The following is a 72,089-nucleotide window of genomic DNA, read 5'->3' on the forward strand; positions in this document are numbered from 1 at the left end:
GACACTCCCTAATTGCTTAACCTAAATTTTAATGAATGTGATTCCTGTTTCATTTCAGAGATTTTATCTCTACCTATATAGCTGGGAGTTCTGCTTATGAATGATGATAAAGTATGGGTAAAGCAGAAAAGAGGAATGCAAGTCTGGAACAAAACTGAGAACATTTCAATATCTCTATCACATACTATAAAACATTACATATTTTGTATTGTAAAAAATGTCCTTAGTGTTTATTTTTGTTAGGAAAAATGTGGTAGTTATAATGTCAAGATAAATATTACTTATATTAAAAATACAACAAAATAGTCCAGCAAATAGAGTGAGATAGCCATTGGGGAATGAAGAAATAGTTTTTAATACAGATTTACAGATAAACACAAATATCAGGAGGATCTTATTTATGACAAGATGTTCCCCTTGTTCAAAATCCACTTATTTCTGATGATCTTTGAGAATAATCTACCCAGAGACAATGTACCTAAACTTCATATGCTTTCCAGTTCTCCTCCAGCCCTAGAAAGAACTACGACATCTTTGGAACTATGTTTAAGACTTTCACAAACTCTCAAGTACTTGATATTATTTTTGCCATAAAGTAAAAGAAAGCTGAAACTTCATAACAGATATTATAAAGCTATTCTGAAATACGAATGCAGGTTTGTTAAATAAGATCATTAACTAAATGACTTCAATGTTACAGAGGTCTTAAAAAAGTTCCAAATTTCTGCCCCAGCAAAATTACAAATTCAAATAAAACCATGTATATGTATGTAAGATGTTTTTTACAGGGTTTCTTTCAAGTAGATAAAAATAGGAATGCTAAATCTGGGAACATGAAAAACTAGTTATCACCTTTTTCATTTCCCTTAAGAAAAACTGACAATGGCTCTGAGTAATCTATTTTAAGACCATGACTGGAGCACTTGTTAAAACAAGGTTATTAAAGGTTAAGTAAGAGAAGAGATTAACTAAAGGAGTTAAACACATTCTTAAAATTCCTGCTTCTACTCTTCTATACCTGCTTAAAGCTGAAGATTACTTTTAGATGTATGCTACTTGGTGGCTGCTGTTTTTCTAATAATCCTTAGCATCTAATTTTTACAACCATGTGTTATGTGGGATCTTAAGCACCCAAGAGCCTTATATATCACTAAACTTAAGTACTATTTTTATTTTAGAGGAGGGGTATAGGGGAGAAGAGGCAGGAAGTATGAGAAAACAAGCACTTTACAAGATGAACACCACAATACCACTACTATTCTAAATACCAAACACCAATGAAACCCAAATCATAATGCTGAAAACTAAAAAATTAGACAAAAACTAAATGGAGCCTTTTTTTTTTTTTAATCTTTTATAGGACAGAAACCTTAGCTCATGTCTTCTGGTTGTCATCATCTTCCACTGAGCTGCACCTAAAACACAAAGAACAAGTAACAAGCAACTTTGTTTTTTAAAGAACAGGTAATAGTTTTGAAGGTAAAAGATGAACTGTTTCTAGTGGAAATTAACTTACTTATTAAATAATTATATAAAATGAAGTCATGAAAATCACCAGAAGCATCAAAATGTCAACTATTTTGAGTGAAAATAACTACAAAAGACTTGAATATGCAGCATACTGTCACCAAAATAAAGTACATAATGGTGGGAAAATTACTATCCATATTATTAAGGTAGAAAAGCTGCATGTGATGCCTTATTTAAAAGGCTTCACTCTACCTGAAGATGAAAAATCACCTTGCTTTTATTTTAGTAAGTCTAAACCATGAAGAGTCGGGGTGTAGATTCAGAGTTGGCTTATTATATCATCTATCACCTTCCTGGCTGTGCAGTTCATTTCATGTCTTTAATTGGAGCAAAACCCACCAGAAGAATGCTGCTATTCTGATTTTCCATTCTTGAATGCACCAAAATGTGCATGCTTGTTGTAATTAGGTGCCTGGGTGAATAAAAAAATCCCATTTACAATTTTAAAATACTATTTAAATCCCTAAAATCTGATTGTTGTCCATATTCCTCAGGGAGACAAGCATTAATTTTACCCCCCCAAACAGAAAAAGATTACATATGCTTTTGAAAATCGTATCAAGTTACAAATACGAATTCCTCTGTTTTGCAAAACCAAGCTGATTTACATGATTTTGTTTTAAATCGTTGCTAAATGTTTATCTACACATGCTGTCAGAAATAACCTTGTTAAGAAGGTGAAGCTGGTGTCTCAGCAAATCAGACCCCTTGCAGAAGGCGTTGAATGGCCTGTGCCCCGTTTTCCTTTTTCTCTTTCCGCACCATCAAAAGGAAAAGTGAGAAAATAGCAAAAACATTAGTTAAATCCTGCATTATACCCCACAACCTACAGGAATAATCTCACTACACTGAAAGCTGACAATATTGTGGGCTTTTGGGGGGTGGGGGATAAAAATAATTAGAATCCTAATTATTAATAAATTGATAAACTTTTGGCTAGATTTACTTCTTTCAACAATACTCTCAATTAAAGACTTCAGGATAAAAAGAAAGGTTGCTTTTAACTATTTATGGTTTACCTGACTTACCAGCACTGAAGACAAAAACTTTTAAAAATGGCTACAAATGCCTTGTTCACAAAAGACTTTATTATCTAGTGATGCATACTGAGAACATACAGAAATCTGCATGGTCCACTTCACATGCAGTAGAACAATCTTCACTTTACAATAAGTGAGTGTCAACTGTTTATGCAATAGACAACACTTTAAAGTCACAATCTTAAAGAAAAGCTTCATTTACAAAAGAAATAAAAGGTAAAGAAGCAATTACCGCTTTTAAAAAGCAGCTGCTTTGTTCAAGAGTGGAAGGTTTATGCCTGTATTGAAAGACAACATGATCACAAATAATGAAAACAATGAACAAATGAAAAAACACTTTTACCATAAAGCAGTACACTTTCAAAATGACATACAAATAGTTAAAAATTTCATTATGTTGTCTATCTAACCTTTAAATATGAGGACTTTGAGAATTAGGCCTCAACATTTGTAATTAGTAAATGAAAACTATGCATCGTTTCTATGTCACTAGGAACTGTATTTAACAAAATGTATATAAAGTCTATAGCAAGTTGATTTTAAAAAAGTAAAGTTAATAAGAAACAGTACACTGAAGGCGCTCTATCCATCAAGCGCGTACTCTTCAAATTTTAAATGTGATGAACAGAACAGAAATTGTAACTATGCCACAGTTGCAATGCCAAAAAATAAAACAAGATCAGTTATCACACATGCAGGGAATTCTGCCACAAAGCTATTATCCCTCATTTGTCAATTATTCCAATAAAATAACATCTTAAAACACCAGTGATGTTGATGGTTTAGCTTACCTTCAGTGTACTGAATGTTGTACACAACCTGCTTTAAAAGAGGAGACCGTCCCTGCAGGCAGGCTCAAGAAGGAACAGACCCCTTTCGGCACTGACTACACCAAGGGCATGCTGCTGTGGCCTGCACACACACACCTAGGAAAACGTGAATATAAACAGCATTTATGCTGGCCATTTTATCTGAAGACCAAAATGAAGCCAATTCTGCTAAAAACGAATCAACCACCCATATTACTACTCATTTTATAACAGATGCTTTTGTCTTTTATGTGAACTGCAACCATATACATTAGCACTGTAATTTTGTGCAGTCTTGGCAATTAAAACAGTTCTACAGTGAAATTTCACATAAGACACAAAACAGATTAGCTAACATTTCTAAAAGAAATATCACCCTTGGTGTTAATTCAAATATATCATGCTTCCTCAAATTTGCTGGAGAAATATTTATAAGTTTATATACATTAATAATAAACTGCTGTGAAATTTCTTCAGTCTTTGTATTTAATTACTCAAACCCTTGGAGTTTCTTCATCTCGTTTAAATTTTTTCCTGGATGAAAGCATGCTGTAGGGCCTGGTTGATGCTAATTCGCTTAGCTGGGTCCAACATTAGGATCTGGTCCAACAAGTCCTTTAGCTGGTGTACTTTTTTACGTTGGTCTTCAGGAAGTCGCTGGCACCCAATCAAGTCAGCCAACAGGTCCTTAGTTGGATTAATGGTGCTCATGACAGTAACTTTCTCCTAAAAATAATTTTTACAATGCGTATCTCTAAATAAATTACTAAACAAAAACGACTTACATCAGACTGTTTTTTTTGTCTACAAAAATATTAAGAATACGTATATCAATCACAATCAACTGCTCTTTTAAAATTTATGTGGCTTTCTTTATCCTCTACATCTTTTCAATAAGTAATAAAAAAACTTAGACATATGGGTAGTTCACATCTATAACCCCAGCAATTCAGGAGACTGAGGCAGGAGGATCTCAAGTTCAAAGCCAGCCTCAGCAACATAGCACTAGGTAACTTAATAAGACACTGTCTCAAAATAAAAAATAAATAAAAATGGCTGGACATATGGCTTGGTGGTTGAGTGTCCATAGGATTAATTCCTAGCATCAAAACCAAAAACAAACACCCCCATAAAAAAAAAAAAAAAACAAAAAAAAAAACAACAAACAAAAAAAAAACCCAACCAAACAAAATTCCCCCAAAACCAACCAAACAAAAACTGCAAATAAACAAGCTGACCAAAAACAAAACAAACCCAAACAAAAAACCCAAAAAAATCTTAGATGGAAAAGCTCCCCAAGTTAGCAATGAAGACAAAGAGTAAAAACTGGTCAAACTGTACTTTCCCTACTCTTAAGTGGCAGGAAACAGACATGTAAACAAGCTGATAACAAACATGTGCTTTGACAAAGTTATGCACACAGTACATGTATACAACATGTACTTTTGCTAAGGCTTGAATAAATTTTTTTCTAGGAGATGAGGAGGCAAATTAAATTAGCTCAGGGAAGTCTGAACCAATGTCCCTATCATTCAAGTGTAAAATGGTGGGGATAAAAGAAACTGCTAAAGGTGGAGTTCATACCAAAAAGAACTTTGTCATTCTGAAAAACTCAAATATCATAGATAGTAGGGAGCCAACAAAGTATTTTAAGCAATAAGAATTAGCATAATCAGATTTGTTTTCAGAAAGATCACTCTAGAAGCAGAACACAAGCTGAATGGGAAGCAAGACCTAGGAAGTGATCCAAGAGCATAGGTGATGAAGGCCTGAATATGACCTATCACAAAAAGAAACTCATGATGATACTGAAAATCATCCTTTCATAACCTGACATATTTTATTGAGAAACTGTTTGACAGGAAAAAGGAAATTAAAAAATATTTTATTTTTTTTTAAATTCACAGCTCCATGTACCACAGAGTACTCAATTCATTTAATGTAGCACACTTAAAAACACTTACCCTCTCTGTTACTTTATCAACTTCTACATACATGAAGTTCAGATTTTGATCAAAATGTTGGTCTTTGAATACACCTTTCCGAATCATCTATAAAACAAGACAGAAAAATCTGGATTTTAAACTTAAAATTATAAAGCAGCCTGGGCCTACTAACAATATTTACATAAGTTTATTATGTAGTCTCTCTTGGTATTAGTTTCTTGCTTTCAGAACTTATTAACATCTTTGGAAAAACTAATCCAAATGCTATACCTAAATTACTAATAATATGAAATGACATTTTCACAGTTACTGACAAACAATTACTATGATACAGGTAAGATTTCATTAAAACAAGTGTCAACGTAACTAATTTGTGCAACTTATTCTAAACAAGTTCGATGTAATAGAATTTGAACAATTCTAAAAATAATAATGGATTCTGATCCATAAGAAAAATCTGTTAAAATGTTTCAGGAATTGAATAAACAAGCTGAAATCTTAGAACAGCTAAGATACAGAAAGCCCTCTCATATTTTCATAAATATCTTTCTCATAAATAAAGTTGTTCCTTCATGTTAAACAGAAAACTAGTAGGATAGCTGAAGCACTAAGGGTGAGCTTTATGTTCAAAACATATCCTAATAAGTGAATTTTCTTGGTATCCTCCTTTCCCAATGACTTCTAATCTTTAACAAGCTAATTATCAAGCTCAAAGTTCATCTATTCTTTCTCTAACCACCAAGCACTTCTTTCATTTTAACTAAACCAGTCTACATCTTTTTTTCATTTTATCTCCCAAACACGTAACAAGACTGAACTCCTCCTCTCCCCATCACTGAAAATGTTCTTTTGATAGGGCTGGGGATATAGCTCAGTTGGTAGAGTGCTTACCTTGCATGCACAAGGTCCTGGCTTCAATCTCCATCCAGCACCACACACACACACACAAAAGTTCATTTAATAGCTCTTGGGTGATTAGAGCCACTAATCTGAACATCAGAAACTTGTAAAGAGCTAAGGAATGAAGGTAGACATCTATCTACCTCTCTAAAATCTTTTATTTCACACCTATAATGGTATATGTCCATCAGCCTATACAAAAACTTGAAAAATTAAGCTAATGTCCTACCTTATTTGGCATCTTTCCTTTGAGATCCATGGCGAGTTTCAACATATGGTTGTTGGTTTTGCCAGGAAATAAAATTTTTCCAGTGTAGAGTTCATATAAGGTACAACCTACAGACCACATATCTATACCATAGTCATAGCTTTTACCTATAACTGAAAACAAAATGCAAGTTTTTAATATATCAATGACTAACTTCAATTAATTATTTTATTTCCATTAACGGGGACTATCTTGACTTTGATTATAATCATAACTTGAACACGTCAGTTTGGCAATTAATTTTGTGTTCTTCCCAACTAATTCTTAACGAAGACTCTTAAAACTTCAAAAGTAGGGGTATGGGAGAAGTGAAGGGTCAAAAAGAAAATATATATTCTTTTTTTCACTTCACCTTTGGTGGAGGTGCTAACCAACCTCAACCAAGGCAACAGGAAGAGAAAAAAAAAGGTCCCATACAATCCATAAATGTAATAATCAGACCTTGAATAACCAAGAGCAGTCTTCTAAAGTCGAGGATTTTCCACACCTGTTTTGCTACTCTTGCTTGACATGATCAAGACTCCTGCCACAACTACTTTCATTCCACCTGAGGAGGATGAACTTGCTATGGTTCCCTTCCTCATGAATGAACTCGAGCAGCTGCTGAAGTGTGATGGAAAACAGTGCTTAGACATTACATATGCTGTTTCCACCGCATATGATGGCCCAGGTCAAAGAACATTTTGAGAAACTTACTGATCTCAGGAGCACGATAAAATCTACTGACAAGATAAGGTGTTATGTCATTATCTGCAACATGTGAAGCCGATCCAAAATCACAAAGCTTTAAAATTGTTTTTGATTCATTAACCTGCAAGACATTTTTTAAAGAAAATTTAGTTCATGTCAGGAAAAACAAACACAAATGAATAATTAAAACGGCTTTAAGAAGTTTTATTAATTCCAATACTGTGAACAAGAGCCATTTATAAAAATTCCTATTCTATTTATAACTTAATTTTCCTAAATATGAAAAATTAAGCTCTCCCAAATATTTTATTATGATTAGTAAAAAATTTTTTCAGTGAGGAATCATGGGATAAAACTAAATATATTTAATTTTAACAAAGAGCATTTAAAAAAGGGTAGGATTGAGAGAAAAAAAAAAATCTAATTTCAGGAGACAAAGCATCTTCTAGAAATCGCCTGAATACCTGAGTAGTCAAGTTGCTCTCCAAAGAAACATGAAAACATTTGTTAATAACTTAGATTTCAGTTAACTTTCAGTTGCCACAAAATTACAATGGCAATGAAAGCAAAAGGGTGATTCAGGTTAAATTTGGACTGGAAATTTTTTTTTTTTTATATGAAGCTGGTCTAGATTTAGCAATCTAGCAATCATGTCAAGTTTAAAAATATCAAATCCCTTAAAATATAAAGAAGATATTAGTCAAGAAATGTTAAATATTTGGCAAAACTGATAAACACGAACTCTATATTAGTCATTTGTTCTTGTTTCCTTTGTAAATACTTTCACATACACAGTAACAGTGACATCTGCTGAGAAAGGCTGGAGCTGCTCCCATGACTGCTGCCACTCATGAGTCAGAAGCATGTGCAGGATTAACAAGTGAAGATAATTCATATTCCAGAGTCCCTTCCCCCCTTCAAAAGAGACACACACAAATTCCGAGTTGGGACTTGAACTTGGCCCTATTGTTCCCACCCCAAAGAAACATAACACTTTAGCCCTAGGGACTTTATAGGAAGGTATCATAAACATATTTGGTTTACAGACTTGGCTATTGTAAGCAATATCCTCAGAACTAAACTATAACAAATGATTATTTTAAATTGCCATCAATTACAATTTTCTTTATTTTGGGAATCAGGAAAATAGATATCTTAAAAATGGAAAATTCTTTTAAGAAGCTTTTTTAATATTGTGGGCTTATTTTGTGCTAGGGAATGAACCCAGGGCTTTAGCATGCTAACTAAGCACTGGCTCTACCAACAGCCCCTCATATGAACGTAAGTGAGCTATACAACTTCTACTCCCTCCAGGAGGAATATGGTAGTTTCCCACACTGATGGCTAAAACCACAGGCTAAAACATTGAGATTTTCATTAACAAACATGAGCTCCATATGTTTTCTGGGTCTATTTTTTCCTCAGAAAAAAGGAAAAGTATTCAGTTTCTAAAACCCTATACTAGTTTAGTACTAATTCAAGGAAAAACTAAGCGCTAAAACCGAGAGCATCTAAGATATTGACAAGTGTCTTAATCTTTAGTCTCCACGGGTTTTCACTGTATAATTATCTTCTAAATTACATGTTTTGATGTGGATACTACATTTCACAATAAAACAGAAAGAAACATTTAAAGAAAACAACTATGAAGTTGGCTATGCAATTCAATTTTACAATCTGTTTAAAAAATGTACCTTCTATCTCACTGTAATTATTCAGCAACTCTAACCCCAAGTTAAATTAGATAGAGTATTATTAACACAATGTAAGCTCAGACCACATGTGAAAAAGGAATAAATATTAACAATCTGGAAGGAATAATCAAGATATTAAAAAGAAGAAAAAGAAGCCTAAACTAAAGAGCCTAAGGAGTTCTAAAACTTTAATGTTAAAGTCATATTTTTTAAGAGTTTACTGTGTCATAGTTTAAACAGTTCCTAGTAAAGGACACCTTACATGTTTGGCCTTTCCTAAGGCTCTCTTGGATGCATTTAAGGTGTGCATTAAAATAAGAAAGAAAGAGAAAGAAAGAAAGAGGCAGAAAAGCAGAACATGTTGCTGGCAGAGAATACAGGAATTCTCCAAGTTGTGAATATGCTTACAACTGTGAACACCACAGAGCAAGGTGAAAAAAGGGGCCAAGGACAGGTGTGTGAAAGTATTAATCACAGTATCATGAGGATGTATTTTCAAATTTCAAAACCACTACAAACATTGTGAAACCCATGTTGTTAAAACAGAAGTCACTAATAGTGAAAGTCAAACCTTCAAGAGATGCCTCTCAATATTACACCTAAAACCATAACTGAGCTTTTCTGTTTGGGCTCCAGAAGCCAGTTTCTAGAGCAATAAATAATAAAAAAGCGGGGATGGGGATTACTTCTAGGTACCTTTTAAACCCAGAACCATATATCTGCTCAAGAGAGGGTAATCCCCTTAAACATCCCTAACTCCATCCATTTATAAAAACTAAAGAAGAAAGAAGTGAAAATTTCTTATTTCAAAACAGCAACATGTGTAGCAATTTTTAAAGACACCAGAAGAAACACACTATTACTACAAAAGCATTCTCGGAGTTATTGTATACTCTGAATCAATGAATCTGAAGAGGTGTGGGGGGGCACGGACAAAGACCCATTTCCTCTTTCTTCATAATTTTCTGTAAAACTTCAGGGCCCAATTTCCAAAAAAGGTACAATTTGGTCAAGTCATTCATAATTGGTGTTATTAATACTCTGACTTACATTTCAAAGATGTCTTTTCTGAAATAGTAATAATCATATTTCTATTTTAAAAAATGGATATAAAAAGTAGCCTGGTTGTTTTGACTTACCAGGATATTGTCTGGCTTGATATCTGCATGTAGGATATTGCACCTTTTAAGGAGTTTCAGTGCCAGGAACAATTGCTGACTATAGGATCTTACAGCTTTAATATGAAGACCAACATCCTTACCATATTTTTTTAATACCTCTCGTAAATTCATACTTTTAGGAGAGAAAAAACAAAAACAAAAGGAATTAAAATGCAAACTAGAAATATAAAAGGTAAAACATTTTCAAGTATAAGTTAAAATGAAGTACAAAACACGATTTACATTTAAAATATTCTGTTCCAGAATCCCCCTCCCAATCCTTGACAAAAATTATTTTACATTGAAATGAGAGCATGTCACAGTGTGCATACACAACACAACTTCTCAAAGTCAACTTTGAAAATAAATAGAAGCTGGGCATGGTGGCACACATGCCTGTAATCCCAGTGATGCAGGAGGCTGAGGCCTAAGGATGGCAAGTTTGAGGTCAGCCCCAACAACTTAGCAAGACCCTGTCTCACAAAAATGAAAAAGGAGTGGGGATACAGCTCAGTGGTAGAGCGCCCCTGGATTCAATCCCTAGCACTACAAACGGAAAGATGCATGATAAAATTCATATTTTTAGAATGAGCTTTTACCTTTGAAATCTCTACAATGAAACCACAGTTGAAGATAAAAACTGTATTTCTACCCAATCACTTTTACTCTTTCATTCTAGCTTAATCCTTCCCTTGAAGTATTTAGTTTTCAAAGACGCTGACCTACAGACTACCTGAGATTAGTGTCAGGTACATAGTATATAGTCAACTATTAGTTTACATATTAATTATTGTCAAGAAGTTAACCAAAGCTAAAAAAAACAAAAACAAGAAATGACTGAAAAACACTAATCAAATACCCAGAAAATTGTCATAGCATTGATCTAAAATGAGTTTGGTAGAGATGAAGAAGCTACATTTTTAAAAATTTAATATATAGGCTTTGACATTGTACCTGAGAGGCTCAAATACGAGACAGAGATGCTGCTTGTGATAAAAGTGCCTGAAGAGTCGCAAACAGTGAAATTTGTCATCTGGATCAGCATCATTAAGTTTTTTCAAGAACTCTAATTCTTTTAAACCAGTCTTTTGCCTGCAATGAAAAAGAAAGTTAGGCCTAAACTAAACATACACAGAATTTATGAGAATAACATTTGCTAGACCCAATCTGATGTACCATGTGCAACCATTGGTGATGTGGAAAAGTAGTGTTTTTTTTTTTTTTTTGATGGTGCTGAGCCACCAAACTGAGCCATATCCCCAGCCCAGTAGTTTTGTATTTTTTAAGTTGGGACTTCCCAACAAAACACCCTTTAAGACATCAGTAAAAATCCATAACACTTGTAATATTTCAAAACCAGAAAGCTGACATTAATCCCAGCTCAGAGTGTGCTATAGATTATGTACTGAAACACAAGTAAGGCAATTATCTATTCTATTAAAGGAAAAACATAAAATACAATAATGCACACTATTTGCTAATAAATCAGTTTTTATTTTGTCACCATATATTCAGTGACACTTGATATGATCTTTTCATTTCTTACCTCTGGTCTTGAGTTAAGATAGTCATAGCAAAAGATGTTGTATAAAGTAAGCAGTAGAAGGTATGTGCTTACGATTATACTAGTGCACATAGTAGGTACTGAAAAATTAATTATTATAATTATTACATAATAGACGTACTGAAAAATTAATTATTACTATGGTTCTAGTACTTTACACATAACAAATCAAAAAATCCAGTAAAAGAGAACTGTTTCCATTACTTTAAAAAGGCAATACTTATTTTAAATTGTGTCACATTTTAAAAAATATTAGAAAAAAATGCTCATTCATAAATATCTGTGTTAATATTAAAGGCTCCAACTCATTTGTCTCCTGAACTTACATGAGCTCATTGTTTCTGATGATCTTAACAGCCACTTCTTGGTTGGCTCTTGCATTATCTCTGGCTCGTACAACATTACTGAATACACCTTGCCCAGTGTAGCCGTACACATTGTAACGCTTATCTAGGACTTCACCTATGTTCACACCTAAGAAAACAAATTAAAAATTTAGAGGTCTTACCATAATAACGAACAGAAAACTGGAAACACAAAACAATCACTTAAAAATTGTGTAAAAACTGTACTATGCGGTTTTCTACAAGAGGGAAAATCAGGATTTGAAAGTCATTCTTTCAAAAATATAGTTAGAAGTTATATGCCCATTTAGATAACTACAAGAAGAGTTTCTGTTCTAACACTGAGTAGGGAAGAAATGTTCCATGAAACATTTTCAATTGTATTCTTGCCTATCAAATACTGCACTACTGGCATTCAAAGTTCTTTCTATGTCATTTTTCTTGGTTTCAGATCAAGAAAAGCAAGTGATAGACCTCTTCCTTCTAAGGCATTATTTTGTGGCTGAAAATCACTTTGATTAGATTTAGGTTGTATTATCAAGTCTTTATCTCACCTCAATTTGCGATGCTTCTTGGCTGCTTACTAGAATACAATAGGGATTCATGCAATAGGTGCATGTGCCATACTTTTAAGTGATGGTACTGTGATGGGATTTTTTGAAGTTCTCCAACAATATGTGACTACATCAGGCAAAGTGTTTGGTTACAATAAACTCCTAAGTTAATAAGAAATGTGAACTTACGATAATAGCCTTCTGCATCAGTCCAGTTATCTCTGAGGTTGGGATTTTCTTTGAAATCTTTTCCAATGCCAGCAGCCCTAAGTCGAGCACTCTGAAATTAAGGAGACATACATTATTTACTCACTTAATCACACATTCAAAGCACTTTCTTTATAACTAACAACAAAACTAGCATTTTGTCACAAATTAAATAAATACAATATAGCTAAAATAGGATTACCAAATTGTCTTATATTACAACACCACTCTGGGGAGAAAAAAATAACAAAGAATCCTCAAAAACTAATGAGTATGATTAGTTCATTATTTAAAAAAAAAAAAAAACCCTCAAAATCAGATCTGGCTTTCTTTAGCTGATGTTATAATGTCCAACTCTTTCCTACCAACTTTAACCATTTCTTTCACTGTCCTCTCCATGAAGACACTATGTTCTTTTCACTTATGCATGAAATTTGACAGTTGTTGGCTGCACCAGTTGAGCCTATCTGGAAAATTAATCTACTACTTGGGATCAATCTTCTTTTGAACTTTGCTTCAATAATAATAAAACAAATAAAAGCAATAGCTTTTGGCATATGAACAAATATCCAGAAGATTCTTTAATACTGCTATAGTTTGGATCTTCAGTGTCCCCTAAAAGGCTCATGTGTTGGGGCTGGGGATGTGGCTCAAGCAGTAGCGCGCTCGCCTGGCATGCGTGCGGCCCGGGTTCGATCCTCAGCACCACATACAAACAAAGATGTTGTGTCCGCCGATAACTAAAAAATAAATATATATATTAAAAAAAAAAAAAAAAAAGGCTCATGTGTTGAAGGCTTAGTCCCCAGGGCAGCACTATTAGGAAGTCTTTAGGTCACTGATGACAGGACTTTGAAGGGAAATGCGGAATCCCAGGCCCTCTTCACTCCCTTCCACCCTTCCTGACCATGAGGTGAGTGGATCTGTTCCACCATGTATTTGTACATTCTGTATAGCCTAACCACACACAGGGCCATAGCAATGAGGCCATGTGACCTTTGACTCTTCAAAAGTGGCAGCAAAATTAAACATTTTCTAAATTGGTTATCTCAGGTATTTCATTATAGTAACAGAAAGCTGAATGACACAAGTATCACCTAGGCAAATGAAGGCTAACAATACTTCAGTTGGTTCAATACTTCATTTGATCCTCTCTTAATCCATTTTTTGGTATCTCTCTTATAGTTTATACATCACAGATTACTGGAGGCAATTGCTAATGAGTTCATACACTAATTCTACACCATTAATTTTCCCTATTGTGTTTATCTTCCCTACTTCCTCTTACTAAGACCTTATATTTCTCATATCCTTTTAAATTTATATTGAAAATAGCCTCACACTTTTGAGTGCATTGATAGTTGTTCTCAACTGCATACAACACAGAAGTCTAAAAGTAGACTAATAAAGGCCTGGGAAATACTGACATCACTTTATCTCACCTAATCACCACATGTATGAATGTACGCTTATTTACATGTGTATTGAGACACACATGTGCACATAAGTAATTATACATGTAGTCGTTTGATGCATGACTTTCATGAAGCTCTCAAATTACTCTGCTGTGCTTGCTTTAAATTTTTTTTTTTTTTAAAGAGAGAGTGAGAGAGAGGGGGACAGAGAGAGAGAGAGAGAGAATTTTAATATTTATTTTTTCTTAGTTCTCGGCAGACACAATATCTTTGTTTGTATGTGGTGCTGAGGATCGAACCCGGGCCGCACGCATGCCAGGCGAGCACGCTACCGCTTGAGCCACATCCCCAGCCCCTTGCTTTAAAATTTTGATACAAATTCAGATTTAGAGGAAAGGTACCAAACTAGGTACCCTTCACTCAGATATTAACATTTATTATATTAGTGTTATGCTCACTTCTGCGTGTATGTAAACAGACATACACATATTTTTACTTTGTGGCACTGGAGATCGAACCCAGGAGTACCCTACCACTGAGCTATACACCTTCTTTCTTTCTTTAAAGATGGTCTTGCTAGGCTGCTGAGGATGGCCTCAAACTTGTAATCGTTCTGCCTCAGCCTCCTGAGTCACTGGAATTACGGGTATGTCCTGCTTCATACACACATGTATTTCTTATATATATTTTACTGTAGTTGATTTAAAAATTACTTACATCAAAATATGCAGCAAACATATCGTCAGATTCTGTAAACATATCAGGTGCTAAAAGTTTTTTCTGAGATGAACCTTCAAAAAAAAAAAAAAAAAAAAAAAAAAAAAAAAAAAGAAGCCTTAGTATTTGAAAGATGAAAACATACAAATTGAAATATAAGTCAATGGAAAGTCAGTTAATAGTAGTTAACTTTGGCCACTGTTAAACTTAAGTAAGCAAGTAAAGAGCTGAACAATTTTGTATTAAAGTGAAAGTATTCTTTTAAAAACAAACACATCCCCACCCCACCCCCGCCAAACAAAAACTATTTTAAGGGGCTGGGTTGTAGGTCAGTGTAAAGCACTTGCCTAGCATGTGTGAGGCACTGGGTTTGATTCTCAGCATCACGTTAAAAAAAAAAAAAGTAAATAAATTCAATAAACGTCTATTAACAACTAAAAAAATTAAAAAAAAAAACTATTTTAAGTTTGTACTTTAATAAATCCTAAAGGATTAATATTCCCACTACAGACAACATATCAATATCAATCTGTATATATTTGTTTCCTAAAAATTTCCACAGAAAACTGCACAAAAATAAACCCCATGACCTTAGGAGGCTGAGGCAGGAGGATCACAAGTTCAAAGCCAACCTCAGCAACTTAGCAAGGCCCTAACCAACTTAGTGAGAACCTGGCCAAAATAAAAACTAAAAAAAGGGCTGGGGTGGCTCAGTGAAGTGCCTCTAGGTTCAATCCACAGTATTTAAAAAAATAATAAAATAAATAAAAGCAATAGCTTTTGGCATATGAACATATACCTAATTTCAGTTACTATACAGAAATGTGAACTAATTAAAACTACAATGTGATATTAGTTCTCACCTATAATACTGGCCCCAAATCAAGAAGTATTAAAATAATTTGCCAAAAGGCTCTGGATAAATAAGCACTCAGACACTGCTTATGGGATGGCAAAACTGTACAACTCTTATGAGCAGAGTTTGACAATATATAGCAAAAGTACTCATGCACTCTTGTAACCCGCAATCCCACTTCTGGCGAACTAATGGAAAACAGTGGCCAAGCATTAAAAATGATTTAATGCACAATATTATTAATTAGTATCCACTGACAGCCAACTAGACACAAATATCCAGTGTTAGAAGACTGAATAAACTATGAAACATGCTCTAGAAAGAAATAAGGAAGATCATACAGATGTGTAGTTAGTATGCTTTTTTGTATGCGCAGACAGGATATAAAACACTCAAAGGTCTTAATAACTTAAAAAACAAAAAACAAACTTACTTTCTAAAGATCAAAAGCAAAAGGACTAAACCTAAACCTAAAAAATTCCTAAACCTACCAAATTGGTGGCATAGCTATAAAGAGGAGAATTATTTTAAGTGATTTTAAAACACAGAATTATGACTATATACCTTAGGATATGGTATAAGGACAGAAAGAATAATTATTTAATAATGATAATTCATACTCATGTCTCTATAATATCCTATAAGTAACTATGCTATGCAAAACAAGGTTTTCATTGTAAGAGAAAAAAGAATACTAAAATCAAAAAGTTACCACATAAAGACTGGGTTAAATCAAACCCACTGTGGTTTCTGTATGGCCTGTTTTTACACTTTTGGGAGGGAAAGAGAAAATCAAGAAGACTATTTTGGGGCAAATTTAAATTAAACAAAATTCAAATGTCACTGTACATAACAATATTTTTGCTTGTTTTGAACACAGCCATGTCCACTGATCAGTGCATTATCTGTGGCTGGTTTTGCACTCCAAGAGCATAATTCAGAATATGGAAAAAAGAGGGCAGGGAAGTCTACAATAATGTATCTACTACTTGACTCCTTATACAAAGATTGCTGGCCCTTGTTCTAGAAAATAAGAAAGCTCTTTTAAATACTAAAACAGTTGATTCAGAGGACATTTGAAATCTACTAAAAAGGGCTGCCTCCATACTCTGACTGAAGAGAAAATAACTTGAGCTTAAACAAACAAAAACCAAACGGCTAAAGACTCAAACATATCAACAACAAAAACCAAAATGGTACTAACAATAAAAACCCATCAAAATTGAACAAATGGGGCTGGGGATGTGGCTCAAGTGGTAGCGTGCTCGCCTAGCATGCATGAGGCACTGGGTTCGATTTTCAGCACCACATAAAAAGAAAATAAAGATATTGTGCCCACCTAAAACTAAAAAATAAATATTAAAAAAAAACTGAATGAATACTAATGAATTTTCTCTGGAGATTGCTAGGGCACTGTTTTTTATTATAAAAATTGGTCAATACACAGAAATAACCATACATTCATCCTGCTTTTCCTGTACAAACTATATTCTGGAATAACCAAAAGTGGAAGTTTCTTTCATAGAAGAACTAAAATTTAACAATTAAAAAGAATGATAGAAAAAAAAAATCACCATATTAGAACCCCCAATGAAATAATGTACCTTAGTAATGATCAAGGACTGCTAAAATCATTAGGTAAACATCCAAAGGCAAACTATATTAAATAGATGTGGTTCTCATATCCTAACACATTCTTTCAATGGCAATAAAACAGGACAACTGTACACCACATGTGATACAACAGTACAACACTACTAATATAATATTTTTGCCAAAAAAATTAAACCTAAATCTACTGGTTTCTAATGTAAGCTATTAATTTTCAAGAAATACTGGAGTTAGAGGAAATCTCAGTACTCTGATGAGTAGTAGCAAGAGGAGAAAAACAAAACAGGATTAGAAAGAAAGAACTACTAAAGCTGAAGAAAGGTTTAAGAGATATCTATCCCATATGATTGGATTTTGAGTCAAACCATCCATCTGTCAATAGACACTTGATAATAAATATTAAGATTATCCATTTCATTACATATACATATTCACCTGAAAATCTGTTTTAAAATGCCTCAACAAGCAGAACAGAAGGTGGCAAAAATGTGGGAGTTCATTATACTATTTTTTGGGACATGTGAATGAATAAAGAAACATTTATACAAAACATTCATTACAATATATCTAATATATTACTGTGATATAGTTAGCAGGAGCAACAATTCTATTCCTTTTCACTTTTCCTCAATCCCAAATCTCATTGAAAGTATGGTCTCTCTAAAAAGTTATACAGCTGAAAATTCAGAGAAATGCATGGCCAGGACAAAAATCTATTTTACTCACCATTATTCTGTTCAACAGTCATTAAATTATGCTTGGCTTTTACTGATGCCTCAAATGTATCAACGTTTTCCCGTTCATACTCTTTAACATCAGCAGCTACTCGCTCTAGGATGTCATCTGGAGAAGGTGATCGTGTTCTAGTACTGCTCTGGGGGCTGCTTGGTTCAGATGGTACAGACATATTGCTATCTTCAGCAAGGTATTTATATTTCTGTAATTAACAATATGACATATTTTCATGAAACTGGATGCTAAATGAATTTACTACTTAATTTGTTAAGAGTTGTTGCACTGAAAAGTTAACAGTGTCCATGTAAAACAACAATATTTATACCTTGGTTTAATCAGATCCACGATCCCTTATGTAATTTCAAAATTCAAAAGAATTCTCAAGTTTGCCCCCTGCCTGTTTGGTGCACATTAACCATGTGGCAAAACCTGACCTGACCAGACCAGATGAGATGCTGTTTATCATCTTATTTATTCCCTCAGTGTAACCATCAGTACATCTCATTTTAGAAATACTAATGTAATAATCATGGGTCACTTCAGATGTCACTGAGGTGCTAAATGATATACACAGATGCACCATATTACCTTCCTAAAATGCAAAAATTTCTAAGTTCTGAAGCACCTCTGGCCCCAAGGACTGGAGATAAGGGCTATCATAGTAGCTCTTTTTTTGTCATCTGTCATGAGAGAAGGCATTGTAGAAGGACTGAAGCCCACAAATGACCTACTGTACATAGCTTTATCTAAGGCTAGCCAAGGAGAAACAGAGTTTTCTATGGTAGCAAATCCCATCAATGAAGGACTTTATCACGATCTGTGTATAACACCCTTTTCCCATTCAATTTTCTCCATCACTCCAGTCTTCCTCCATTTAATTTTTTGTTTGTTTTGCTTTGTGGTGCAGGGGATTGAATTCAGGGCCTTGTGTGTGCAAGGCAAGCACTGTACCAACTGAGCTATATCCCCAACCCTATATCACTCTAGTCTTAAAATTATTTTTCAAATGTTTCATAAACAACCACATTTGCACTAGAAAGCTTGCCATTACTTTATAGACATTAAAATGTTTGCTTTTACAGTTAAAGGCATACATTTTTGCTAAATAAAACTCCTCTAATCTATTTAGAATTTATGTTCATTTTTAGAAAATGAAACCTCAAATTCTCATGTCTTACAAAGGAAGTTTGTATCAAAATTCCATGTATAATAAAGAGAAACATCTATTTTAATAACTAAAGTAACTCCTTCAAGTCTCACTAAGTTTGTGTGCTTCTTTTCTGAAGACCTCTTCAGATGTCATTTTTTTATTAAAGTAAAAAATCTGCACTAGAGCAGTGACTACTCAAGAGAACTGATTAAAAATAAATAAATAAATAAATATCACATACCTGGACAATTGCCTGCCTTTGTATTCTTCTCTGTTCTATTAGAGCTTCTTCATCTTCTTCCTCTACATCAAAATCTTCGAGACTTTAAAAAAAAAAAAAAACACCAAAAACGTTTTTCAAATATCCTTAAGATATTCTATAACTGTAACTCTTTTACGTCTTAGTATTATAGGTGGAAAATGTCATTAAGTAAGAGCAAAAAAAGCCATAAGCCACATTACTTGTTTTTCAACTGTGTCAGTTTTCTGATATGGAATGCTAGTAATATACCTTTCCTGTCTATTTTCTTCTCACTTATTCCATGGTACCCAAACTGGGAACAAGAAAGATCCCTAATTTAGAAAAAGCACCACTGGCTCTTTCAGGGCTTTAGAAAGTTTATTTTACCTCACTGATACTCAATTTTATCACCTATAACAAAGAGGTCTAGGACCTTTTCTGGGTCACAGAACCCTTTCAACGCTTATGAAAGGTATTGGTCCCTTTCATATAAAAAAATACACATGCAAACACTTGTTTGTAATCTGAAAGGTAATGTGACTCAATTATTGAATACTGTCCCTGGCCCAGTCCCTCCCTTCTTGTCCCTCCAAAGATCTCCTCCTCAGCTTTTTGATCCTTTTCAATGCAACTTTTCCATTATCCTAACTGCTAAATGTGTTGTGCAGAAACAAAAGCCAACTGTTATGATGATATCAGGATCTATGTTGAGCACCCATTCCCTACCCAACTTTCTTAATTATCAAACTTTCATCAAGGTCTCTCAACCTTAGTGCTATTGTTTTTGGTATGGACAATAATTTGTGGAGAATTAGCATGTGCACTGGAGGATGCAGTATCCCTGGCCTTCTGCCATTAGATAGCAATTGCCAAAATGTCTCCAAGGAAGTAAATAGCCCCTTTTGAAAACTACTGCACTAAATTGGTTTTATGTTTACGGTATTCCATTTAGACAACCAAGTGTGTGTTTTAAAACTTAGTTTCTGTTATTTTATTAGTCATTGAAAAGTTTCTCCATCTTTACATTGTAAAAGGTTGTTACCTGCCACCAGCTATCTCCAACTACCAAGCAGGCAACACTTAACATAAAACGAAATGTCATAAATTTCTTCCCCCAAACTGGTAACTCAGATTGACAGGACAAATATGTCTATTATTCCCAAGCAAAATAAAGGGAAGACTCATAATAAAATGATGGCCCAGAATTCACACCAGCCAAAGTGGACATTTCTAAATTTGGAAAACCGTCACCTCCACCATAAATTTGCCCAATCATCACAAAAGGTTAACTTTTAACTCAGGAAAAAATGACTGATTCACTTAAAGTAATCAAGTGGCCACTTAAATTTTCTAGTCAAACAGTTTCTCTAAACAGGAAAAATAAAATTATGGCTAAATTTTATTCTTACTTATCATCAGATGAAGACTCCTGCTCAACCTTCATTCCTTCAGAAAGACTTCCTTTAAATTTATCTTCCTTTACTTTGCTTCTGCTTCTTCGTCTGCGACCACCTCGCGAACGAGACCTCCTTCTCAAGCGTGATCTGCTCCTACGACCTCTGTCTCTATTTGAAGGTAAAGAAGATATATACACATTTTGAAAATGTCAAAATGGGGGAAAGCACATGTGTGGGGAGAAGAAATAAGAGAACTTTACTTTCTGCTCAATTTTATCATGAACCCCAAACTCCTTTATAATCTACTTAAAAAAAAGGTAATTTAAGAAAAATAACAATATCACAACAGTGTAACTAAACATAACAGAACTAGCTACTGTTCTCAGCAAACATTTTAAACTAAAATTTTTTTTTCTCATGAACAAAGACTTGTATGTTAAGCTCTATGAGGAATAAATATGTTTCTTTGCATTCCTCCCCCCCACCCCCGTGCCAGGAATTGAACCCACGACCTTTTTGCATGCTAAGCAAGCACTTTAGCACTGAACTACATCCCCAGCCCCTCTTTGCATTCTTTTTTTTGATGTTGAGAAACATAATATTTTAAAAGATGAAATACTCTAATACATGCATAATAAAAACTTGAAACTGACACTGGGGTAACAACACTCTGTGGTGTAAACTAAAAAGTTAGAGGAAAATAATAATTAAAAAGAATTAATATAAAATATGCTCACAGTAGCTTTCCCCCATTTTTAAATCACCCAGCAAAGTAATATTCTTTCCACACTGAGTATACTCCTAATTTAACGAGACTGCTTAAAAAAATTAACAAAAAAGGAATAAGAAAAAAAGAAATGAATCCATGTCCTCCCTCCTGCCCAATTAATAACAAAATTCAGTTGATGAACGGAGGTGGGGTATAGGGGTTAAACCACAATCAGCAGATTACCAGTTTTCTGTTCCCCACTCCTATGTGGGCTGCTTGACACCTGGGCCTTCTGGGTTTGTGAGCTGTGTGCATGGCTCTGACTTCTGGAAGATTCCTCTTGGGCATTTAACATGGGGGCAGGGATGGGTGTTCACCTATGATTTCTTAGGTATAAATGGAGAGGGGCAGAAAATAAGATTCTTCCTTTTAGCCTGGTGGTGGAAAAAGGGATGTGGGCTGTGGATTTGCTAATTCACAGAATTGGAATTCACTGGCAGTAGAGTCCTGAGAAAAGACTCTCTCTTAAAGCCTGAGACAGCAGGGTACAGCCTTCAGACACGGTGCAGGCCGAAGTCCTCAGCCTCACACTGTGGTCCCACATCTTAGCACCCCGTTGGGGTATAGTGTCAGATCCCTGAGGCACTGGATTGGAAGCACTCAGGTCAATATCAAGCTCATAGAACCACCCAAGATGGCAGTCTGCCCCACCCTGGCCTCCGTGCTTACATCGGCCGCGGACCCAGGAACTACAGCTCACTGGTGAAGCCCACCAGTGCTCTCCCTGCCTATACCAGGGGCCCACTGAAGAGCGCACAACTACTGCCTAGTAGTTAACTAGGTGCCACCTTCCCCTTGCGTACACAGGCTAGCAGTACTAATGCGCTAGTGCTCATGCACTTTACGCCCACCTTGAAGGTGAACAGTAGTACTGTGAATTGTCACTAGCCACTGCCATGGAGCAGGAGTCCATCAGGAATTTGAGGTTGAGTGACAGGCCCTGTGACACCTCCAGCAGCAGCTTTAGTAATACCTGCTCCACCCCATGGCAACGGTGTGTCATTATTCGGTAGCGGTCCACCAGGCCTGGCTGAGCAGACTGCTGTGGCCATCACAGCCAGATAGGTTGTGTGGGCTGACCATTCGGTCAGCAACACCAACAGGTTGACCAGCTCTACTTGACTGTCTTGGTCTTTTCCAAAGTGGCCATGTTAAGCTGTTTCTGTACCACATGGGTAAAAATGGAGAGCCCTTCACACATGCAATAGTGTCCTGGCACTACTCAAAGGACTTGCACAGGCACAAGAGGCTGAGCCCTAGAAAAGTACTAGCCTTGCTTGACAGCAGAAGCAGAAGCTACCAGTTGTAACTTGCCCTCATAGTAGTAGCAGCCACCAGCTGCTTCTGTGGCTGTGAGCTGGTCCTAATGAAGGTGCTCTCAGGTGCTGGAGAGACAGCCTGGTTGGTGGGTTTTCCAGCGCTGGCGCTAGCCATCACGTGGGGATGAGGATGGCCTTGCACTGGCATGCCACTGGGGAATCTGCTACTACCAACTCTGTAACTCAGCTGGCCCTAGTGCCTTCCCCACACCATAATACCATCACCATCAAGGGCAGAAGGCACTGGGCTGTGGCAGCTGGAGGCTGGGCAGTGTGGGAGCAAACCTATGAGCCAGAGAACACTGGAGGCTCTTCTGGTCCTGAGGAAGAGCTGCGGCATAAGGCCTCCTAGAAAGCTTGTAGGAAGCATGAATCCCAGCAGAACAAACTCAGTCCATGATCCTCACTGTGGAGCTGCCAGGAAAAGTCTCTTCTTCTGGACACTGCCGCCTTCTTGGTCATGGCATGGCATGGCCTGGCCGTCTGAGAAGAGAGGGCGGAACAGGGAAGCTGGGAATTGTCCTCCCTTTCTTTCAAATGAAAATCCTTTGGTCCAGGAGGTGCTCCATCGGTGGCCAGTGGGTTGGGCTGTCAGCTGCTGTGACCCCGACAGGAGGCACTTCTCCAGGAAGGCTCTGGAACACACAGCAGAACTGGGCACATCTTCTAACTCACTCTGTGGAAGAGGCGCCAGCAGTGGCTGCAAGGCTGGAGGGTGTGGCAGCGCTGCCCTGGCTGCGTGGTGGGAGCGTGTACTGAGTACACACAGTGGCTGCCCAGCTTGCACCTTTGCCTGCCTCATGCTGGCTTTTGGCGCAAGTCCATCCTGGCACTCCACCTTCTTAGAACCTGCAGCTTTTGATCTCTCTGGAAGCTGTGTGCATTGTGTCTACCCAATCAGAGGATCCCTGTGTTGCTGTGGCCAACAGAGGGTGCCAGGCTCCTGCCAACCACCAATTCACCTGCTTTTCTCTGTGTCCCACTGAGTACCAGCCTGCTAGGACCACCGGAGGCGTCCCCTGCCCTTCTTTGTATTCTTATAGTACCAAGGTTGTGTGGTACACAGAAAGCTAATGAATCCATACCAATGAATACAGTAAAAATGTTTTCCTCTGGTCTCTTCAGTTGAATTGTATGATTACCAAAAGTCAACCCCATTCTCTAAGCTGTTTACGCTATTATTCATACTCATTTTTAACTACATGATTAATTATGTAAGCTTATGAAAAATATAAAAAAGGTTTTCTAGGAAAACCAAGTTGAAACTATAGGAACAGAAAATACACAACTGGTTACCCAGGGCTAGAATGAAGGAAGAGACTGACTACTAAGGGAGATGTTCTCTACCCTGTGACTGTATGTGCCTGCCAATACTCAACCTACACAAAAGAAGGTGACTTTTATTTTATACAAATTATGTTTTGGGGATGGGATTGTGGCTCAGCGGTAGAGCACTCGCCTAGCACATGTAAGGCAATGGGTTTGATCCTCAGCACCACATAAAAATAAATTAAATAAAGGTATTGTGACCAACTACACCTAAAAAATACATATTAAAAAATTACGTTTCAATAAACACAATATAAAGAGAATGCGAATACATGATTGCAGAGATGCCAAGAAAAATCATCAAATGTGCAAATTAGGTATTATTATTATTATCATCATTACTATTTTGGAGATAGAGTCCCACTATGTTGCCCAGGTTACCCTGGAACTCTTGATCCTTCCTTTTCAGCCTCCTGAGTAGCTGGGATTATAGGTATGTGTCATCATGCCAGCTTTAAAATGTGCAAACTGAATGGAAGAGTAACAAATCAAATAAAGTTGAACATGAGTTCAAACACACAAAGTAGGACAGAGACAAATCTGAGCATAACACTCTAAAGAGGCCAGGAACTCCGTAAACTCTAAAGGATGGAGTATGAGGTAAAAGTTGGAAATAATTGGTTGAAAGCCTATAGAAACAGACTCTTGTATATTCCCCTCCCCACTTCAGTGGAAAATGCCAAACACTCCCTTCATAATGTGACAGAATACTTAAGATACTTGCTGGGCACAGTGGCATGTACCTTTAATTCCAGTGATGGGGAGGTTAAAGCAGAAGATTGCAAGTATGAGATCAGTTATCAATAACTTAGCAAGACCATGTCTCAAACAAACAACAGCAATAACAAGAACAACAACAAAAGGGCCGGGGGTATAGCTTATTAGTACAGTGTCCCTGGGTTCAACCATTGGTACCAAAGCAGGGGTGGGAGATTTATTTTCTTGGGGCTGGTAATAGGGTTAGGGTTAGGTATACTCAGTGGTAGAGCACTTGCCTAGTACACACAAGGCCTGGATTCAATCCCCACCACTAAAAAATAAACTTTTAAAAAGTTTACTTTGAGGTTGTTATAAAAATTGATACAAGACACTTGGTGGTGCTTTACCAAAAACAGAGGTGAAGGGAAAGTTTACATCATGAAGAATCAGAACTCTACTGTACCAGGTTTATATATAGGATGTCAGAGAATTCTGAAAAACTTACTAGGCCCAGAGAAAAGACTGGTATCTTAAAAAGTCTCTAGTTCCTAAAGTGATACCATGAAGTGGTAGTCTCCAGTTGAAGACAATTTCCATTCAGCTTTTTAAGTGTCTAACTATGAAATTAGAACAGAAAACGCTGACTGATGCAGCTTTCTGAGGAAAGTCTTCAAATGAAAATGTAAACAATAGCAAGAAAAGAGAGAAAGAGAGAGAGCCAGGCACAGTGGTGCATGCCTGTAATCCCAAGGCTGAGGCAGTAGAACTGCCAGCCTCAGCTACTTAGCAAGGCTCTAAAGCAACTTAGTGTGACCCTGTCTCAAAATATTAAAAAGGGCTGGGAATATGGTGTGGGAGACCAACCTTGCAAGTGACTCAGTCACCTCCCCTGCTGGGTGCTGAGGCGCTCAGTCACAGAAATGTGGTAGAGCTTTCCCCACCCTTCTTGGGTTCGGTGTCTCATGCATGGGTGTGTCTTGCTACAGCCCCATGGGTGGAGCTATGCTCACCTGTTACTTTGTATGTAATATAATCCCTTGCCCTGTTTAGGATAGAATCTTCCATGGAAGTGCCTTGTGTATGTCCCCTTCTCTTAATGTGCCCTTGGGTGTGACCTACCCAGGTGTCAGTCAACCTGCTGACAGCGGACATCATGAAGATAGACTCAGCCCCCTGAAAGCTGACCCCTTGCCTCATTTGAATAGCTTCTCCTCAATAAAAGGGGTCAGCGCGTGCTCTCGCTCTCTCTCTTCCTGCGGACCCGTAAGGTCAGAGGAGCCGTCACACCGACCCCAAAGAAAAAGGTATTTGTGTCTCTTGTGTGGTTATTTTGCGCAGCTCAATTAGCCCAGTTTATCTGGAGTGACCCCTGAGCCTTTTAGTCACGAGAACAGAAACCTGGCAATATGGCTTAATGGTTAAATGCCAGGTTAAAAAACAAAAACAAACCCAAAACAAACAAAAAACAAGACATTTATTTTAAATTTAAAGATGAAGAAAGAAAAAAAGCACCCAGGAATCAGAATTAGGCTCTCAAGGGCAATATTGAAAACTAGAGATCAATAGAATGATTTAAAGATTCTCAAAGAATGACTTCAACCAGGAATTCTATTCCTTTCTAAATCAGCAATGAGAATAAAAGGTACTTTTTAGAGATGAAAGGTTCCAAAAAATGTCCCTTCTATGTGCTCACAAAGCTATTAAAGATGGGTTACCAAAACACAGGAATGATTAGAAAAAGATCACATGGGAGTCACATGAAATAAAGAGGGAATACCAAGAGGATGGCAGAAGGAAAGCAATACAAGGATAACTGTATTAGCAGTCATAGAGAACAATGTGGAGAAGTCAACAACGAGAATTAGAAGAAAGGTCCCCTCTTCTCTCCTCCCACCACTATTTGCTCAGCAGTGAACAACCAACACAGGATAATGCTTACACTGACTCTTAAAGCATACAAAACACAATAAAATTGGGTGGAAGAGAATTATGCGTAAGGGTGGTATTAAAAAGCCCTCACTGTCCGAAAGTACTCTCAGACCATGTATCTCTACATCCAGGAATATAGTATACAAAAATTTTCAGAGATTTGTAAATACAAGCCTTGGATATGTTGTCTTTAAATCATATTCAATCAAAAAATATTATAAGATTGGCAAGTGAATGTTCATCTACGGTTTAATGTACATATGCATTTAAAAACACGATTCCCTGCTTTAAAAACATTCTTTTTGATTAACTACATGTATGTAGGAAAAAATGGTTTTCTAACAGTGAATTACATAGGTTTTTGACCAAGACTCCTCAGGAGTCAATTATACATAATAATTATAAAAAGAAACTTAGTTAATTATTTACCACCCCCTGAGCCTGTCAGCTAAAACACCAAGATCTTTAAACCTAGCTCATTTAGTATTTAGCTCTCTTTAAAAAAAGGGAAAGTCCTACTTAAAAAAAAAAAAAAAAAAAAAAAAATATATATATATATATATATATTTTGGTAGTGCTGGGGATTGAGTCCAGGACATTGTGCATGCAAGGCAAGCACTTTACCAACCAAGCTATATCCTCAGCCCTTAAAAGACTGAATTTTTAATGAACAATGATTTGATGGGAAACTATATTAAAGACAAATTAATGTTTATGAAACATCACATTTTGGCAAACACAAAATATGGGATCTCAGCTAAAAATTTTCAGAGAAAAATGCTCTATAGGAAAACTTAACTGAGCTAAATGGAGCTTCAAAAACATTCAAAAGTTAATTAATCAGTAATAACATATGTAATTAATTATATTTACCTTCTCCGAGGAGACCTGCTTCTTCTTCTTGGAGATCTGCTACGTCTAAGTGGGGAGCGCGACCTTCTTCTAATGGGAGATCTACTTGTTCTTCTTCGGGTTGGAGACCACCTATTAATAGGGCTGGCATCTTTTGATCTTTCACGTCTACTGAGGATATCATCTCGAGGTCGTGTTCTTAAGGGGAAAATATGCAAGTTAACAGAATAACAAATCGACCTAAAAGAATCTGTTCTACATATAAAGAATATCTTAAGACATCAATCTAATGATAATGATACAAACTGATGTGTTTTAAATAAAAACTTAAATTCAATTGAGGACCACAATGACATTTTGGTATTATGAAACATTCAATAAAAGTCTGTTTGCTAGGCCTCACAATTTGAAGAGTGTTAAAGCCTATCCACATTCATAAAGCCATTGATTACAATTTCAAATTAACAACTCAAAAGTTTCCTAAAAGGGTAATATCATTCCATTTCCTCAGTTGGAAGTTTATTTCTATAACGTGACATTTCTGCAGTTAAGAACTGTACCTTTAATATCAATTTTGTATAATAGTATCTTACAATGGTAAACCTCAAAATTGAGGAAATACCTCAGCCTCTCCTATGCAAAATCAACTTTCCCTTAAGTTTTAGTCTGTTCAACATGATATCAATGTTATTATAAGCCTTTCTGCAACTTCATTTTTTTAGGTTTTGAACATTTCTTTCAGATGCTCTTTCAGATTTGCCTAGAACTAGTCAATCCAAACAATCAGGACAACTTGTAAATAGGTTTGTCTTCACAAGTAATAACATTATAGTATTTCCCCCTGGATGAAAACACAACCTGCCTTATGTGTTTGGACATGGTATACAGAACCTAAAAGAATCTTTTTTTGATCTAGCCAAAACAAGCAAAGTAGACTTTGATTCAGAAATGCAATACTTCTTGATAGGGCCATCTGTGAAAAATTGTTTTTCATATATATTCTGTTTACACACTCTTTTCAAAGACCAGTTAAAAACTGTAAATGATAGGATAAGAATGTAGCAGTCAGGGAGAATTATTTGCTTAAATGCAATGAAAATAAAAATGCTTAACCTCTACTGATAGGGCATTCAAATTTAAAATGTCCCCTCCCCTTTTTAAGGTGACAAACTGGTAATTATATGATTTCTTAGTTAATAAGGGTTTGGGGGAAAAGGACTGTCTGCATAGTCTTGGAAGCAGAAGGTGGTTTAACTTTCCTGAAAGGAAATTTGGCAGTAAGACTTTCTAAAATGTAAATGCACACACCAGTAGATTTTGCAAGTCAACTTCTCAGAATCATTTGCTGAAGCCTCACACATAAGCCATGAAGATCTTGCACACAACAGTGAAAATCGTGAATCAATCTAAATTTTCATCAGTTTCAACAAAACTGGATACTTTTGGTACATATACCCTGTGAAATACATACCATGTTGTTATAAAGAATTAAAAGATTCTATATGTAATGTCACTGAAGTATTCATAAAAGAATACTATGTTAATGTAAATAATCACTCCATTTTTATAAGAAAACACTTATATTTGCATAGAAAACGGGTTAGAAGGCACAAAATTGTTGGAGTGGTTATAGAAGGATGGAGGAGAGAACTTATGGGTTTCTGCATTATTTGAATTTCTCTTTAGCACATACCACTTTTATAATTAAAAGCATTTTGTCTGTTTCAAATACACAGGTCTGGTATTGAATTGCCTCTTCAAACTGAAAGACTATCAGGATAACTAAGAAACACTTTCAATTCGACAATCAACAAGACTAATACGGGCTTCAACACAAAAAGTTAAAGGGAGGCTATTTCATTAAAACATACCACTTAGAAGTGAAGAGCAAAGAATCAAAATTATCTCTAAAAGCACTGTAAAAACAACTCTTGAAAATTTCTGAGAATGTGATGATTTAAACTCTAAAATTATACTGATACCCATACAATAAAAAACTAATATGAATATAGTAAATGGCTAGGAATTAATATTCTTATAAACTAACATTTTCCTAATAAGCAAATCTTTGCCAGCAAGTTTATACAATTACTGAATATACAGCAGATATTAATAAAACCAGTTTCTAAAGTAGTTCAAAATGGTCTGAATCTCCCTACACACATCCCCAAATTTAGTTCTATGATCCTATAATCACATAGCTTCTGATTCTACATCATTTAAAAATTTGATCTAATCTTCCATCCCCACCACATGAGTTTTAGATAATCTCATGAAGATTCAGTAGTTAAATTACATGGATTTAAATGAATGACCTAGCAAATTAGATACTAAATTAAACCAAGAACTTGGAAAAAAAAAATACCTAATCTCACTGTCAAAAGCATAAATGTTAATGACAGGACTAGATTATAAAATCGTGAACTCACGATTTCCTCATTTTTAACTATCCTTAAGTTCTACTTCCCATTTAAGATACAGCATATCGGTAAAAAGCATTAATATTTTGTAAAGACATTACCTTGGAGAAGAAAGTCGTCTTCTTTCGGGTTCTCTTCGTTTTCTTTCTAAGGATCGGCTCTTGGCTCTTCTACCCGGAGACAGAGTTCGAGAAGGTGATTTGCTTTGCTTAGATCTTCTATCATTTAGAAGTGGAGATCTACTTCTTCTTGATTTTTCACGTTGTTTTGGAGACAAACTTCTTCTTTTAGGACTACGACCAGGTCTTCTACTGGGTGACCTATTTTCTTTCCCAGAAGAAGCATCTTTAGAGGGAGATTTAATTGGCTTCTTTTCTTTATCAGTTTCAGACCTTTTTGATTTTCTGTCTTTGGACCGCGACCTTCTGTCTTTGGATTTACCTCGTAAGTCAACTGGGGATCTGGATTTTTTACCTCGATCACGACTTCTACTTTCATTTATAATTGGGGATTTTTTCCTATCTTTTGTCTTACTTTTATCTTCAATTTTAATCTTCTCATCATTAGGAGATCTGGCCTTCCCAATTTTCTCTTGAGATCGCCTTCTAAGGGTAGGGGATTTTGATTTTCTTGCTTGATCTTGAGACTTACTTCTCTTGGATGGACTTTTGGACTTCTTCCTTTCCTTTGACTTGCTCCTAGTTATTTTCTCTTTAACTATTTCAATACCTCCCTTACTTTTCTTTTTATCTGACCTATGTCTAGTCCGTTCTTTGGATCTGCTTTTACTTCTTTTTTTTGTACTATTTTTATTGTCCACAAGTTCAAGTTTACCCTTTGCACTTGAAGATCTAGTACTAGATCTATTTCCATTTCTTGCCTTTTCATGAATCTCCCCTTCTTCTTCAGAGCCAGACTCATAACCTTGTAAAATGAGCCCCATCCCAGACTGGACCTTTCCTTCCATTAACTCATTGTCAAGTTCAGCTTTAATCAAGGCTCTCTGTTTTTCCAAGTCTTCAAGCAAAGCTAAATCATCAAGTTTAGTTCTTTTTGCTGGGGACATACCTTCTTTGTCAGAAGCATCAATAACTTCTTTTCTTTTGTGTTTCTTATGTTTATGTTTATGTTTATGTTTTTTATCCTTGTCTTCTTCTGAGGAATGTTTATGTTTCTTATGTTTACTTCTGTGTTTATGTTTCTTTTTTTTGTGACGACTGTGCTTATTTTGAGATTGGTCTTCTGATACTTCTCCATTTTCTTCATTTATACTCTTTTCAGAATTATCAGCATCTTCCAGCCTGTAAATGCAGGAAACACATTTTATTTCTCTATTTTTTCTTTAACTTGTTGCTCACGGTTGCACCCACAAAGTATTAGAGCAAACAAATAATGGGGTAGATTGGGAGACAAATCTCCTTTTCCAACTTGAAGTTCAGAAAACTTCCTCTATAATAAATCTAGCAGATCATTTGTTTTGAGCATATTTCACCCAATCAACCCTTGCACACCCTGAAAAAAATATCTTGAGCCAATAATGAGCTGGTCCCAAAATAAACAATCAATGTACACTGCTGATGTTGGCAGTATAATATCCCCAAGGGTTAAAACTTCAAAGAAAACTAACCAGGAGTAAGGACTCTTGACCTTAGCTGCCACAAAGCAACTATGTGACATTAAAGAACATTTTACAAATCAACTACACTTTAGTTTAAGCAATTTTATATGGTTTGACTCAATATTTGTTCAAATTATTTAATCTTTCTGATTTCCAAATGAGACATTGGTTTCTCAAACTATGTTCATATTATCAGGTGCTATGCAAAACCAAAACAAAGCCAAGGGAAGTTCTGTGCTTACATGTTTGAGTTGTACTGGGTTTAAAAGTTTGATTCTAAATTTATTAAGCCCACAGTGCTTAGTAATTCCAGGTTAACTACATGTTCAACAGTATTACAGATGCTCTTTGACTTATGATGGGGTTATGCCTTGATAAGCCCACCCTAAATTCAAAACATTCTTTTTATAAAATATAACTTATACATCAACCCTACTAAATGCTATACTTAACTTTCCCCTTTAAAGTGATTCCATAATAAATCATATCCTAAAATAAGATCCAAAACAAAACTTTAAACTGGATTCAGGACATCACACTATTTTTAGAGGAAAATATGGATTATTTTGTCAAGGCTTCAAATGATATATTCTGTTATAGTTTGAATCGGCAATGTCTTCCAAGGGCTCACATGTTGAAGATTTGGTTCCCAGCTGCTGGTGCTACTGGGAGGTAGGGGAAACTTTGGGAGGTAGGCTGAGTTGGAGGAATTAGGTCACTGGGGGAATGCCTTTGAAGGGTTTATTTTGTCCCCAGCCACTCTCTGTCCCTCCTGGCAGCCTCAAGGTAAGCAGGTTTGTCCACCTCACCCTCCATCCCAAGTCACAGGGAGAGGCCAAGTGATTCCAGACTGAAAACTCTGTACCAATGAGCCAAAATTGTTGTAAGAGCTCACAAGCTTATTCAGCAATCCTTGAGTTTTTTTTTTTTTTTGGGCAGGGGGTGGGAGGTGATACTGGGGATTGAACCCAGTGGCAAGCTATATCCCTGTCTCAAGAAAATTTAGGCAGCCTCTAAGTTGCCTACTCTGGCCTTGAACTTGTGATCTTTTTAACTCAGACAGCTGAGAAGCTGGGATTACAAGGTATGCAATACTGAGCCAACTTGTAGTAAAAAAAAAAAAGAAAAAAAAGGATCACCACAGTAGGCATTAAGCTAGGTATCAGGTAAACAATAATATACAAAACAATTATCTGCCTTCCTCAAGGAAATTACAGTTCAGTGGAAAACAAAGTTACATGATACAACCATAATACACTGAGGGACTGCAATGATGAAGGCACAAATAAAGGCATTAGTGGGGAAACACTGAAGGATCACTTAAACTCATTTTTAGAAATGGTCAGGGGTGTATTTTGTAGATCACAGAAAAGAAACCCAAAGTGATTTATTAAGTAGGGACTTTGAAGAAAGAGAAAAGCTGTTAACTGAGAAGAAATGTGGATTTAAAAATAAAAGCTAAGTATCACTGTTCTAAAGAAAAGTGAATTTAAAAGAATTTCAGAGAGAAAAGTTGCAAAAAACTTAATCATACACAGCAAACTAGGACATCAGACCGTAGAAGAACATGGTCTAAGAGTAGCCAAGATCTCCAAGTTGATCAATTCCAGGAGACAAAATAAGTTGATTTTGGGAGTGAGAGGTTGAGATAGAACTAAAAGCTCTTTAGAGTCACAGAGGCCCAGGAACTGCAAGACTAGACAGCTGGTGGGATTGTTTATTAAGGCACTGACATTTCTGAGAATTACAGCAGGAGTTAGGTATAGAGTGTGGTCCTCCAGTCAGGTCTCAGTCTTCAATAAACATGGGGTGGCTGTAAGGGTGTGGAAAATGGAGATATGACTGAGAGTTATTAGGTGACAAAGGGGGAGTGCAGTGGAGAACACATAGCCACCACCAGACATCAAAAGCAAAGAACTTTTATTCTTTGCCAATCTCCATCTTTGGTACCAGAGTATAGGAAAGCAAACAGTAGTGACAGATGTGCAGAGGAAGCTGTGTCCTATGATAAAACATCAGGTTTTAACCTGGGCCAACTCTAATGGAGTATGAGAAAATAATGGAGAAATACTAGTGTTCTCTGGATCATTATTTTTTCCTCAAAGACCTGGAAAAAGAAAATGCAGTATCTTTGTACACACAACAACAAAACGCCAACACTGCTCTTTAACATTAGAAAAAAGAATCAAAGATATAAGTAGAAGATCCAGAAACATTTCAACTTTGTTCCTGATATAGGATACACAGCCATCCATCTCCTTTTCCCAGAAATCTCTTATCCTACAATCCAGAAGATGGGGTATATGTCTTTTTTCCTAAACCTTGACTTACAGGGGAAATGTCTGAAAAATATTAGACTAATTCAAATTATGATAGATCAAGAATGGTTGTCAGGCACATAAAATCTAAGTACCTAAAGCACATAATTCTAGTCACTAAGCTTGAAATCAAACTACCTAGATACTCTCCAAATGTCCTCCAGATAAAAGATAGCTGAGAAGATTAAACAGTCTCTAGAGCCAAAATGCCTAGGTTAAAATCTTAGTTCTACAACTTACTAATTGTGAGGCTTTGGTAAGGATCAGTCCTTAGGTATCTCATTTATGAATTGCAGAAAATAACAGTATCTATCTAAAATGGTATTGTGAGGTTTACAATCCTATCTAATATGAACTCCAAAGTGTTACAAAAGTAAGCTGATATAAGTGAGTAGATACTGGATACATACATTTATTTATTCACGTAACTATGTGGAGCAGACAAGGCAGTTACTTTGAATGTTATAAGTTATCAAAGAACATGGATTCTATAGTCAAACTACCTGGTTAAAAATGCTCTAACATGACATAACAGTTGTAACCTTAGGTAAGTTGCTTCTCTATGCTTCATTGTCCTCAATTGTGAAAACTGGGGAAATAATACTACAGATAAATCAAGTTTGCTGCAACAACAAGAAATGTTCACACTATAAAAGGTTGTCAAACTAAGTACTCAAGAAATGTCTTTTCACATGACAGATGTGACTTTGAGGTTTTGAGAAGGTTTAAGGGACTTGTCTAAGGTCACACATACAACAACCCAGTTAGAAGGCTTATTCTGCCAGTCAGAAGCTCCACCAATTGATTGAAAATGCTTTTAAAATGTCAGATTATGTTGCTACTCTTCATATAACTTAATGCTTATCTTATTCACAGTAAAACTAAAATCCTTTGTGAGGCCTTATGCTACTGCCCCACCTCCCCAAGTCTTGAATCTACTACTCCCCTCATGCATTCATCCTGTCAAACTGCTTTACTTGAACAATAAGTATTTTCTCACCTCAGGGCCTTGGTACTTGTACTTGCGGTTGTCTCCTTCCAGCAATGCTTTCCTCAGATACAAGTATGACCTGTTCCTTTTGTCTACCCAGGGATCTGCTGAAATGTTACTTTCTCAGTTAAGTCTGCCCAACTCCATTTTGGTTGCAATTCCCATCCCACACATACTCCCTTTCTGTGCTTAAATTTTCTCTACAATAACCACCACCATTCCTAATCTACTTCTTGGTGGATACTCTTTTCTTCAGAATTTTTGATCTACTTAGTTCATTGCTCTATCCCTAGAACCTAGAAGATGATTTAACCTAAAGCAGGTACTCTAGAACAACCTGCAAAAGCTATATTCACCAAACTAAAGCTGTTTTTTTACTTTAACAGACTCCTTGAAAGCTAAGATTTTGCTCTTGTTCAGTTATATCAGCAGTTAAGTCTGCCCAACCCCAACCTCAGAATGCACAGATATAATACATGTTCACCTATTTAATGTAGAATACTAAACTGATTTATATAGTCACCCCTTCCCCAAAGAAAAGTTTGCTTTTTGATCTTTTTTTAATGCTTTCTACAATTAATTTACAAAAGTCTTAGTTGATTTCAATTCAAAATTCTTAAAAAGTTTGCCCATAAAGAGAAAGGTAAAAATTTAGTTCCTAGTGCTTCTGGGAATCAGGATTTATATCATGATGCCCCTCTCCAAAAGAACAATTTCCATCAGTGACCCCAGTTTCTACTGTAATTTATTGAATATTATTATGTCAAAAAATAATGAAATGTCTCTCCATGTGATAGATGAGGTTTCCAAGTTCCAGGAGGTTGAAGGGCTACCTTTGTTAACCATAATAATCAATCCTAGCATTCTCTTGTATTGGCCTATGCATATGGCAAACTGTCACCCTCATTTGATCTCTTAAAGCAAATTTCATAGAAAACAAGAATTACACTCTGTGTTTAAGTGCTTGCTTGCCTAGAATGCACAATGTCCTGGTTTCCATTCCTTTTTCCAGCTCCACAAAAAAGGTAGTCTGAATTCAGCATGACAGTGGCATGGCATATTATATACAATGAACTTGTTCTAAGGCAGCTGAATCAGGCTCATTATCAACAATTTTCTTCTAAAGTCTTGGGAAAAGTTCCCTTGTTAAGAAAACTGATGGTCTTGGACATTAACACTGACAGTATCCACTATATAAATTCCACAAATATAAATTTATGCTTTGTATTTACATTTTCCAATTTAACTTTAAACACTTAGCAGGTGGATGTGCATACCAACCTGTCCACAACAGGTCTGGCATAAAACAAATACTTATTGAGAACTTATTAAGTTCTAGGTAACATACTTTGAATCACATCATTTGAGAGTAAAGATGAATGGGAAGTGCAGACAATATTGGGGTATTTTAACAGTATTTAAGCTTTATCCAATAAAAACAGTGATGGAACAATTTCAAAATAACATAAAGTACCAAATACCAATCATTGTTTTTATTTTTACTTCCCCTTTCACATGTATTTTCTAGAGATTAGTGTTAATGAATTATCTGGGAAGCATTCAATTTAGCTTTGGAAACACACAGAACTCATTAATTCTGTGCATAAATGGAACAGTTTTTAAGCTTGAAAATTTTTCTTAAAAATGTTTTTAATGGTAAACAAAGTGAAGGCCGCAGCTTAAAAAAAAAAGAAAAAACAAGTAATTAAGTCTGTTTCTCTGACAAAATGAAACACCTCTGATTCAGAATCAATACTGATGTAAACCCAAAGACCAGTCTTAAAACAAACACCTCTTGCAAATCAAGTTTGGGAATCTAAATTTCATTAAATTAGAAATGTCACAGCAAAAAATCATTTTTGGCTTGGGATGCAGGTCAGTAGAGGAGGATATTGTTTAATAGGTACCAAGACCCTGTTTTTAATGCCCAGCACCACCTGCCACCTTTCCTATGGATCTTTCTGAGACACTGACAAGAAGTAAAAATGATCTGAAAACCTTAAAGGTAATTTTAAAAGGAGCCACAATGTATAATGGAAGGCCAGACAATACAATAACTAGGAACAGTGTTTTAGAACCAGACTGCCAAGGTTTAAATGAGTTTGTTGCTTGGTGTGACCTAGGGCAAGTTACTCTGTGCTCCAGTTTCATCATCTGTAAAAACATGGAAAATAACAGTATCTACTCTCATTTAGGTTTTACATGAATTAAATAAGTCTGTTCAATGCTTTGAGGAACATCTTATCTTTGGTTTATGCAAATAAGTTTAAAAAGCTTGAATTTAAGAGTCTAACAATGTAAAAGCCACTACTTAAAAAACCTTTGAGGAGTTAACCCCTTCTTTTTATTTATTCATTCTAAATTTTCCATTTTGAATACATTTCATGTAACTATAAAACTGTTTAGATGCTATATCTGAACACTAACCATGATCACCAAGCATAGTAGGTGCTTTCACGTCAAAATGTTATTTTAACTATTTTCAAATTAGTGAAAGTAGGACACATATAGACTAAATATTTCATTTACACAAACCATTCTGTATAGAAGGTAGGGGAAACCCAAAACTATCTCAGCTTATTTACAGTGCAAGGGACTAAACAAAGGGTATATATTATTAAAATCAAGTATTATTCAAATATGTAAATGAAATATAGCTGACTCACTCCTCAAAATGCTATACAGCATAAGATTTGTATTCTAATTGTGCCACAGTTAACTCGTTGAAAAACAAGAAGCTGTAAGTCTAGTTAAAACTTTTAGAGTCCGTTTTTTCTCTGCTAAGTCATATTATGGGGGGAAAATGCAATTTTCAAATGCCTAGAATAAAATGGTTCAATTCTCCATCTAGCTGAGAAAATCAAATGACTAAGGAGCCCAGAACTGGCTGCACAGCAAAGAAGTGTCAGATTGTTTGGTGGCAAAACTTTCCCCCTTCGCAAGTTGCTGGAAGGGTACACCTACCTCTTTCCTAAGATGGCTGGAAACAAATCAAATAATATAGATGCAAAAGAGGGTTGCTACAGGAATATTGTTTTAAAATCCACTTTTAGGTTCTTGTTTTAAGTTTTCCCAGTATAAACATGAAAAACAAAATACTGCTTTTAGTTAAGCAACTATTTGCTTAAGTATGTTTTCACACGGTTGCAAGGATTCTTACACTAGCTTAACTACAGAAGTACAGTTCGGTTTGTAAGCAGTTAGCTGCAATTCCCACTCTTCTTTCATTCGTCCTCCTAAAGAGAGGCTATAAAATCCGGCAAAAACAAAAACAAAAAACAAACCCCCAAACCAAAAAGCAGGCCTCGATCTTACTTTGCCTCAAGTTTGCAAGTTGCCAATAGGCAGGGGAAGAAAAAAACAAAACCGAGGTGGCTGCTGCAATAAAAGTTCTGGGTAGAGAGAGAAGGTTTAAGGCTAGCCAGGGCCAGTTCTGGGACGGTCAAAGAGTGCGACCCTAGCACCCCTTTCTCGATCCTTTTAGGTCCTAAAACTGACAGAAGTAGTAGGTCGAGGCGGGGAACTATATGCGGAAGAAAAGACTGAAGGTTTGCCCCGCCTGACTCCACTGCCCCTCGAGTCCCCAACACCATGCCGCCGAGTGCTCAGACAGGAGAGCTAGGCTCCGTCCCCGGGAGAGGAGTAGGAAGGCGCGACCTCAGAGCCTTGGCAGCCGCCACACGCACCGGACCTGTAGAGGCCGCTCGCGCCTTCGCCTCCCGGGGCAACGACGCGCGACAGGCCGCGGCCGCCTTTGCCCCAACAGCCGCTGCCTCTGGGAAAGCGAAGCTCGAAGGCCGCCAGCCTTGCTCTCCACGCCTCCCTCCCCACAACGGATCACTCGTAGAAACGCAAAGTTTGGCTCTCGCCGTTTAGGCCTGAACTTTCCCGCCGGTCCGTGCAGGTCTCCACGGTTTCCCACTCCGCGGCTTCCCGGGTTCCGGCCTCCAGCCCACTAACAGAGACTACTTACTCGGGCTGCTCCCGCAGCAACTGAGTCTCCGCGGCAGCCATCTTGAACTTCCTGACTCCTCGGCGGCAGTAGCGGCGGTTCCCCGGACGGTGGAAGCTAGTGGAAGTGGAAATGGGGGGGTGAAAAAAAGCCGTAGCGCATGTGCAACGCGCGAAGGGGAAAGCGGTACTCTTAACTCCGCGCTAAGAATCCGGATATAAAACCCTACATCCGGGGACGGAGTACGGAGCGTCGTGACGTAACTTCCGGGCCCGTGGGGGAGGTGCCTATTGAAACTAAAGGCGAGTGATTTGCGGGGCTTGATCTACGGTCAATGTTGTAACGGAGCAGTTCTCGGAACTTGCTGGAGAGGGAAACAAAGGGAGTGGGTTATTTTTTTCGTGTGTGCAGTTCTGAGAGCTGGTTCAGTATGGGCCCAAAGTTGGGTGAATAAATAATATTTTTGTCTCTTCCTTGTTGCTGTTTGATTAGTGGAGGGCTCATAGGCCGGTTTTACTTTTCTCAACCATGATGTGAATTATCTCCCAGGTCCCCTTTTGGTCTTAGAAATGTTTAATTTGGAGACTAAGCATAAGCATCCTGATAGGACAGGATAAGTGGGGGAGAAGAACAAGCACACAAGTTTATATTTAATGCTAGATTGTGATTTTGAAGCCAGTTCCAGACTTCCGCAAACCAAATTTTTAAAGAAGAAAAAACATGTAAGAACATACTGGCAAAAACTTCCTTTAAAACTTCCTCACCAACTATACTTGCATGGTAATACCACTTGGACGAGTGAAATGCGAAGATTTCAGGGGCTCCCCCACAACTACGTTGCTTTTTTGTTTTGGAAAAGTTTTTTTTTTTTAAGCCAGAGTTAAAAGTAAACATCAACTTAATTTATTAATTCATCAAACGTTTACAAGCGACAGACTGATGCCCAGCATTCTATTCTTGCATCTCTTTCGGAACTCAGGAACACGTGTACCCGAAAGCAACCCCCGTAGGCGCCGTTTAAGCCGGCCGGCGAGGAAGGGACCCACAGCTCAGCGGCGGAAATAGACCCCCGGAAGCCTTCGGAGGTCTAGGGAGGCGCATGCGTGCTAGCATCTTTGGGCCGGCGTGGACGGATCTGATGTGCCACCGGACTTACGGTTCCGGCTGTGCCTCCCTGCTGTCGCGGAGCGCTTCCTGCTTCTTCCCGTTGGTGCCAGCGCGGCCCGCCGCCTACCCAATGCGTTTTCTCGCGCGCGCGGAGCTCCCGGCCCGTACTCTTCTACCCCTCAGGGCAGCGGAGCACTTGCCACCGTCTCAGTGAGGCTGTTTTTCCGCAGTCGCCTGTCGGCACCGAGTAGTAGGTGGGTGTAACAGCCCTGGCCCGGGATTCTGTGTGGCAGGCTCGGCTGGACCCCGCCGCCTCCTGTGTGATAAAGCCGAGACCAGCCCTGTTTGCTAACAGAGACCATGGAAACCACGGCACTTGGCGCCCCGTCGTCGAAAACAATACAAAAAATTTACTGGCTCGGAGATAAGGTGTTGGGGACAAGCGTGCGTTTGTGAACATGTCGATTTTTTTTTCCGTACCGTCTTTGCTTGCTTCCTTTTAAGCATTATTCCAAACGATGCGCATAACAGAAATAATTTGAAAATATTTTTGAATTATGTTCCTCGCGTGGAAAGGGATTAAATTTGCACCCTCTGAGATACGTTGCCATCATCAATTTCAATAAGCCCTCGATAGGCTCATTTAGTTTGTAACAAAGGCTACAAACTAAAATAAGGAATATCGTAAAATCCTTTGAAGAAATGTATTGGCCCATCTATAGTCTCCAGATGTCAATTAAGAGAATGTAGATCCCCATTTAGATAATACCTTAACCTGTCTAGTTTAGACCTAGTCCTAAAATTAGGAGCTATTTGTGTGGACACGCTGCAAAATATTAACACGGGTTTTTTTCTTTAGTCCATAAAGATGTAATTTAGCTTTATGTTTTTGAAGCAAGTCTGGTGCGATTATGAAGATCACACAAAGCAAAAGGAAAAAACCCACCCTCCGTTCCTCACATTGAACCAACATTAATATGTTCGCTTGTTTGGCTTTTTTATCATATGAAATATTAAATTGTCTTGCTTTCATGTAAAACGTGATAGTCTGCTTTTTCGTGTAAAGTGTCAACTTTTATGTAATTCTGGTTTCAGGAAAACATTTTTTTTACATCTACACCATTTCCCTTATTATTAGATTTCCAGATTGTTTCAGTTTTGCAATATTGCATATTCTTACTCACGTTTGGAGTTACCCTTTCTCACTGTTATGCATATATATTAGTGATTTTTTAAAAATAGGCTTATATTTTAAATTTGGCTTCTTGCTGAGGGCAGCAAATAGTCCAGTGTAATGACAGTAGGGTGATTAAGAGAGTAGGAAAGCTAGAAAGAGAGCTTGTGGAATTTGAATTGCATTAAAAATTGCTGGACAGTAAGTTGAGGGGGAGGAGTGACGGATGTGATTTAATTTGTCTTAGAATGTTCACTTGGCTGCTTTCTGGAGAGAAACTGGAGGGTCAGAGGAGGAAAGGAGGAATCCAATTAGAAAGTATTTTAGTAATTCCAGTGAGAGATGATGTTTACTTAGACCAGTGTCTAAAAGGGAAAAAGTGTTTTGATGCTTATGTATTTTGAAGGTATAGGTTATTATTGTATGTGGGATGTCAGAGAAAGCAACTTAAAAGTTTTTCTTTTATTCTTTTTTTAGCACTGGGGATTGAATTCAGGAGCACTTTATCACTGAGCTACATCCTCGGTTTCTTTTAATTTTTTATTTTGAGAGAGTTGTTGTTTAGGGCCTGGCTAAATTGCTGAGGCTGGCCTCCAACTTGCAATCCTCCTGCCTCATCCTCCCAAGTTGCTGGGAATACAGGTGTGGGCCACCATGCCTGGCTGCAACTTTAATTTTTGGCTTGAGCAATTGGATGGATGCAATTGCTATTTAACTGAGATAGACTAAAAGAGAACATTTTGGGTGAGGGGACACTGAAGAGTTCTTCAGTCATGTTTTGTGTTGCAGAATCTATTAGAAGTCTAATTGAAAATTTGATCTTTCAACTATTGTTACTGAGGTATCTATTTGTCTTTTATTTTATTTTATTTTTTGCTATAAATACAGTATCTTGATTCTCTGTTATTAGGTATGTATGTGCTTATGAATGTTATGTCTTCCTTGTGAGGTGATCCTTTTATTATAAAATGTACCTATGTTTCTCTATAATATTTTTTTATTTTAAAGTTAGTTTGTCTGAACCTAGTTACAGCCATTCCAACTTCCTTTGTAATGATTTGTACAGTTGATTCAAAAGTGTGTCTCCTTTAGAAATCATCATGTTGGATATTAGCTTTTTGTAAAAAATGTAGTCTAACAGTCTTAGCCTTTTGACTTGATTGTTGGATCCAATCACATTTAATATTACTGTTATATAGTTGGTTTTATGTCTGTCATCCTCGTTGTGTTTTCTGTATGTTTTTATGTCTTTTTTGCTGTTGTTCCTCTGTCCCTCCTTTATTCTTTCTTTTGCATCCAGTGAATATTTTGTAATGTAGCATTTTAATTTCTTTAGTGATTTTTTTCAATGTTTTTTTCCTAGTTATTGACTTTATGGTTGCTCTTGTGACTTAATGGTTGCTCCTGCTTTTTGTGGTATAAGTCTTCCAAGCCCAACAACGCATTTATTTTAGTTATTGCTGTATATTTTTTAAAGACAATGAAAGAACAAAGGAGAGCAAATGTATGTTTTTGTTAGATTTATCTTGCTTATCATTTTAGTTCTTTCTGTTTATTTCTTGTTTTTACGGACTTCGGTTACCATATTGAATCATTTCTTGAACTCAATACAGCTTCACTCCTACCCATCTCATTTAGGCTATTATTTAAAAAGTGGGTTACATTTCTTTATGTCTTAGGCCTAACAAACATTTGTATAAATATTGCTTTATAATTGCTTTTTATTTAAGTATACATTTTTATACAGTTTTATCAAGGTATAATTTATAAAATCATCCAATTTAAGTATATATCTCAGTGATTTTTAACAAATTTGTATTTGTCAGTTATCACCAGTTTCCCCAATTTTATTAATATATAAGTGACAAAATTATATATGAGATGTATAATGTGATATTTTGATATATGATATTTTAATATATGTGAAATAATTGCTTCAAAAATGAATCATTCATATCCATCACCTTAATTTGCTTGCTTGCTTGCTTTCTCTATTCCCTGCTCCTTTTTCTTGTCTTTATGACTGTTCCTTTCTTTTGAAGAGGAGAGTACTTAAGATCTACTCTCTTTCATTTGCAAAACATTAGAAAATATATTGTTATTGACTGTAGTCACCCTGCTGTACATTAGATCTCTAGGACTTATTCTTAAAACTGCAAGTTTTTACCCTTTGACCAATATGCCTGCATTAACCCTACCTTTAACCCCTGCTAACCATCATTCTACTCTGCATTTCTGTGATTTTGTTTATTTTAGAATCCATATATCAATAAGATCATGTGGTATTTATCTTTTTGTCTCTGCCTTATTTTACGTAGCAAAAATATCTTCCTGTTTCATTCAAATGGCAGGACTTCCTTTGTAGGGCTGAATAATATTATAGTGTGTGTATGTGTGTGTGCGTGGGGTGGGAGTATGTTTACCGCTGAGCATCACATTTTCTTTCTTTGAGTATCACGAGATGCTTGGGTTGATTTTGTGTGTTAGCTATGGAATGCTGCATTGAACATGGAGTACTGGTATCTCTTTGATACAATAATTTTATTTTCTTTGGATATATGTCCAGAAGTGGTATTGTTGAATTATATGGTAGTTCTATTTTTAGTTTTTTGAGGAACCTCCAAATTGTCTTCCATAATGGTTTTACCAATTTTACATCCCCACCAATAATATGTAAGAGTTATCTCACAAACACTTGTTACTTTTTGATGTTCTGATTATAGCCATCCTAATAGGTGTGAGGTGGTATCTCATTATAGATTTTATAGTATTTCTCTGATGATTACATCGAAGCACCTCTTCATACATGTTGGCCATTTGTATATCTTCTTTGGGAAATGTCTGTTCAGGTCCTCTGACTATTTAAAAAAAAATAGTTATTTTTCACTATTCACTATTGAGTTGTATGAGTTTCTTATATATTTTGGATACTGACCTTTTTTAAAAAAATATATTTTTTTTGTGGCTCTGGGAATTGAACCCAGACATGCTGTACCACTGAGCTACATCCCCAGGTTTTTTTTTTTTTTTTCTTTTAACACAGGGTCTTTTCTAAGTTGCTTAGCCTGGTCTTGAACTTGTGATACTCCTGCCTCAACATCCTGAGTTGCTGGGATTACAGATGTGTGCTATCACACCTGGCTGATTATTAACTGACATATGGCTTGCCAACATTTTCTCCCCGTCTGTAGGTTGTATCTTCATTTTGTTGATTGTTTCTTTTCCTATATAGATGCTTCTTGGTTTGATATAGTCCCACTTGTCTTTTTTTGCTTTTGTTCACATATCAAAAAAAAAAAAAAAATCATTGTCAAGATTAATGTCATGGAGCTTTCCTTCTATGTTTCTTCTGAGATTTTTACCATTTCATATTTTACATTTAAGTCGTTAATCCATTTTAAGTGGATGCTGTGTAAAATGTAAGGTTAGGATCCAATTTCACCTTTTTACATATGGATATCCAGCTTTCCCATCACCAGTTATTGAACAGACTGTCCTTTTCCCATTGTTTATTTTTGGCACCTTTATTAAGGGTCAGCTGATAAAATAGATTTATTTCTGGGCTTTCTATTCTGTTGCATTGGTTTATGTGTCTGTTTTTGTGTGGGTAAGCAATGTTTTGATTATTGTGGCTTCATAATATAATTTGAAATAAGGAAGTGCGATGCCTCTGGCTTTGTTGTTCTTAATCAAGGTTATTTTAGATATTCTGGGTCTTTTGTGACTCCACATGAGTTTTAGAAATTTTTTTCTATTTCTGTGAAAAACCTCATTGTATTGTACCTGTTGATTGCTTTGGATAGTATAAACATTTTTGACAATATTGATTCTTCCCATCCTGAACATGGAATATCTTTCCATTTATTTTTGTCTTGAATTAATTCCATCAAGGTACTAGATGTTTTTAGTATGTAGATCTTTACCCTCCCTACTTAAAACTATTCCTAAGTTTTTTATTCTTTTTGATGCTATTGTAAATTGGATTTTTTTATTAGTTTTTTTTTTTTTTTCCAGATACTTTGTTGTTAGTATGTAGAAACCGGCTGACTTTTGCATATTTAATTTTAAATCCTGCATCTTGGCTCGATTTATTTATTATTTCTAATATTGGTAGAATTAGAGTTTTTTACATGTAAGATCATGTCATATGGCAACAACCAAATTACTTTTTCATGTATGATTTGGATGCCTTTTATTTCTTTTCCTTGCTTAACTGCTCTGGCTTGCATTTCTGGCACTGTGTTGAGTAGAAGGAGCCAGTGTAGGTATCCTTATCTTGCCCATCCTCTCACATCCCTCTAGCTCACAGCTGGGCACTTCCTCTTTGTGCAGCCTCCTGTAGACTCACATAATGCATGAGCATCATACTGTAGAGCAGAGTCCAGGGATCCCCTGAAGGATTCTAGAACTCTTTTTCTGTCTACCTCCCTGCTCTCCAGAACCCTACTCTGTGATTCCCAGTTGCTTCAGACTTTCAAAACAACAGCTTCTCAACTTAGTAGGACCTCTATGATCTACTTAACTCCCTCTCTTTCCTGTAGTTTTAATGTGCTTTCAGATCAAAAGCTGTGGCAATGATAGGACTTTCTTCATTTGATTGTCTTTTCCAAGGGCCAACAATTCTGTTCTGTTGCCCAATATCTGAAAATAGTTCTGTATTTTGTCCAGTTTTCTAGTTCTTAAGATAGCAGATTAATTCAGATTTGGTTATTCCATAGAGCAAGAAGCACAAACTCTCATGACTTTTTAAATGACATAAGCATGGATTTTAAACATTTATTATGTAGATCCTGAAAATCTATCCATTATCCATATCCATTATGTTGTACATTCTGTGTAGTTGGAGGAATATCTTTATTTTGCTTTCTTAAGTGTGTCACTGCTATGATTTAGATATGATTTTAGTGTCCCTAAAGTGTTCATGCATGAAAGGCCCAACATGGCAGTATTAGGAAATAGTGAAATCTTTAAAAGGTGTGGCCAAGCAGGAGGTCCTTCGTTCATTGGGGGACTTAATTCTCCAAAAGGATTAAAGTCGTTCTCTGGTGACTCCTTGGTAATTTGCCAGAGAGTGTAGTTATAAAAACACACATGCCTGCTCCTCACTCTTTCTCTGCTTCCTGGTTTGAAATTTGATACTTTTTCTAATATATGCCTCACCATTGTCATTGGGCCCTCACCAGAACCTGTGCCAGGATATTTGGACTTTCAGCCTCCAAAACTGTGAGCTAAATACACCTCTTTATTTTATAAGCTCATCTCAGGTATTTCTCTAGGGTAACAAAAAGCTGACTAATATAATCACAAAGTACCAAATTTATATGCCAGGTTGAAGTAAATTGACCCCAAAGAAGGTCAATTTAACCTTATAATCACCGTCCATTTTATTAGTCCTTTGAACTTTCTTTTTTTCTATAAATCTAATATCAATAGCTAATTCCTTAGGATTAATATTAATCCAGCGTTTTTCAAAGTTTACTATGTATGAAAATCTTCTGGGGAATATTTTGTTCAATTTGTATTCTAATTTAATAGGTCTGGATAGAGGCTTGACTTTCTACAATTCTAGCATGTTCCCAGGAGATGCTGGTGGTACTTACTGGTTAGTGGCCTCAATTATTGGCAAGTAACTTATTGCTCAATATATAAAATAAGCACATATTCTGGGTAACATCAAAGGAAGGGTATCTAAAAGTATATGAGGATTGACGGGAAATATTATTATTGGATATTTCGAAGAAATCATTGAAATAAGATAAATCCGAGAGATTTGTTGGGTTTCTTAAATATTCGTTCCATATTTTATTATGGTTTTATTTTGAACACATAATAGGAATAGCTGCTATGGTTTGAAAGTGTTTCCCAAAGTTCGTGTGTTGGACACTTAATCCCCCTTGCAACAATGTTGAGAGATGGGACCTTTAGAAGGTGATTAAGTCATGAGGACTCTGCCCACATGAATGGATTAATGTTATCTTCATGGGAGTGGGCTTATCATTGCAAGAATGTTTCTTATAGAATCAGAGTCAGACCTTTCTGCTCTCTTATACTGTGATGTCTTCTACCATGTTATGGCAGAAAGAATGTCCTTACCAGATGTGGCCTTTGATCTTGTTCTTACCAGCTTCTAGGACTGTAAAAAACCAATCTCCCTTCTTTATAAATTACCCAGTCCATGATATTCTGTTATAGTGCATGAAATGGACTTACATAGCTACTAATATCCTTAATCCATATTATCTCAGATTTAACCCATTCCCTTTATAGTCCTCATATTAAATCAGGTGTTCATATTGACAAAACCATCTTCCTATACTACTTTACTGTTTTTATTCTCTTCCTGAACTAATGATAGTGCTTCTTAAACATTTTGGTCTGAGGATCCCTTTATATACATAAAATTTCTGACACCAGATATACGTGGATTTGTCAATTCTGCAGTGGACACCAGCTGGGTGTCCTTTAATTCAGCTCAATTCTGACACAATCTATCTTGAGATAGCATCAGATCTCACAGGTTGAGGTCTCAGTCCCCAAGACAGTCTGTCTCCTTTAGATGCCAATCACAAGCCCTAGGTTGTAAAAACCTGTGCTTCTGACCAACTACTATAAATTGGGGTTCCCCAAACCCCCTCCTTGAGTTTTATTAGTTTACTCTAGTGGTTCATAGAACACAGGGAGATGTTGTATGTCCTGGTTTATTATAAAGGGTAATACGAAGGATACAGATGAAGAGACGTGTAAGGTGAGGTATGTGGGAAGAAGGGTGGGGTTTCCAGGCCCTCTGGTGCACCAGCCTCCAGCCATGTCCATGTGTTCAGCTATCTGAAAACTCTCTGAACCCTGTCTTTTTGGAGTTTTCTGAGGACTTTGTTGTATAAACATGATGAAAGCATAGACAACCATGTAGAAAATGACTGGACACAAAGGGTCAGGTCTAACACTAATACACCGCATCCCAGAAAGGCTTGTCTATTTAGATTCTTGACCTCTCTGTGTAAAATTCTTTCTTCCCACCTGTGGGGCAGCTTCTTTCTGAAATGGGGGTTTTATAACCTACTATTAGACAATGTAGGTCAGATAATTTTTTTATGGCCAGTTCCCATCAGAAAGCAGGAGTAGAGTTTCTATGACCTGCTGCCTTGGGAAGGGAGTTATAAGTGAGGAACTATGGACAAAACCTCCCAGATACATAAAATATCACAAGAACTTTTATATATTTGGGTTATATCCATTGATATTTCTTTTAATAAAGATTAAAATTGAAATTTAAAATGTTATTAATTCATTTAAAATATTTTAAAAATCCATTATTCAATATAAATTATTGATTTCTTTTTATAAAATTTTATATAAATATAAATTATACTTTTTATGAAAAATAATTTTATTTTCCACTGTATGTTTATGTGTTCTAAAAATATGTAGATGATTGTCAGGGTAGAGTATGTTTTAGAATATGTATAAAGTATGTTTTTAGGAAATGTTTTCTGGTACTTTTTCCTTTTTTAAAAAGTAATTAATAGTAGTAATTATTATTATTTTTGTACTGGGGATTGAACCCAGGGGCACTTAACCACTGAGCTACATCACCAGCTCTTTTATTTATTATTCATTTATTTATGTTTGAGGTAGCATCTCATCCCTAAGTTGGTTAGGGCCTCACTAAATTGCTGAGGTTGGCCTCAAACTTGTAATCCTCCTGTGTCGTGTGCCAATATACCTGACTTCTGGTACTTTTTCTTATTTTCATTTTTTACAGAGAGGAAATGTTTTCTGAACAAATGTATATCGATTTTTTAAAAATTGGAAGTATGTACTGTATACATTTATAGTTTTTACTAACAGTATCTGTCTAGTTGACAATTTCACTTTTATTAGAATTTTCTTTGGAAAACAGGTTATTTCTTCCTTATTAAGTGATACATCAGTTTGTAAATAATCTATCACAAAATTTTGATTAATTAATATTTTTTTAGCTCTTGGCATGGGAAGGATTGGAGCATCCAAGACTCCTTGGTACAATCAATATTGTGATTATATATAAAAAAGAAGATAGTTTATTTTCATGTTTAGGTGTCATAACCAGGCATGGGTTGGGCCCCAGCAAATGCTAGGTTTACTATAGAAGTGTAACCCCAAGGCAGGAAGCAGGAAGAGTGCAGTATGAAAACACTGTGGGGGGCCTGACCTGAACAAAGATAAGGCTCAACAGGCATTCAGAATTCTAGAATACATGTTATTTCTATCTGAAACAATTCTTCCTTAAGCTCTGATCATAAGAAACTGGTCAAGGGCTGGGGCTGGGGCTCAGTTGTAGAGCGCTTGCCTAGCACATGCAAGGCCCTGGGTTCAATCCTCAGCACCACATAAAAATAAATAAATAAAGGTATTATGTCCAACTACAACTAAAAAATAAATTAAAAAAAAAATGGTCAAATGTAAAGGTGCCAAAAACACAGGCTGGAAAAAAGGTAGCCTTTTTAACAAATGGTGCTGGGAAAACTGGTTATCTGTGTGTAGAAGAATGAGACAATATTCCTGTCCCTCACCATTGCACAAAAGTCAACTCAAAATGGATTAAAGACCTAGGAATTAGACCAGAAAGTTTGCAACCCATAGAAGACAACATAGGGTCAACACTTCAACATCCAGGCTCAGACAATGACTTTCTCAATAAACTCCTAAAGCTCAGGCAATAATACCAGAAATTAATAAATGGGATGACATCAAATTAAAAAGCTTCTGCACAGCAAAGGAAACGAGAATGTGAACAGAGAACCTACAGAATGAGAGAAAAAAAATCTTTGCTAGGTACTGTTCTGAGAGGTTTAATATCCACAATATTATAAAAAGACTCACTGCCAAAAAAGATATAACTCAAGTAATAAATGAGTAAATGAATTTAATAGATATATCTCAAAAGAAGAAATACAAATGTCTACAAATACATGAAAAAATGCTCAACATCTTTAGCAATTAGGGAAATGTAAGTCAAAACTGAGATTTCCTCTCATTCTAATTAGAATGACAGCCATCAACGGTACATGCTGGAGAGCATGTGGGGGGAAAGGAACACTTTTACACTTTTGGTGGAATTGTAAACTGGTACAAACACTATGGAAATCAGTATGAAGTTTCCTCAAAAGACTAGGAATGGAACCACTGTGACTCAGCTATACCACTCCTTGGTATTTATCCTAAGAATTAAAGTCAGCATACCATAGCCATATATGTAAACCTATGTTTATAGCAGCCCAATTCACAATAATCAAACCATGGAATGAGCCTAGGTGTCTGTCAGTGAATGAATGGACGAAGTGGCATATGTATACAAAGAAGAATGAAAATATGTCATTTGCAGGTAAATGAATGGAACTTGAGAGCATTATGTTAAGTGAAATAAGCCAAACAAAGTCAAGGGTCATATGTTTTCTTATGTGGAAGTCAGAGAGCATGAAGGAAAGAAAAGGGGTGGGAGTAGGGAGAATCTCATGAAAAACCAGTGGAGTAAAGTAAAGGGATCAAGGGAAAAGAGGAGTACTGGGGAATGAGACTGACCAAATTATACTGTTGCATCATGTGCATGTATGAATATGTAACATGGATCCCACTATTATAATGCACCAATGAAAATATGGGGAAAAACTGGTCAAATAGACTGACCTACTATTCACACATTAAGTAAACAGCTCCAGTTACTAAATATAAATTTAGATAGTGTAATACTCCCCTGAATTTTCTCCTTGTGTTGATCTTGGGGGTTCTTCCTGTATTCTCCCCGTTTAAGTCTTAGTGCTGAGCATTTTCTAACTTTATGTTCTCTTTAAGTGATCTTATCATTTTGTCAGTTATGTGCTGAGTGAGTATGTGGCATATTTACTGAGATACCTCATAGAAATCTTAAATTAAACATGTCCTCTCCCCACTATACTGGCTCCTTCTGTCTTCCTTACCTGGATACATTGGCACCTTTATCAGTTGCACAAGCCAGTCTAGTTGACTCTCAAGCTCTGTTATGTTAAACTTTCAATTATATTATATATTTCATCTATTATATTTCATCTTTTTCCCCCCAACTCCATTGTAACCACCTTAATCCTAGCCTCTGTTTTGTTGGAACTCCTGTAGTTGCCTTTTTTATGATTTCTCTGCTTCTTGGTCACACTCCAAGAATTTTTCTCCACCCCAAAACTGGAGTAAGTTTTTGAAAACAATTAGATCATGTCACTTCGCTGTTTAAAACCAGTTAATGGTGCTTAGCACTTCAAAGAAAGTCAAACTTCTTAACATGGCCTGTAAGGTCTTGATTTAAGCCCTGTTTTCAAGTTTCATCTTTGAGCCACACAGTCCTCATGTTAATCCTAAAGAATGCTCTCCTTTTTTCCTACCTTAAGGCTTAAGGGATTTTTGCTGTTTCTGTTGTCTGGATTTCTCTTTTCTCACTCGTCACCTTGATTACTACAACTTATTCTTCTGGTCCTAATATCTTAAATATGTTAAAGGCAAATAGATCCTAATACCTTATCTTTCCCATACCTTTTTTTTTTTTTTTAAGCAACTTTATTTTCCCTAATAAAACCTTGTCAGACTGTAGGGTGTTTATTGGCACGTTGATTTGGTGTCTATTTTCTCTCACTAGACTCTATAAACTACGTGAGATTGGACCATCCTCTTTTTTATTATTTTTTTTTTAAGAGAGAGGGAGAGAGAGAGAATTTTTTTAGTATTTATTCTTTAGATTTTGGCGGACACAACATCTTTGTTTGTATGTGGTGCTGAGGATGGAACCCGGGCCCGGCCTTTCTTTAGATTTTGGCGGACACAACATCTTTGTTTGTATGTGGTGCTGAGGATGGAACCCGGGCCCGGCCGCACACACGCCAGGCGAGCGCGCTACAGCTTGAGCCACATCCCCAGCCCAGGACCATCCTCTTTTGATTACCATTCTGGACTTAGGTCCTAACACACTGCTTTCACATAATAGTAGGTGTTTACTCGTGAATTCAGTATTTGATGAATAAATGTAAGAATGTTTGAACTAACATGATATTAATAAAAAAAGGAAGGAAAACATAAATAACAAAGCCCTCGAAGAACTGAATTAGTCATGGGTTGTTGTGGGGTTGTGATAGAGCTACTGGGGGAATCCAGGAAATGCTTTAGGCAATGTACCAGCAATCTTGTTGTTTTTGTTTTTAATTTGAATTATTCCCAGTATGTGGAAGAGATACTTGTAGTATCTACCCAATATTTGGGAGTGACATAGAACACATGTGATATGCACATGATATCCATAGCTTTTCCTAATTCTGGTGAAGAGAGCCAGGTGAAGTCTAATTCCTAGGATCTAAAAACTCCATTCCAGCAGAGAGTCTGAAGAAGTTTCCTTGTATAAGATCATCCATGGAAGATCACTCATCTGTGAGTTAGTGAAACAATTCCTGTTACTGTTTAGCTATAAAAATCACTCACTGTTTTGAGTCCATAAGATTGTGGGCTTTAATGTTTAATTATTAACAGCCTTGTCAAAACTGAAACAACTAGGAAGATAACATTAAAACTTTCAGCAATGTTGTTCCTCACAGATTTTGTTGAGAATTGATCAGGCCCTGTTTACTGCAGAGTTCAAGTTACTTAGTCTTTCCTGAGAGAGATTATGGTCAAGGCCAACCAGCAAGAAATTAAAAGGTGGAAATTAGAAGGAACTTGAACCATTCACTTTGACTATTTGTTAAATGTCAGTTTAAAAAAAGGCAAAAGTGCTTGAAACAGATGATTAAACTGAAAATTTTTGATGATGATATTTTTCAACTCATATCTTTATTGAGAGTTAATAGACTACATGATGTAATTTTATAATTTAAATAAATGTAATATATAGAAATATGTATACCAAAAAGATTAAACTGGAGGGTGATTAGCTATATAACTAAATAAATAAGCACAGGATTCTTACAAAATTAAGCTTAATACATACCAATTATTCAGTGGGTAAAGTTTTCAGTTTGTTGTGTATTTTTGTTAATTGTATACTGCTTAGGTACAAATTGCTTTGTTCCAGAAACTCATCTATCATGTAAAGCTAGGTATGCCTGAAATAATTCAGTTATGGCAAAGTCAGACTAGTTATTTGCTGGGGATATTTGTGTATCTGCGTGTATCTTCCATAAGAGGGCAGCAAAGGACCATCCTAATTAGTTCTTATGCAATGTCATGGAAGAGATTGGCTCACAGTGTAATCTTCCAGGTAGAAGGGAAAAGAGTTTTACTTTGTTTCTGAGTTGTCTTATATGGTCTAAAATATTTTTTTCTTTGTACTGCATGGTAGAATATCTGACAGGGACTGAAGAATTAGTGATGCCCTGGTTGTTAAGTGTTGGCTCTGGGTCAGTTGTCAAGAGTTTGAATATGTGAAGAAAATGGCTTGCTAGTTTTTATCTTTCCAAAGTTTCCTCATCTATTAAAAAAGGGGGTGTTTTGGGGGGAGAATAACAATGCCTACTTCACATATATTTAATAAACTATATAGATGGTTGTGTATGCATTGCACGCTACTGGGAACTGAACCCAGGTGTACTCTACCGCTAAGCTACCTTCCCATCCCTTTTTATTTTTTATGTTGAGAAGGGTCTCTCTAAGTTGCCCAGACTGGCTTCAAACCTGTGATCCTCTCTCCCCACTAAACTGGCTTCTCTGTCTTCCTTACCTGGATACAAGCCTTAGCTTCCCAAGTCACTGGGATTACAGGTGTGTGCCACCATGTGCACACACCTGTAATTTAATTTTCTTTTCTTTTTTTTTTTTTAAAGAGAGAGTGAGAGAGAGAGAGAGAGAGAGAATTTTTTAATCTTTATTTTTTAGTTTTCGGCGGGCACAACATCTTTGTATGTGGTGCTGAGAATCGAACCCAGGCCGCACGCATGCCAGGCGAGCACGCTACCACTTGAGCCACATCCCCAGCCCTAATTTAATTTTCTCTAATTAAAATACAGAACATAGGGCTGGGGATGTGGCTTAGTTGTCGAGTGCCCCTGAATTCAATCCTTGGTACCAAAAAGAAAAATTACCGTCTCAAATGGCAAATCTTAATCTGGTCACTCTTATTATCTAAATGAATAAATAATTATATTTAAGGTACCGAGTTTGTATCTTCCTCTTCTCACAAATTTATTGTGATAATTGATGTGTTTCTCCTTCTGATGTTTGTTACTTTTCACTTAAGCTTTTTTTGATTATTTTTCCCCTTTGTCCGTAATATTATTGATAATGATTCTTTTCTGTCTTGTGCTTAAATTCGAAATATGCCTTTCTATCAATAGTGAGAATTAATCAGTATCTAATCTTCTGCAACACTCAATTAAGAGATAAATATTTAGCTTAGCTTGATTTTTTTCCTAGTCTTCCATTATGATATGTCTGTGTTTCACTAAATAAAAATTTTATTCTGAGGTTATTTAATTTTTGTTTGTTGTATTTGTACCTTTTGAAAATGTACCTCAAGTGGTACACAGAAACAGACTAATCGTAATCTCTAGTTCATGACACATTGTCACTAGTGGTCAGAGCCTCCATTTACTTTTTATTTACTGTGTGTGTATGTATGTTGCTGGGAATTGCTAGCTACATCACCAGCTCCCCTTTATTTATTTATTTATTTATTTATTGAGACAGAGTATCACTAAATTGCTCAGACTGATCTTGAACTTGTGATCTTCCTACCTCAGCATCCCAAGTTGCTGAGATTATAGGTATGTGGCGCCATGCCTGGCTACTTTTTATTTACTTTTAATACTGATTAAGTATCTATGAAGCTGCTGGTCAATTCAGCAGCCAGGACCTTTATATCAGCCCACAACTCTTTCCTTGCTCCCCTGCACTTGGCATATCCAGGTTGTCTGTTTCCTAAAAATATTATTGAAAATAATTACTTTGAATTCTATTCTTTTTAAATTTTTTAGTTGTAGTTGGACACAATACCTTTATTTATTTTTATGTGGTGCTGAGGATCGAACCCAGGGCCTGGCACATGCTAGGCGAGCACAACCCCAACCCTGAATTCTATTTTGAAAAAGAATCATGCTGATGTAATCTCTCAGGACTACATGGGCTCTTTGGACAGTGTTGGATTATTTATTTTCCATTCTTCTATTGGTAGACATTTAGTTGTTTCAAGGTTTTTCTTACTTTCTGTCATACTCAATAATTATTTCCTTTGGGATTGAAGCAAGGAATAGAATTCTTATGAGTGTTTAAGTGTCTGTAAATAGTACTATTTTCCCAAGTGGTTGTACCAATTTAGAATCCATGGAATGAATGAGATTCTGTGATCAGGATCTTCTCTAACACTGGATATTCTCAAGTTGATAAAGGTAAAAATTACCTTATTGTAGTCTTGATTAGCAATTCTTCTGCTATCAACAAAGTTTAGCATCCCTCATTTGTTGGTCATATGTGTTGTCTCACCTTAATACCTATTAATATCTTTTGCCTATTTTTTATTGATCTGGAGTTCTTTGTGTATTCTTGATATTATCAGTCATGTGAATTCTAAGTATTCTCTTCACTTGTGACTATCTTGTTTTGCTATCTTGTAAATATCTTTTGATGAAGAAGTTCCTAATTTTAATAGTCAAGTTTATCATTCTTGGGCTGAGGATGTGGCTCAAGTGGTAGCATGCTCGCCTGGCATGCGTGCGGCCAGGGTTTGATCCTCAGCACCACATACAAAGATGTTGTGTCCGCCGAAAACTAAAAAATAAATATTAAAATTCTCTCTCTCTCTCTCTCTCTCTCTCTTTCTCTCTCTCTCTCTTAAAAAAAAGTTTATCATTCTTTAATAATTAGTGCTATATTTTCATAGAGCTAACATCTATGACTGGATGTTGAAGCCCAGCTTGTCTATATCTAAATCTCACATGTGTATGATCTTTTATAAAGGTGTAAAATAGAAGCAAAAAGTCCCCTGTAATTCCACTCTTCCAGTGATGACTGCAGTTCAATTTAGTGTATAAGTTTCTAATACTTTTTCCTACTATATGTCAAAGTTCATTTTTTTATTTAAGTGGTATTATACTATCCAACACATACTCTTTGAGAACTTATATTTCTCACTTAACAGTAAAAGGTGGATCACTGACACAGTTTAGGTTTTCCAAAAGCAGACACTGAGTTTGGAATACAAGATTTGTTTTCAATGTCACTATTTTTCAAAGGAGGAATGAAGAAGTGCGGTGTAAGAAGTGAAGCTGTGATGCCGGCCCTGGAGTATTTCTCTTGGGTTCATATTGGTCTTTACACCCTTGCCTTGCCTAGTTACCTGATGGGGCTGCCCTGAGCAAGATAGCTTCTACGGGTGAGGTACATAGCAAAGTTTCTGAGAACTGAACTCCTTCCTTGCAGTCTTTTGAAGGAGGATCTAAGCATGTCTATTTTATCCTACTCTAACAGAATTCCACAGATTAGGTCATTTATAAAGACCAGAAGTTAACTTCTGGTCTTTATAAATTCTAGAGGCTGGGAAGTCCAAGGTCAAGGGGCTGCATCTGGTTATTGCTGTCTTGCTGTGTTGGGGCAAGACTCAGCAAAGAAGGCTTGAAGTAGAAGAGGAACAAGAGGGAGGAGATAGAATTTGCAGCCTGATACCCTTTTATAATCCTCATTAATCCATGTATAAGAGAGCAGCTTTCATGACTGAAACACCTCCCAATAGGTCCACTCCCCAATACTGTTTCATTGGGCTAAGTTTCCAATCCATGCTTTTGGGGAACATTTTCAAACTATGGCAGTGTGCTTGGGTGTTTATCAGGGTGCAGTTCTTGTGTCCCTTGTAAACCCTTCTCTTCATTCCTTTTGTTCTTAAATGGGTGTTCTCAGGCCTTTTATCTAATAAATCAATGAAGTTGTTCTTAAGGCCATCAGAACTATAAATTGTCTTAACAATAAAATGAAGGAGAAATAATACATTTAAAATCTATGGTAATATTCAAGAATTCATTATAATTCCAAACTTTAAAGAAGCTTCCTGATTAATAACTCTTTGTCATAACTTGTTCATTAATTTTTGACAGATTTTTGACAAAGCTATCCAGCAGTTGCTGTTTTTTGTCCACCTGTACAAAAATCATTAAAATTCAAAAGCAAACTGGTGGTCACATGTGACTCAAAGTCTCCAGCAATATGTTCAATTGCACATTGAGTATGATTGAAATTTCTAGAAAATTTCGAGCTTCTTTGTCTCAAATTCCATTTAGATTTGGCTAATGATATGAAACGTGGAGATATGATTTTTATTAGATTGTTTTAACTGCTTTAAAAGAAATCCATACTTGCCAAGAAAGAAAAAGAAGGAAAGAAAAGAAGGAAACATTCATTATATTTTTCTGTGCCACTTCAAACTTTCCAAGGGAAAAAATCATCAACCCTTCCAAGTTCTTTGGCACTTCTTCAGTTCTGAGTGGTTATTTCCTTTTTTTTTTTTTTTTTTTCTTTTTTCCTTCTCTTCTCTGGTACTGGGATTGAATCCTCACACATGCTAATAAGCACTCTACCACTGAGCTACATCCCCAGCCCTTTATATTTTGTTTTGAGACAGGGTCTCACTAAATTGCTGAGGCTGACCTCAAACTTGCGCTCTGCCTGCCTCAGCCTCCTAAGTTTTACATGTGTGCACCACCATGCTTGGCTTGTGATGGTTATTTCTTTGAATTCTAAAACATCTTTTTGTTCTAAAACATTATCAAAAGTTTAGTCTCAAACACACATTCATAGAGGATTGCTCAGAAGACAGGGAGTCTGTCTGTTCATCTGATCAGACCTTGGATCATACCTTGCAACCAAAGGGTGACACATCAGAATCAGAAGATATTGGAGCCAGGTGCAGTGGTGCATGCTTGTAATCCCAGTGGATTAATAAAATGAATAACAAGAGCAGCTTCTTTTCCTCTGCTCTATTTTTGTGCTTTTTGTAGGTCTGTTGCTTTCATATGTGCCTATCGTTTATGCTAGGGAAGAGAGAGAGAGAAGGAAAGGAAAAGAAGGAAGAAATTAACTCTGTTTTCTGCACTTCCCCCAAGCAACTTCTTGTTTTATTTGTATATTTTATTACCTTGATTTTATTGGAAAAAGAAGACCTATGTGGCTGGTTATCAATTTCTTCATAGCAAAAAAAAGGAAAAAAATCTGGATTTATAATAGTAGTTACTGTGTGCTAGGCACTGTTGAATGTGCTTATATATATTTACTCATTTAGTTCTCAAAACAATTCTATGAGATAGGTTTTACATTTCCATTTCACAATTAAGAAAACTGAAGTTAGGTGACTTGCCCAAGGTCACATCGTTAGTAAATGTCAGAGCTCTGAATTTCATGCTCAGAATCAATGTGCTATTATTATCAGAGCTACCAATTAAGGTTAATACACAAAATGCACATGTGGGCTGGGGTTGTGGCTCAGTGGTAGAGCCCTTGCCTAGCATGTGTGAGAGCCTGGGTTTGATCCTCAGAGTCACATATAAATAAATAAAATAAAGGTATTGTGTCCACTTATAACTAAAAAAAAAAAAAAATTTAAATGCACATTGTAAATTAGGCTCCAAAATGTTTTAGAGTTTTCTAGAAGTCAAAAAAAGCATGGTTATTTGCAAGACCTTCAGGACAGAAAGTAGTTGCTTAGAAGAAGTATAACTTTCTCAGGTGTTAGGCCTGGGAAAAATTCTTTTCTTCAGATATTTATAAAGTTGTGAACACTTCATAACGAGCCTCCGGTAAATAGTATGAAGCTGTTTTGTTGTTGTTGTTGTTGTTGTTGTTTTAACACGAGAAATCTATGCAGAGCCAATATCTTTTTTTTTTTTTTTGGTACCAGGGATTGAACCTGGGTGCTTAACCACTGAGCCATATTCCCAATCCTTTTTGTTTTAATTTTTGAGATAGGTTCCTGTTAGGTTGCTTAGGGCTTCACTAAATTGCTAAGGCTGGCCTCAAACTTGTAATATTCCTGCCTCAGCCTCCTGAGCTGCTGAGATTATAGGCATGTGCCTCAGTGTCTGGCTCCAGTGTTCTGTAATGTTGATGTGTCACCCTTTGGATGTGATCCAAGGATGGATTATACATTAGATGAACAGACAGACCCCACGTTTTCTGAGCAGTGCTCCATAGAATGTATGTTTTGAGACTAAACCTTTGATAAGCATAGAAAAACTTTATTCTTTTATTCTTTCTTTGAAAACCTACAGTAAGGAAATATTTTATGTTGTCAGTAAACAGCAGATTCTTGAATTTTAACACACCTAGCAAAGGGTAGGATAAATTCCTTTCAAATATTCCTGAACCTGCCCAACCTCAACACAGAGACCATGTACTTCTTAGGGTTTTTCTTGGTTTAAAACTCCATGGTTCTGCCAGGTGTGATGGAGTATGCCTATAATCCCAGTGATTTGGGAAGCTGAATCAGAAGGATTGCAAGTCTGATGTCAGTCTAGGCAATTTAGTGAGGCCCTAAGCAAGTTAGTAAGACCCTGTCTCAAAATAGAAGGGACTGGTGATGTAGCTGCCCATGGGTTCAATCCTTAGTGGTAAGGGTGGAAGGAAGGAAAAGAGAATTGCCCATAATCCTCCAAGAGTCTATAAAATCTCAGTTTGTTGCACACACACATTCCAGCATACTTAGTGTCCAAATAGGCACACGTTATCTGTCTTATTCAGGTAATAAGGTATTATCGGATGACTGTCAATGTGATTAAATTTAAATATTAATGAATATAATGGCTGCAGAGTCTTATGTGGACATGCTCAGGACTGATGCTTTGCTAGTACCTTACACACTGCTAGAACAGCCATCCTGGTTGTTAAAACATGGAAAGACATTCATACTATTTGGTAAATGTTGCTGCCTTGAGCCCTCTAAATGTCTTCTCATTGGTCATCCCCTCCACTTTCTAGCAGCTAAAGTATTAACATCTGGCTGGTCAGGGGCCTCCAGATCCTACTCCAGTACTGTGGCAAACCTGATTTCGGATTGATCAGCATTCCTAATAGTGATTTTAAAAGTTTGGATATCATCCTTGAATGTATCATAATCTGCCATATTATTAGTAATTTATTAAAAAGTATTTATTTGCAAGTGTTTTTCATTTTTTAATTATAGATGGACACAATATCTTTATTTTATTTATTTTTATTTATTTAATTAATTAATTTATTTTTTATGTGGTGCTGAGGATCCTAGCCCTCATTTTAATTTTTTAAATAAAAATTTGTTAATTAAAAAGTGTTTTTCTGTTAAATATGTGTATATTTTTTATTTTTATTTTTTGCAATGTTGGATATTAAACATGCACAGGGTCTTGTGCATCCTAGGCAAACACTCTACCTCTGAGGTATAATATATATATATATATATATATATATATATATATATATACACACACACACACACACACACACACACACACAGACTACTTTGAAATTTTATGATGCCTTTAGGAGGTTGTAGGTTTTCATGGGAAATAGGTCTTTGGAATTATCACTGTAATTAGTGTAATAATGTACACTTATTGGAATAGAGGCTTGAACATGTAACAGTCTAATTTATAAACAAAGCATACCTGAACACAGACTTTTCCTTCTATAGGCTAAAACATGGCATTTAGGTGGAATCCATTGGTTTATATCTGTTTACATTTATTTTTTTTTAATTTTTTTATTGTTGATTGTTCAAAACATTACATAGTTCTTGATATATCATATTTCACACTTTGATTCAAGTGGGTTATGAACTCCCATTTTCACCCCGTATACAGATTGCAGAATCACATCAGTTACACTTCCATTGATTTACATATTGCCATACTAGTGTCTGTTGTATTCTGCTGCCTTTCCTATCCTCTACTATCCCCCCTCCCCTCTTCTCTCTCTACCCCCTCTACTGTAATTCATTTCTCCCCCTTGTATTATTTTTCCCTTTCCCCTCACTTCCTCTTGTATGTAATTTTGTATAACCCTGAGGGTCTCCTTCCATTTCCATGCAATTTCCCTTCTCTCTCCCTTTCCCTCCCACCTCTCATCCCTGTTTAATGTTAATCTTCTTCTCATGCTCTTCGTCCCTACTCTGTTCTTAGTTACTCTCCTTATATCAAAGAAGGCATTTGGCATTTGTTTTTTAGGGATTGGCTAGCTTCACTTAGCATAATCTGCTCTAATGCCATCCATTTCCCTCCAAATTCTATGACTTTGTCGTTTTTTAATGCAGAGTAATACTCCATTGTGTATAAATGCCACATTTTTTTTTACCCATTCGTCTATTGAAGGGCATCTAGGTTGGTTCCACAGTCTTGCTATTGTGAATTGTGCTGCTATGAACATCGATGTAGCAGTGTCCCTGTAGCATGCTCTTTTTAGGTCTTTAGGGAATAGACCGAGAAGGGGAATAGCTGGGTCAAATGGTGGTTCCATTCCCAGCTTTCCAAGAAATCTCCATACTGCTTTCCAAATTGGCTGCACCAATTTGCAGTCCCACCAACAATGTACAAGTGTACCCTTTTCCCCACATCCTCGCCAGCACTTGTTGTTGTTTGACTTCATAATGGCTGCCAATCTTACTGGAGTGAGATGATATCTTAGGGTGGTTTTGATTTGCATTTCTCTGACTGCTAGCGATGGTGAGCATTTTTTCATGTACTTGTAGATTGATTGTATGTCCTCCTCTGAGAAGTGTCTGTTCAGGTCCTTGGCCCATTTGTTGATTGGGTTATTTGTTATCTTATTGTCTGATTTTTTGAGTTCTTTGTATACTCTGGATATTAGGGCTCTATCTGAAGTGTGAGGAGTAAAGATTTGTTCCCAGGATGTAGGCTCCCTATTTACCTCTCTTATTGTTTCTTTTGCTGAGAAAAAACTTTTTAGTTTGAGTAAGTCCCATTTGTTGATTCTAGTTATTAACTCTTGTGCTATAGGTATCCTATTGAGGAATTTGGAGCCCGACCCCACAGTATGTAGATTGTAGCCAACTTTCTCTTCTATCAGACGCCGTGTCTCTGATTTGATATCAAGCTCCTTGACCCATTTTGAGTTAACTTTTGTGCATGGCGAGAGAAAGGTATTCAGTTTCATTTTGTTGCATATGGATTTCCAGTTTTCCCAGCACCATTTGTTGAAGATGCCATCCTTCCTCCATTGCATGCTTTTAGCCCCTTTATCAAATATAAGATAGTTGTAGTTTTGTGGATTGGTTTCTGTGTCCTCTATTCTGAACCATTGGTCCACCCACCTGTTTTGGTACCAGTACCATGCTGTTTTTGTTACTATTGCTCTGTAGTATAGTTTGAAGTCTGGTATCGCTATACCACCTGATTCACACTTCCTGCTTAGCATTGTTTTTGCTATTCTGGGTCTTTTATTTTTCCATATCAATTTCATGAATGCTTTCTCTATTTCTACAAGAAATGCCGTTGGGATTTTGATTGGCATTGCATTAAACCTATAGAGAACTTTTGGTAATATCGCCATTTTGATGATGTTAGTTCTGCCTATCCATGAACAGGGTATATTTTTCCATCTTCTTCTATTTCTCTCTTTAGGGTTCTGTAGTTTTCATTGTATAAGTCTTTCACCTCTTTTGTTAGGTTGATTCCCAAGTATTTTATTTTTTTGAGGATATTGTGAATGAGTGGTTGTCTTCATTTTCATTTCAGAGGATTTGTCGCTGATATACAGGAATGCCTTTGGTTTATGTGTGTTGATTTTATATCCTGCCACTTTGCTGAATTCATTTATTATCTCTAATAGTTTCTTTGTAGACCCTTTTGGGTCTGCTAGGTATAGAATCATGTCATCTGCAAATAGTGATAATTTAAGTTCTTCTTTTCCTATTTTTATGCCTTTAATTTCTTTCGTCTGTCTAATTGCTCTGGCCAGTGTTTCGAGAACTATGTTGAACAGAAGTGGTGAGAGAGGGCATCCCTGTCTTGTTCCAGATTTTAGAGGGAATGCCTTCAATTTTCCTCCATTCAGAATGATGCTAGCCTGAGGCTTAGCATAGATTGCTTTTACAATGTTGAGGTATGTTCCTGTTATCCCTAGTTTTTCTAGAGTTTTGAACATAAAGGGATGCTTTACTTTGTCGAATGCTTTTTCCGCATCTATCGAGATGATCATATGGTTCTTATTTTTAAGTCTATTGATGTGGTGAATAACATTTATTGATTTCCGTATATTGAACCATCCTTGCATCCCAGGGATGAATCCTACTTGATCATGGTGCACAATTTTTTTGATATGTTTTTGAATCCGATTTGCCAGAATTTTATTGAGGATTTTTGCATCTAGGTTCATTAGAGATATTGGTCTGTAGTTTTCTTTCTTTGAAGTGTCTTTGTCTGGTTTAGGAATCAGGGTGATGTTGGCCTCGTAGAATGAATTTGGAAGTTCTCCCTCTTTTTCTATTTCCTGAAATAGCTTGAAAAATATTGGTGTTAGTTCCTCTTTAAAGGTTTTGTAAAACTCTGCTGTATACCCATCCGGTCCTGGGCTTTTCTTAGTTGGTAGTCTTTTGATGGTTTCTTCTATTTCCTCTATTGTTATTGGTCTGTTTAGGTTGTCTGTATCCTCCTGACTCAATCTGGGCAGATCATATGACTTAAGAAATTTATCGATGCCTTCACTATCTTCTATTTTATTGGAGTATAAGGATTCAAAATAATTTCTGATTGTCTTCTGTATTTCTGAAGTGTCTGTTGTGATATTGCCTTTTTCATCCCGTATGCTAGTAATTTGAGTTCTCTCTCTTCTTCTCTTCGTTAGCATGGCTAAGGGTCTGTCGATTTTATTTATTTTTTCAAAGAACCAACTTTTAGTTTTGTCAATTTTTTCAATCATTTCTTTTGTTTCAATTTCATTAATTTCAGCTCTGATTTTAATTATTTCTTGCCTTCTACTTCTCTTGCTGTTGTTTTGCTCTTCTTTTTCTAGGATTTTGAGATGAAGTATGAGATCATTTATTTGTTGTTTTTTTCTTTTTTTAAAGAATGAACTCCAAGCAATGAATTTTCCTCTTAGAACTGCTTTCAATGTGTCCCATAGATTCCGATATGTTGTGTCTGTGTTTTCATTTATCTCTATGAATTTTTTAATTTCCTCCTTGATGTCTTCTATAACCCATTGATCATTCAGTAACCTATTGTTCATTCTCCAAGTGATGCATGATTTTTCCTTCCTTCTTTTATCGTTCATTTTCAGTTTCATTCCATTATGATCAGATAAGATGCATGGTATTTTCTCTACTCCTTTATATTGTCTAAGAGTTGCCCTGTGACATAATATATGATCTATTTTTGAGAAGGATCCATGTGCTGCTGAGAAAAAAGTGTAACTGCTTGATGTTGGGTGGTATATTCTATATATGTCAATTAAGTCTAGGTTATTAATTGTGTTATTGAGTTCTATAGTTTCCTTATTCAACTTTTGTTTGGAAGATCTGTCCAGTGGTGAGAGAGGTGTGTTGAAGTCTCCCATGATTATTGTATGGTGGTCTACTAGACTCTTGAACTTGAGAAGAGTTTGCTTGATGAGCATAGCTGCACCATTGTTTGGGGCATATATATTTATGATTGTTATGTCTTGGTGTATGGTTCCCTTGAGCAGTATGTAGTGTCCCTCTTTATCCCTTTTGATTAACTTTGGCTTGAAATCTATTTTATTAGATATGAGTATGGACACTCCTGCTTGTTTCCGAAGTCCATATGAGTGATATGATTTTTCCCAACCTTTCACCTTCAGTCTATGTATGTCTTTTCCTATCAAATGCGTCTCCTGTAGGCAGCATATTGTTGGGTCTTGTTTTGTGATCCATTCTACTAGCCTGTGTCTCTTAATTGGTGAGTTTAAGCCATTAACATTTAGGGTTATTATTGAGATATGGGTTGTTCTTCCAGCCATATTTGTTTATTTATGTTACGAAACATGGTTTGTTTTCCTCTTTGATTATTTTCTCCCCCTTTACTGTCCTACCTCCCACTGTTGGTTTTCATTGTTATTTTCCATTTCCTCTTCCTGTAATGTTTTGCCAAGGATTTTTTGAAGAGATGGTTTTCTAGCTGCAAATTCTTTTAACTTTTGTTTATTGTGGAAGGTTTTAATTTCATCTTCCATCCTGAAGCTTAATTTCGCTGGATACACGATTCTTGGTTGGAACCCATTTTCTTTCAGTGTTTGAAATATGTTATTCCAGGATCTTCTAGCTTTCAGAGTCTGTGTTGAAAGATCAGCTGTTATCCTGATTGGTTTACCCCTAAATGTAATCTGCTTCCTTTCTCTTGTAGCTTTTAAAATTCTCTCCTTATTCTGTATGTTGGACATTTCATTATAATGTGTCTAGGTGTGGATCTCTTATGATTTTGCACATTCGGCGTCCTGTAGGCTTCTAGGATTTGGGATTCTGTCTCATTCTTCATGTCTGGGAAGTTTTCTCGTATTATTTCATTGAATAGATTGTTTATTCCTTTGGTTTGGAGCTCTGTGCCTTCCTGTATCCCAATGACTCTTAAGTTTGGTCTTTTAATGTTATCCCATATTTCTTGGATGTTCTGCTTATGGTTTCTTAACAGTCTTGCTGAGCTGTCTATGTTCTTTTCAAGTTGAAATACTTTGTCTTCATTGTCTGATGTTCTATCTTCTAAGTGTTCTACTCTGCTGGTAGTATTCTCAATTGAGTTTTTAAGTTGGTTTATTGCTTCCTGCATTTCTAGGTTTTCTGTTTGTTTGTTTTTTATTACCTCTATCTCCCTGTATAGTTGATCTTTTGCTTCTTGGATTTGTTTATGTGATTCATTGTCGAAGTGATCTTTCATTGTCTGATTTTGCTGTCCAATGTCTTCCTTGAGACTCCAGATCATCTGAAACATGTATATCCTGAATTCTTTATCTGACATTCCATCTGCTGCAGCTATTACCTCTTCTAAAGTTGAGTTGACCTGCACTGCTTGTGGTCCTTTCTTTCCTTGTCTTTTCATACTGCTAGCGTTTCTTTCTGCTTGGTGAAACTTGTGTTTTTGAAATTTTCCCCCTATATATTTATGTTGCTCTTGTATAGTTGAAAAGTCTCCCTTGCAGGGGTGGGCAGCTGTGCTCCTCCTCCAATTGGGGTGATCTGTCTACCACGCTGGCGGGCCGCTGCGTCTGTTCTGCCGGTCGGTCGCAGGTCTGCCTACCTTGCGGGCTTGGCAGCGGCTCTGCTCTACCCCTACTCCAATTGGGGTGACGTTACTGCCACGCCGGCGGGTTGCTGGGCCTGTTCCGGGCGCGGGCGGCGGCTTTGCTCTGCCCCTACTCCAATTGGGGTGACGTGACTACCACGCCTGCGGGTCGCTGGGCCTTTTCTGGGTGCAGGCGGCAGCTCTGCTCTGCCCCTCTGGCTTGATGACAAAGTGAGAGAGCCTCAGGTGTATGTGACTCACTTTCTTTACCAGGAGACCAACTGTTTCTGTCGCCGCTGGTATCGATGAAGTTATCTCCTCCACCGCTTTCTGATGACATCAGCTCTCTGCCATGTTGGTATCCCATGTAAATGGCAGCATTTTGTTCCCTTTGCTGGGTGACCAAAGCAACGGGTGAGTCCTGACCGGCCCTCACAAGCCCCGTCTCTATCCTGTTGCCACTGCCTATGAAGGCTTGGTTGGTATTTACCTCCACAGTATTCAGCAGGACCCGGACCCAGAAGCAGTTTCCGCGGGTTCTTTAGCCCTGGGCCAGAGCAGTTCCGGGAGCCGGAATTCGGCTGCTCCGGGCTCGGTGTATGTTCTGATAGGAGCAGGCTCCAAGAAGCAGTTTCCGCGGGTTCTTTAGCACTGAGCCTGAGTAATTTTTCTGCAAGACGCAGGTGAATGGCAGCCTGAAATTACCTGTTCTATAGCTGAATGAGCTGCGATCAGTCTAAAACAGGGATGGTGACATCAGCTCTCCAAGATGGTGGCCGCTGGCTTCCTCTGTGGTCTGACCGGTGTGGAGAACCGAATTGGACCGCTTCTTCCCCCGTCTCAAACCCAGAATTCAGCACTGAGTACAGTGATTGCACAGCTGGCAAGAGCCCACAGAATCCACAGCGCTGTATCTTTGCATTGCTATCTCGTCGTTTCCCAGCGCGCGCCGCAGTCTCTAGCCACAGGGCAATTTGCTGAATAAGCAGCCTGACCCTCCGTGCGGACAAATCGCTCACGTTTGAGCCCCCGTAGCTGATCCTCGTGCAATGAAAATCCTTCCTCTAGGTTTTGGAGCACCCCAATTTTGCTGGAAATTCCTAACAAGATAGCTTTTAGCCGTTCTAACTCGTCATTCTTCCGCACAGTGACGCGGTACATGGGGGTGATGCACTCCCTTTGCCGCCATCTTCTGCAAAGTAGCCTCTGTTTACATTTAGACATTCAATTCATTTCTCTTTTGAAATGAAGATTTTTAAGTTGCAATAGTATATTGGACTGCATTGCCTTCCAATCTGTTTTCATAGTTCTTTATGTTCTTTCTTCACTTCTTCTAAAATACACATGTATCTTCTGAGCTTTGTCTTTTACCTATTCAGTCTTGACTAGAGTCTCACATTAAATGGCTAATTTTTTATAATCTGGCCTTCTGGTTTTTGACTTTATACTAGTTACTGGCTTTCACTAAGCAGCTTTGTTGCAAGCATTATTTAAAAAATTAAAATGAAAAACACTTGCAAATTTTTTATTTTCTCAAACCCCCAGAAGTGTTTTTGTTGTTGGGTTTGTCTGTCTTCCTTCCTTCCTTCCTTCCTTCCTTCCTTCCTTTCTTTCTTTCTTTCTTTCTTTCTTTCTCTGTTTCTCTTTAAGCATTTATGAAATGGTTATGAATTTCTTACTGTAATTTCCTAAGTTGTTTCTTTTTGGCCCTAGAAGTAGAGTTTTCTTCTTGGTTGGGGAGATCTGTTGCCACCAGTTTACATTAACTCTAAGAGCTGAGCGAGGTCAGCCTGTTTCTACTCCTGCAATTGGTTCTTTTCCTCAACTAATTTAGATTAAAAGAAGGCAAGTGCCTGTTGACTATGTGTTATAAAACGTTCTCTTGTATTATCTTTCCTTCTGCTGCTCTATTCTAGGCCACCAAAATGTCCCATCTGGTTTCTTTGTTTCTGTTCATTTCCCTGAAAGAGCAGAGTGAAGTTTCAAAACATGAATCAGAGCAAAAAGCCATCAGTGTTTCCTTATTATGTGTAAACTAAAATCAAACTCCTTACATGACCTCTGAGGCCAGGTATGGTTGTCCCTCCCTGAGTCTCTCTTGTACTCTTGAAGTTCCAGCCATGCCACCTTTTCTTTTATCAAAGTTCTCTGAGCGTCTTTTTGTCTCAAAACCATTGCGTGGGTTGTTCTTCTGCCTAGAACTCTCTTCCTCCACGTCGGTGATGGTTCACTTTTCCTGACATTCAAGCTTTAGCTCAAAGGAAACATTTTCTGGGACCTTTCAGTCTCAAGTAGCCTCCCACCTCTAGCTCCCAAGTCAACCTCGTCTCATGCCCTTTTACTTCCTTCTCACTACTTAAAACTATGCAGTATACGATTGTCCCTTTCACTTTAATAATTGGTCACCAATTATATATAAATTCTCTAAAATCTATGATCCTGTCTATTTTTTTTGGCAGCTGTTTGCCTAGTACTTGACAGTGCTTAGCATATGACAAATATTTGTTTAATTTCCATGTTGTTAGTCTATACTTCAGCCAGTTTGGCTGTTTGATGTTTTTATATGACTATGTTCAAATTTTAGTTGTTTCCAATTAAGTTTAGTGCAAGAATGATCCGTGCCTGCCACAGGACCACCCCTATTTCAACCAGTAGATAAGGAGCATCCAGCTTTAATTTAGGATTTAAATGCCACACCACAATTATCTACAGAAAGTGACTGATTCTAGCCTCAGAATGTCCTCAAGAAAATTTTAGACATATAGTTAATTCTGCAGTTGCTGACAAGTGTTTTAGTTTACAAAATAAAAGAATCTTGCCTGGGGTAAGACAAAAGGCTGTGTCTTTTTAGCACTTTTCTTTCAATTCTGGAAAGGATAGTTCTCCTTGGCTACTGTCCTGGTAATGCCCAGTTCTCTGTTAGAATCTGTTGGAAGGCTGGAGCTCCTGCTTTCCTGTGTGTAGGCTTTGGGGTTTTGTTTAAGGTTTGTGTTTTTGGAAGGAACATTTCCATGGTTACACCGTTTCCTTCTGCCATCCTTGAAAAAAACAAGGACAAGTAGAGTAATCTGATTCCTGGATCACTACTACACAGATGTCTTTTGTATCTGCCTACTTACGAAACTGTGGGGAAGTTCCATTTCCATGCATTTATCCCCTCCGTTGCTTTTTTTAAATGAGGCATTTTTTAACATTAGGAATAAAAGACTTGGATTGGCAACTTAAACAGGGAATGGCCTATGTTATGTAAATGGCCTAAACTCAATGAAGGATGAATATAGAGGTATAGTATATAAAGGGAGAGATTGTGTTGGGAGCAAAACTAAATTGCAGCTTCAGGCAGTGATAGTAAACGTGTGAAGAATACTGCATTTAGAAAATCTACTGGGTTTAAAAATAGTATTTTTAAAACAGTGTTTTGATGCTTAGTATTTAAAATATAAAGCTTCTTGTTGGACTATTAAAATAAGCATATGTGCTTTTACTGTCACAGAGCAGTAAAACTCACTTTTCCTTGAAACAGCTTGTATGCTTATTACTGCTGCACACTAGTCTACTTGAAAGATATGCACGATCTACTATATACTTTTCTTCCATAGCATTACAAAGCATTTGCATAGACATGTTTGAATTTATACTCTCGAGTTAATTTCAGGTAAAACAGGGGAGTAAGAGAGGGACCTCCTGAGGATTAATGGAAAGTTTAAATTATGAAAAAGCAGTGCAGTATTTTTTATTTTTTCTCTTTAAATATACATGACAGTGAAGTGCAATTTGTTAAAGTTATTGTAGTAGTTAATTTATACAGTCATCCCTCTTTTTTCACAGGGGATTGGTTCCAGGATCTTCAACAATACCAAAATCCATAGATGCTCAAGTTCCTTATATAAAATGCCATAATATTTGCATAGAACCTCTGTACATTCTATCCTATACTTTAAATCATCTCTAGATTACTTATAATACCTAAGAGAATATAAATGTCATGTGAATAGTTATTATACTGTATTGTTTAAGGAATAATGACCAGAAAACATTCAGTACAGACATAACCATTGTGGACCTAACTTTTTTTTTTTTTTTTTTGGTATGGGGGATTGAAGCCAGGGAAGCTTTACCACTAAGTACATCCCCACTCCTTTTCAAATTTTATTTTGAGATGATCTCCCTAAGTTGTCCCGGCTGGCCCAAACTTGCGGTCCTAACAACATTTTTTGATCTGCAATGGATTGAATCTGCAGATGCAGAACTTGATGACTGTGCCACTTTTCTCAATGAGTATATGATGATCTAATTTGCATATTAACTATTGGTACACAGCTTGTCCAATAATGATTTTTATAGGATGGTATTGGCCTCCATTTTGCTTGAGATGCTCTTTTCTTCTTAAGAGACTACCTCTTATATTTTGGTATCCTCCCCTTTCTCCACATATTTCAATTATTATTAATATATAATTACCGCTTATAAATGCTTAAGATTAAATCAAAATAACACTAAATTTGAAAAAAAATCAATACCCTTAACTTCTAGAAATAGGTAGTTTTCTATGAACACACTAACACATATTTATAATTACTCTTCTTTTACCCAAAGAGAATTACACTATATGTACATACAACTTGTCTTTGTGTACATCTTGAATTTCCATGATAGTACTTAAAGACTTACTTCATTATTTGTAATTTTGATTTGCTACATTAGCAGTCCTTAGAGATGGTATATATATTTTTTGGTTCCTTGAAAAAGTATTTCAGTAGGATGAATATCTAGACAAGAAACTGTGAGGACAAACAGTTGTGAAATTTAAATTTTAATACATACCCACAAATTACCTTAAAAGTATAACAACTTATGCCCTCAGTAAAATGTAAGAGAGTGAATCTTTCACTGTATTCTTGTTTTTTTTTTTTTTTTTTTTTTTTTTTAAAGAAAGAGCGAGAGAGGGCTGGGGATGTGGCTCAAGCAGTAGCGCGCTCGCCTGGCATGCGTGTGGCCCGGGTTCGATCCTCAGCACCACATACAAACAAAGATGTTGTGTCCGTCGAGAACTAAAATAAATAAATATTTTTTTAAAAAAAGAAAGAGTGAGAAAGAGGGAAAGAGAGAATTTTAATATTTATTTTTTAGTATTTGGCGGACACAACATCTTTGTTGGTATGTGGTGCTGAGGATCGAACTGGGCTGCACGCATGCCAGGCGAGCGCGCTACCGCTTGAGCCACATCCCCAGCCCCTTTCACTGTATTCTTACTAGCTTGGACATAATCAATTTTTTAAAAATCTTAGCCAGTTTAATAGGTTCAATCCTATGAAATCATTCATCAGTTAATGAAGGAGATGCCTTCTGAGAATTCCTTGTTAGGCAATTTCATTGTTGAACATTGTGAGTTGTACTCACACATACATACCTACAGGGTCAAGGCTAAAACCTGGAAGTGGCCTCTTGATATAGTCAAGATCCAGCAGATATAAGCTACACAAAGAGCTACAGCTATCTTATTGTTTGCTTATTTTAATGAACAGGTTATACATTTTTTCATATGATTACTAATCACTGTTATTTCTATTTATTCAAGCTGACTATTCATAATA

General features: G+C 36.6%; 1 protein-coding gene across 7 annotated transcripts; it reads right to left on the reverse strand.

Moving 5' to 3' along the window:
- Window positions 1-2,802: 2,802 nt before the first annotated feature.
- On the reverse strand, window positions 2,803-39,369 carry PRP4K (pre-mRNA processing factor kinase PRP4K). Of its 7 annotated transcripts, none has more exons than XR_014022306.1 (16): window positions 39,046-39,369; window positions 30,247-31,446; window positions 27,747-27,923; window positions 20,841-20,996; window positions 19,432-19,513; window positions 18,032-18,242; window positions 14,839-14,912; window positions 12,689-12,779; window positions 11,928-12,075; window positions 10,992-11,129; window positions 10,017-10,170; window positions 7,190-7,304; window positions 6,455-6,606; window positions 5,344-5,430; window positions 3,825-4,105; window positions 2,803-3,496 (listed from the first exon to the last, which is right to left on the reverse strand). XR_014022306.1 is itself a non-coding variant. In XM_081296315.1 (15 exons), the coding sequence occupies exons 1-15, from the start codon at window positions 39,084-39,086 to the stop codon at window positions 3,902-3,904; spliced, it is 3,030 nt and encodes a 1,009-aa protein (XP_081152441.1). In that variant the 5' UTR covers window positions 39,087-39,369; the 3' UTR covers window positions 2,803-3,901. The 7 variants fall into 7 exon arrangements, 2 of the variants coding, with proteins under 2 accessions (XP_081152441.1, XP_081152442.1); XR_014022307.1 differs by having other exon boundaries at window positions 2,803-2,848; window positions 3,362-4,105; XM_081296315.1 differs by having other exon boundaries at window positions 2,803-4,105.
- Window positions 39,370-72,089: the final 32,720 nt, after the last annotated feature.

This window comes from Spermophilus citellus (genome assembly GCF_964194105.1).
Source record: "Spermophilus citellus genome assembly, chromosome: 5".
NCBI lineage: Eukaryota > Metazoa > Chordata > Mammalia > Rodentia > Sciuridae > Spermophilus > Spermophilus citellus.

Coding starts and splice junctions, on each gene's coding strand:
- PRP4K (XM_081296315.1), bottom strand. CDS start 39,086: ATGGCTGCCGCGGAGACTCAGTTGCTGCGGGAGCAGCCCGA. Junction 27,924..30,246: donor AGACGACTTTCTTCTCCAAG/GTAATGTCTTTA, acceptor TTTCCCCTTAAG/AACACGACCTCGAGATGATA. Junction 12,076..12,688: donor TGATGCAGAAGGCTATTATC/GTAAGTTCACAT, acceptor TTGTTTTCTTAG/GTGTGAACATAGGTGAAGTC.